Raw genomic sequence first — 72,089 nt, forward strand, 5'->3', positions numbered from 1 at the left:
CGAAACCACATAAAAGGTAGCTACGGTTTGTAAATTGCAAACTTGTAGCTATATATTGTTAGGAACTTATAAAAGACAGATGTTTATATAAGTTTCCCTATAATTATTAATTACTCGTTTAAGAAAGAAAATGATAACTTAGTCAAATATATACCCATAAAGATTAATGTATACTATCAAATGATTTTCTTAATCGGTGTGTCAAACTCTTAGGGGTCGTTTCGTGCATGGTATAGGCTGGGATATACCAGCACTAATTTTTTGTAGCGTGTTTGGTAGGAGGTATAAATTTATTCTGGGAATAAATTTATACCTCCAACTCCAACCAAACACTGTACAAAATGAAGCATAATCCCAAAAGAGGGATATCCCACCTTATCCCAAAAGGTGGGATAAATTAGTCCCGGGATTATAATCCCGGGATAATTTTGGCTACCTACCAAACGACCCCTTAGTGGTCGTTTGGTGCATGGCCAAATTATCCTGGGATTATAATCCCGGGACTAATTTATCCCATATCTTGGGACTATTTTATACCATCTCCTAGATGATATAAAATAGTCTCAGGATAAGTGGTATAAAAAGGTATATCCCAGCTTATACCCTGGGATGCATTTTATACTTTGTTTGGTACAAGGTATAAATTTATCCCAGGATAAATTTATACCTTCTACTAAACATGGTACAAAAAATTAGTGCTGGAATATCCCAGCTTATACCATGTGCCAAACGACCCCTTAAGAGTTTGCTTGGAAAGCCATCTTGTGATTGAGTACAATTACATAGTTTGACATGTTTGTCTAGTCAAGTAATTACTTATTGGTCAACATAAAATTAGGGGTAATTAAGGGGGAGCAATTATACTCTCCATTTCTCAAGAGGGCAAAGAATTAGTGGTAATCTTATTGATAACACGTTCATCTAAAATGAGTTTATTTAATTTGTTCTAATTAGATTTTATAAATATAATAAAATCAAACTATGTAAAGTAAAAGAAGATCAAAATGATGTTTTTGATAAAAGTTACGAACGTCGATTTGCAAAAACAATTAAGTACAACAAATTTAAATATCCTTTAAAAAAAAGTGATTACTTCCCTTCAACTTAATAAACTTAAAGTTGTAATGTTTGATAAATTTCTTTCATTTTCCACACTTCCCAATCCAAAGTCTAACTTACAAATAATCTCCAAAATCCTAAAAAAAAAAAAAAAAAAAAAAAAAAGGTGAAATGAGGACCATGGGCTAATTATCACGTTCTTTCTTGTCTCCAATTAATTTATTGAAATTTTACCTCAATGAAAATGACTTGGTGTAAGGAGTTCTAGAGTTTCCGAATATCTCTTGGATAATGTTTTATATTCCATGAACCACGACAAGAATAGATGTCATTTCAATTAAAAAAAAAACATCACACAATTTTAATAAAAAAAGAATGCTACTCCCTCTATTCATTTTTACTTGTCATGTATTAACTTGTCACGCCTATTAAAAAGTAAAAAAATAGAATGATAATTTTTCAATATCATCCTTTGAATATAATAAATTTAATGTTTTGAAAAATGTATTGATAAGTGATTATAGTAAATAATAAAGGTAAATTAAGAACTAAGTATTTAATTCTATCTTGATTTTCTAAACTAAACAAATAAAAATAGACATCTATTTTTAGTATAAAGGAAAAATAAAAATGAACAGAGCGCGTAACATTTATGTGAACAACCGTCCGTACGGTATATGGATCACCTCTACCGTCATTAATTATAGGTAATTATATACATTATTTAGTCTATTTTAATACTTCCTCCGTCTTATATTAGTTGGCTACATTACTAAAAATATTTATCTCAAAATACTTGTTCATTTACAAAACCAAGATACAATTAATTTTTTTTTCCTATTTTATCTTTAACATTAATTATGTTTCAAAGTAACCAATATTGATTAGAGTGTAATTTATTGAAGAGAGATAAAAGTAATATGGTAAAAATACACTTTCATTTATGATTTTTTAAAGGACGTGTAAAAGAGAAAGTGGCCAACTAATATGAATCGGAGGGCGTATGTACTTTTTATGTTATCATCCAAACCTTATAGGTTACGTTTAATGACATTTAGGCTAATGGAAGCTCTCGTGTTCGTCTATAAGTTACTCTATTTCATTTTATACCAAATTATGGTACTACATACTTTGTACAATTTGAAAGTCTGCATTAAATCTTAAACACTCTACCACACTATTCATTTACAGCAATAGCCTAATATAAGAGACATCCATAAGTACCATTTCTTGAAACAGAAAAGGGCCAAATATACCCCTCTACTATTGGAAAAGGGTCAAATATACCCTTCGTTATACTTTGGGTCTAAATATATCCCTGCCATTATACTATTGGCACAAATATACCCTTCATCCGTTAAAATTGTCCACCTTGGACATCTTATCCTACGTGGCAGTGACACTTGATGAGGTGGATGCCACGTGGCATTGCCACCTCATCACCCCTAACCCATTTTACTCCTCCCCTCTTCCACCACTAAAATTTCCACCCCTCCGCCACCATGGCCACCATATACTCCAGGCTCTATGGAATCATCCTGCTGGATTTTTTTTAAAATTTTTTTTTTATTAATTGTACACTTTGCTTAGATTTAGATCTACATTTTATACCTTTTGAAATACAAAATTATAATTGCAGCTTGAATTAAATAACAATACTTTTGGAAATCAAATATTTTTGTTAGGTGTGTGTCAATGGCGCCGGTCAAAAAAATATGAACTCAAGTCCATAGGGATTTTTTTTTTTTTGAGTCTGCATTCTAGTACAATAGTTTTACATTACAATTACCTTGAGGCCATTGTTGATTAAGGATTAATGCCGCTCAACTGATTTTCTATAGCTGTAAGCTTATGGTGGTTATGGTGGTGGAGGGAGTGGAAATTTTGGTGGTGGAAGAGGGGAGGAGTAAAATGGGTTAGGGGTGATGAGGTGGCAATGTCACGTGGCATCCACCTCATTAAGTGTCACCACCACATAAAATAAGATGTCCAACGTGGACAATTTTAACGGATGAAGGGTATATTTGAGCCAATGGTATAATGACCGGGGTATATTTGGACCCAAAATATAACAAAGGGTGTATTTGGCCCTTTTCCAATACTACAAGGGTATATTTGGCACTTTTCCGTTCTTGAAATGCATGAGCATAAATCATAATATTTGGATTGGTAGTTGTAGTTTATTACTGTCCAATAATTTAAAATACTTGTACTATCGTCTTGATGCACAGCAGCTACGAGATACTCGTAAACATTTGTATATGCTCAGTGGTGTAACTAATCCGAAAATTATACGCTGTACTAAATCAGTATTCCTTTAATTTTTTTCTCATTCAAGTTTATATTAAAGCAACTTTTGCAAGGAAAAGATCAGCTAGTTGTTACTAAGCCTGTTAAACCGTTCCGGTTCAACCGGTTAAACCGGTAACCGGACCCGGTATACCAGTTATGCGATTGCGACAACCGTGTTATACCGGGTTGGTTCGTTACGGTTTTAATTTTGGTGAACCGGTAGCGGGTTAACCGGAACCGGTAGGTTAACCCTTTTTAAAAAAAAAAAAAAAAACTTGGGCAAATGTGATCGTTATACGGCCCAACAGTCCAATTTTATTTCATTTTTTTGGGCGGATTGCCCTTCTTTTGGGGTGGTCTTTAAATTTTGCCCTCATATTTATGGTCTTTAAATTATGCCCCTCATATTTCTGGTCTTTAATTTTTGCTCTTCGCATTGCAACCTTAAGCGTTCACGTAGAAATCATGAGGTTCTGGGTTCGAACCCCACTCAAGCATAAATTAAAAAAAAATTGCAAGGCAAGGTTTGGATCGCGTGTATGCCGGACCCGGCATACACTTGTTAAGGAATTACCAAAGTTATGCCGGACCCGGCATACTCATGCCTTATGGGTAGACTTGGCATAAGTATGCCGGGTTCGGCATAACTTTGGTAATTCCTTAACAAGTTTATGCCGGTGGGGGCATACTTATGGGCAAACTTTTAGTTAAGCCTTAACTAAAAGTCTTTTCCTAGTTATGCCTTATGGGGCAGACTTTTAGTTAAGGCACAACTAAAAGTATGCCCCATAAGGCATAACTAAAAGTATGCTCCATAAGGCAGAACTTTTCCTTAAGGCATAACTAAAAAATTGTCTTATAAGACAAAGTCTATGTCTTAAGGAAAAGTTATGCCTTATGGGGCATACTTTTAGTTGTGCCTTAACTAAAAGTTTGCCCCATAAGGCATAACTAGGAAAAAACTTTTAGTTAAAAGCTTAACTAAAAGTTTGCCCATAAGTATGCCAGACCCGGCATAAACTTGTGAAGGAATTACCAAAGTTATGCCGGACCCGGCATACTTATGGCAAGTTTTCCCATAAGGCATAAGTATGCCGGGTCCGGCATAACTTTGATAATTCCTTCACAAGTGTATGACGGTGGAGACATAGCGAAATTTAAACTCTGCCTTGCGATTTTTTTTTTTAAAATTTTGACTGAGTGGGGGTTCGAACCTGGAACCCATGGGTTTTAGCCGAAGGGCAAAATTTAAAGATTTCAAATATTAGGGACAAAATTTAAAGACCACCGCAGAATTGCCCATTTTATTTTTGGCCGTTGGCAATGGCCTAAAACCTCAATTTTGGCCCCCCTACCCCACCTAACCCCCCCAAACTTTTATTTTTAATACTTTAACCCCTTTCCTACTCATATATAAATTCCTCTCCATTTTATTTTCATCCACAACAATTTTCTCTTCTCAGATCTCAAATTCTCTCAATTATTAGCTACTTAAAATTACAAGTTCTCTCAAATTCTCAATTATTAGCTATTTTATATTTTGCAACTATACAAAAACAAAGTGTTGGTGGAGTTGGTGGATTTGCAAGTCTAGCCGCCTTCAATTCAACATTGGTTTTGGCGGAATTTATTTCGGCAATTTTGTGCCTTCGTTCCAACTCTATTTTTAATTTTCGCAATTAAATTTTCGCAATTTATTTTCTTGCGATTTAATTATGTCTAAGAGAGTTAGAAGAGAGGGTGCTAGTCGGGCGATGGGGAGAATTATAGAGGAAACATTTGTGTCGGAAACGGAAGCGTATGTGATGGGTCAAGTTGACATTACTCAAAATAATCCAATTTTAGAACATGAACAATTAGAACACCGATTTGGCCCAACCTATAATGAAATTATTGATGATGACGATGACGAAACACAACCACCGGAAAATCTGATAGGAGATAGTGATACACAACAAGGACAACAACCACAACAATCACATACACAACAATAAGCGACAAAAATTCGTACGCCAGCCTCTAAAGTTTGAAATTTTATGACTAGACATAGGAAGAAAGAATTAGCCATATGTAATATATGTAAAAAAGCATTTCAATTCAAGTGTAAGAACAATAAGTCTGGGGGAACGGGAACATTAAGCACTCATTTAAGGAATACATTACTACTATTAAGAAGCACCGGTTGGCGCTCCTTTTTCGTCGTCCGTTGTGCCCCCCCCCCCCCCCAATAAAAAAAAATTGGGCCCCATATTAACCAGGCCCATAAAAAAAAATCGTAAAAAAAAAATTGTGGGCCCTATATATATATATTAAACAACAACTAATATTAAAAAAAATTATGGGACCCATATTAAACACCATCCAGTATTTAAAAAAAAAAAAAATGGAACCCACCACATCCAAACTCACGGGAAAAAAAAAGTGGACCCCATATTAACAAAATCAAGCAATATTGAAAAAAAAAAGTGAAACCCATATTTAAAAAACAAACAATGTTAAAAAAAATGTGGGCCCCATATTAAACACCATGCGTATTCGTAGCAAACAGTAATATAATAAAGTTTTAAATACGGAGCACAAACTACAATGTTATATTAATCGTGTTTTGAACATAGTATCACATATTGACAAAATGAAGCAATATATATAAAAAAAAAAAAATTGAATCCCATATTAAAAAAATAAACAATGTCAAAAAAAAAAAAGTGCAGACTTTTTATTCTTAGCAAACACTAATATAATAAAGTTTTAGATATGGAGCACAAATTACAATGTTATATCAATCGTGTTTTGAACATATTATATATAAAATAAAATAAAATTGGGCCCCATATTAAACAGGCCCATAAAAAAATTGTAAAAAAAAAATTGTGGGCCACATATATATTAAACAACAACTAATGTGGGCCCCATATTAAACACAATCCAGTATTAAAAAAAAAAGTAGGACCCACCACATCCAAACTCACGGGAAAAAAAAGTGAACCTCATATTAACAAAATCAAGCAATATTAAAAAAAAAAAAAGTAAACCCCATTTTAACAAAATCAAGCAATATTAAAAAAAAAGTGAATCCCATATTAAAAAAACAAACAATGTTAAAAAAAAAATTGTGGGCCCCATATTAAACACCATGCGTATTCATAGCAAACACTAATATAATAAAGTTTTAAATACGGAGCACAAACTACAATGTGTTATTAATCGTGTTTTGAACATAGTATCCCATATTGACAAAATCAAGCAATATATATATATATATATATATATATAAAAAAATGAATCCCATATTAAAAAAATAAACAATGTCAAAAAAAAAGTGCAGACTTTGTATTGTTAGCAAACACTAATATAATAAATTTTAGATACGGAGCACAAATTACAATGTTATATCAATCGTGTTTTGAACATAGTGTGTATATATGTATATTATATGCATAAAAATAGTGCAAACTAATAATGTTTAAAAGGGTGAGCCCCATACTAAACGACACCAAGCAATATAAAAAATAAAAAAAATAAAAAAGAAACTAGAGTTCATCGTCCGTTGTCCCTTAAAAAAAAGGGTGGGCCCCATACTAAATAACACCAAGCAATAAAAAAAAAAAAAAAAAGTGGAACTCGCCACATCCAAACTCACGGGAAAACAAAAGTGGACCACATATTAACAGAATCAAGCAATATTAAAAAAAAATGTGAATCCCATTTAATAAAACAAACAATGTTAAAAAACAAATTCTTAGAAAATTAAACAATTAAATCAATAATGATGGACTCATTGCCACATGCGTATCAACCCATTAGTGGGAGCAAATGAAATTATTGTACAACAACATACTTAAAATACTTATATATTAAAATAAGATAGAATTTAATTACTTTTTCATTTTTTCCTTACTCTAATAAATGTGAAAAGAGATTAATGTCATAAAAGAAAAAATAATATTAAATGGAGATCAAATAATTAATAAGCTAAATTAGTGAAATTATAATTCTAATTGACGTTTCCTTAAAAAACCGTGTAAAAAACAAGATGACAAGTAAAATGAGTTAAACAAAAAATATTTACTAAAAATTAAAAAATAGAAGTTCTTCATGGCCCCATATTAAACACCAACCAGTATTAAAAAAAAATAAAAAAAAATAAAACCCACCACATCCAAACTCACGGGAAAAAAAAAGCGGACCCCATATTAACAAAATCAAGAAATATTAAAAAAAATGAATCCCATATTAAAAAAACAAACAGTGTTAAAAAAAGTGCTTAGAAAATCAAACAATTAAATCAATAATGATGGATTCATTGCCACATGCGTATCAACCCATTAGTGGGAGCAAATGAAATTATTGTACACCAACATACTTAAAATACTTCTATATTAAAATAAGATAGAATCTAATTACTTTTTCATTTTTTCCTTACTCTAATAAATGTGAAAAGAGATTAATGTCATAAAAGAAAAAATAATATTAAATGGAGATCAAATAATTAATAAGCTAAATTAGTGAAATTATAATTCTAATTGACGTTTCCTTAAAAAACCATGTAAAAAACAACATGACAAGTAAAATGAGTTAAACAAAAAATATTTACTAAAAGTTAAAAAATAGAAGTTCTTCATTTAAATAGAAAATCAAATTTCTACTTCGTTTCATCTTAAACATGTAAAACTAATATAATAATTTGAATTAGAATTATCCATATCAAAATTTAATAAAAAAATTATATGTATTACTTTACTATTACTACTATATAGAAGAGCCGGTTTATAGAGGCAAGATCGTCGTCCGTATTCGGTCTTACTTTTTTATTTAAGAGTATAAAAATCCTTTGTGATCCCACCCATTTTTTTATTTAAGGGCAAAAAAATGTCGTTTTATACTTGATATTACCAACTCTTCTAAAAAGTAGATAGAAATACTTTATTATATTTCTATTTTTCTACTATATAGAAGCATCGGTTTACCCATGCTTCGTCGACAGTCACTCTTAAAAAAAAAAAAAAAAAAATTGGATCCCACCTTCCCCAAACTCATGAAAAAAAAAAGTGGACCCCACCCTCTCCAAACTCACGGAAAAAAAAGTGGACCCCATATTAACAAAATCAAGCAATATAAAAAGAAAAGTGAATTCCATATTAAAAAAACAAACAATGTCAAAAAAACAGTGCAGATTTTGTATTCATAGCGAACACTAATATAATAAAATTTTAAATATGGAGCACAAACTACAATGTTATATTAATCGTGTTTTGAACATAGTATCCCATATTGACAAAATCAAGCAATATAAACAAAAAAAGTGAATCTCATATTAAAAAAAAAACCAATGTAAAAAAAAAAGTACAGACTTTGTATTCGTAGCAAACACTAATATAATAAAGTTTTAGATACGGAGCACAAATTACAATGTTATATTAATCGTGTTTTGAACATAGTATGTATGTATGTGTGTGTATATATATATATTATATGCATAAAAATAGTGCAAACCCGTGCTTCTATATAGTACTAATATATGCATAAAAATAGTGCAAACTAATAATGTCAAAAAAAAAAGTGCACCTCATACTAAAAAACATCAAGCAATATTAAAATAAAAATAAAAATAAAAAGTGGAACCCACCATCTCCAAACTCACGGTAAAAAAAAGTGGACTCCATATTAACAAAATCAAGCAATATAAAAAATAAAGTGAACCCCATATTAAAAAAAATAATGTAAAAGTGCAGACTTTGTATTCGTAGTAAACACTAATATAATAAAGTTTTAGATACAGAGTACAAACTACAATGTTATATTAATCGTGTTTTAACATAGTATGTGTATATATATATATATATATATATATGCATAAAAATAGTGAAAATTAATAATGTCAAAAAAAAAGTGCACCCCATATTAATAAATCAAACAATATTCATGTAATTTCTAAAGTATCTCATTAAGTCAATAATGATGGATTCATTGTCGCGTGCGTATCAATCCATTAATGGGAGCAAATGAAATTACTTTTTTCTTCAAAAGGTTAAGTAGTTAAACCATACAATTTTATTTCCTTTTTTATATTAGTCTGAGATCTAATGTAGATATTAAACTGTTGTATTTGTTATTCCGCCATGTCATTTATTTGTTATGTTTACTAAAATAAATATACTTAAAATATTTATATTTTAAAATAAGATAGAATTTAATTACTTTTTTATTTTTATTCTTACTCTAATAAATGTGAAAAGAGATTAATGTCGTAAAAAAAAATATATCAAATGGAGATATACTTATAATATACATATATTTATAATACTCATAAGTTGTTATTTGTTAGTAAATATATAAACTTAAGTAATACATATAACTTAAACACACACACATATATATACACACACACAATAATACAAACATAACATAACAACGTAACATATATAAATATACAAACATAACTTAAGTAATACATACATAAGTTATAATATACAAACATAACTTAAGTAATACATACATAAGTTATAATATACAAACATAACATATATAAAAATAAGTTATATATATATATAATCATATACTTTATAATAACATAACATAACATAATTTATGTATAAAATACGTAATTGAGCAAAAAAATACGTTTAAGGGCTAACCAGTTTCCGATTTTTACCAAGCCTACCGGTTCTGGTCCAGTTAGAGCTTTTCTAACCGGCTAACCGGAAACCTGTAAACTATACTGGTTCGGAAATCGGTAACAGGTCGGTTAGCTAACCGGTTTTGGGTGAACCGGTTAATAGGCTTAGTTGTTACTATAATAACTAAATCTCTTTGTGGGGATCTTAATAACTCAGTTGATTGGCTAGCTGAACTTTTATCTTGTTGGTAAGGGTTCGATTCCCACCTTGTGATCCCATCGGATTTCCCCTTCCACTACCACTTATGTATAATATAAAAAAAAAAAAAAAAACATCTCATCAACATTTCTATTTCAATAATTAAGGTCAAGCTTTCACATTTAATGAGACAGTAGAACGACCCTTATCATCAAATACAGCTAATTGATCACTGATTGAAAATACTGTTAATTAATCATTAACATAAAATACTTTTTTTGCCCACTAACATAACATACTCTACAAGTTTGAATTTTTAACGTGTGTATATTCAATCAAGTAATCATACGGGTTGACTAGTGGCGAGAGGCGATCAGTCGGATTTAAAATTTAAACGTGATAGGTTCAACCTTCTAAGGTTCTTAGCATTAAATTCATAGTGATTTTAGAATTATCGGTTCAACCTTTGTTCTCTATGAACTCAATCAGTTTGCATACCTCTTCTTTAACATATTTTAGCCTTTGTTTCCTTCTATTTTTTGAGATATTGCAAGATCTCTTTTGCTGCAGAAAATTGAAGTTGATTTGGTTCTTTCATGAGCCAAAAGAACACTTAGAGAGTGAGAGATATCAAGCCTTGTATGTGTAACATAATGAACGAACCAATCATAGCTATGATCATTCTTCTTTACTCTGTCATTTGTTTTAACTTTTCAGCGTTGGTGGCGTCAGAATTTTTCATTTATGGGTTCTAAATCATAATTTTTTTGCTTATTGAGTTCTAAATAAATTATTTATATAAATTAGATGATTTTTTAATACAAATACAAGATTCGATCAAAAAATTATTGAGTTCTATCGAACAGTTAACTAATACAATAGCTCCCGCCCATATTTTTCAGTCCGTGTCATTAGAGTTGCAATAAATTTGAAAACATATCTTCAATATATAATCTTGCGAAAGAAAGATCTCGTTCCTATATTGATTGATTTGTTTTTATTTTAAAAATATACCGAGATCGGTCATGGCAATTTCTGCCATCATTTATTGTATTTCTTTACCATACTCAGGTTAATTAGTACCGCAGAAAATCAAACCATCAACGTGTAAATAAATGAAATATGTACATATGTCCATCAGTCCATAGGGCGACGGAACTGTTTGTAAATATCTATTGTTAAGGAAGCTTATTTATAAATATTACTTTTTTGAGTTATCTAATGCAGTATTAACATCTATTTACGATATATATTAACTTGAACTCATAAATATATTTTGTTTCCTGTTATGATATGCTTTACAGCTGCTCTACATATAAATTGCTCCTTCCAACTCACTGTTTATGAAGGCTGACGTTATATCAAGTTGATACACCTTTGCTTCTAACTGGTCTCCAATTGGAAGGACAATTTTGATCGTCTATTGGTATACAAAGTAATTAGGGAAATGAATTAATAATACTACTTAAGACTTTATATTACAAAATATAAAGATACTTTTTCTTATTTATAAAACATACCAATAAAATTACAAAGTATATCAAATAGAATGCCAAATTTATATTACAAAATAAATTTATATTACAAAATATAAAGATACTTTTTCTTATTTATAAAACATACCAATAAAATTACAAAGTATATCAAATAGAATACCAAATTTGGACTTAATGAGATACCCACGATTTTGAGCATTTTTTAAGGAAAAGAATCTGATTTTAAATGTGGAATTAATTATAGGATAGTTACCAATCAACTTCTTCTCCTTTTTTAAAAGATTCTTCTCTCTCTCTCTCTCTCTCTCTCTCTCTCTCTCTCTCTCTCTCTCTCTTTCTCCCCCTCTATGATAGACACCATTTCTAGACCTAAAATTCGTATTCTCTCATAATATAAATTTTCAAACTAATATTACAATTTTTTTTTATTACTGACTTGTGTATTAATTGTATATAAGAATTGATTTGTATCATTTTGAGATATGTGCGATCATTGTGTGTTTGAAATCTGTATAAATGTTGAAAACTAGTATATGTATGAAATGTGTATGGAATCTGCTATATACTATCATTTTTTAGATATGTGTGGCATAGTGTGTATGGAATGCAAATAAATTCGATATAAATTAATCTAAAAAATGTTGAAAATTATACGGGTATGGAATGTGGTTTGTATCAATAAAAAAACTTAATATACATATATACTTTCTCATAGTCTATACGTACTTTGATTAGATTTTATACAATTTATATGTACTTTATCATAATCAAAATATACATACAACTTTTATACGTATTTCATACATAAAAATTATAACGAATTTATACATTTATACATATTGCATACAAAAATTTACACAAATTTATTTCTGGTGTATGAACTTTGTATGGAATCTGGTTTGTATCAATTACAAATTTATTATACATATTTTCTCAAAATTTATACATACTTTGATTAAATTTTATACAATTTATATGCACTTTATCATAATCAAAATACACATAATTTTAATACATATTTCATATACAAAAATAATAACAAATTTATATAGTTATATATATTGCATATAAAAATTATACATATATGTTTTCTGATGTATATAAAAACTACCAATTAGTATTGACTTTTTGAATAAAAGTTGAAGAAAATTAGAGAACAAAATCTCTTAATTTTGAATGGGGAGATAAAAGTGGATGAAATAAGGGAGCATGGAGAAAATCAGGTAACAATATATTTTAATTTTGATTGGGGAGAGAAAATTGGATAAAATAATGAAAGCAATCTCCTTACCTTATTTAACGTGTTTTATTTAATTATTTTTAATTTACCTGATTTGTATAGATTTTGTAACAAATCGATTGATATATTTTGTAAACTGAAAAATATCGTTATATTCCGTAAATATAACCTCTTAGTATGTACATATATATTTTTTGCACTAAGTATAATTATTACAATCAAGCATTGGTGGTTAGTTAAACTTGGCCCAAAATTATATGACCCAATTTTGACCCTCCAATCCATGAAAGTCGCCCAGAATAGCCCATTTCGCCGCTCAAACCGGCCCGTGATTTTTGCCCAATAAGTTGGGAAGGATGACTAGATGAGGATGTAGACTCCTTTCTTTCATTCTGGAGGATAATTTGTGCTTGGATGTCCTTTGTCATTGGAACTTATGCCCTGTTTTGTGGTGGTCTTCATAACAAATAACTTTTCGTGGTACATAAATTTATATTTTTATATTATAATATTTCACAAGTTATTTGTCGCATGACTAAAGAACTAAGGGAAAAGGACACTGTGTGTCCACTCAGTCAAACTAATTCCACATTTAATCATTGTTTGGGCTTAATTCCACTAGGTGTCCGTTCGGCCCAAAATAATGCCAAAAAATGGCCGGTCGGCCCAAATTAATGCCAAAGTTGACCGGTCCAACAACCCAGGCGCTAAAAAAAAAAGACTTTTGTGACGACTAATTCGCCACAAAAAGTCGCCACTAAAGGGCTGGTACAGCATATATACATATGTTGGAATTATATATATACTTTATATACAAGAATTATACAGTTTATATACATATGCTGGAATTAATCATACATTTATTTTACATAAATTATACGTTAATTATACATTTATTATACACATATTATACAATAATGATATGATATATATTTTTTTACATATACAATAGTGATACATATTATATACCACAATGATACGGTTTCCATTATACATTTTTTATACGTATGGTACACTTTCTATACAAGACTGATACAGTTTATATACACCTGCTAGAATTATATATACACTTTATAAACAAAAAATAATACATATTATATACAAAAATGATACAATTTTCTATTCTATACAGGGCAGTTGCACTGTGTTGATACACATTATATACCCAAATGATACATATTATATACAAAAATGATACATAATTTAGTGATTCATATTTTATACTGTTTCTATACATTACGATAGGTACTGATACATATTTTATACACAAATGACACATATTATATATAAAAATCGCCTCAAACATTTTTGTGTTTGGCTTTTTATTTGAAAATTGTCTTATTTAAGTTTTGGCTAATGGATGAGATTAGTTTAGTGGGTATAATTTGGGTTTGGGTAAAATTAGGTTAGAGGGTGGGATTAGTTTCACCCCACCGGTCATTTGTGTCCTTTTCCCAAGAACTGATGCCCCACGCATAAGTTCTATTGCTAAAGAATAAAAGTTAAAGACCAGCCCATTTAAAGGACAATTCGTGTCAAGTCATTTGCACTATTGGCCTTATTTTAAGCTGGTCTTTAATTTTTGTCCCTCAAAGCAAACAATTTTTTCGCGGGGCATAAATTTATGTTTTCGCATCATAAGGTCCCACAAGTAATGTCCACGCCTTTAAAGAGATTATACCCTCCTAAGCATAAGTTTGATTTCTAAGGTAAAAATTAAAGACCAGCCCATTTGAAGGATAAACCGTGCGATTTCTTCGACCCTTGCAAATTTCCTGTTTACATCAATGAGTAATACTAGCCTTTAATTAGCATAGAAACATGAGAGAAATAAAATAAATTGTAAATCTATTTCTTTAACTTGTTTATCTACTTTTTAAAATATGATAAATCTATTGAAGTTTTGTAATCTTTTGCATTTTACACCTCCGCTAAATATTGACTACCTTAATAATCAAAGATAATGTGAAGATAATATAACTCCAACAACAACAACAACATACCCAGTGAAATCTCATAATGTGGGATCTGGGGAGGGTAAAGTCTATGCAAACCTTATCTCTATATCGGAAGATAGAGAGGCTGTTTCCGAAAGACCCTCGGCTCGAAGATAATAAAACTCCAACAGTAGAATAAAATTCATTATTATGGAATGTAAACCTAGTTCCTTCTTCTTTAAAAGAAATTCTATATTCCATTGGAGGAAGTGGAAGCAATGGCAGAGCTAAAGGGGAGAACGGGATTTATCCGAATTCCACCCCCCCTCACCATAATTACACATATAAGGTTAAAATATTTTGTTACGTATATATAATAGATGAACCGCTTAACAAAAATTCTATTTCCGTCACTGAGTGAAGGAGAGTCTAGAAGAACAATGAATATTGTGTCTCCAATTATTATGTAGAGAATTCTTATCGATATTATTAAATTCTAAGTTTTTATGGTGTAAACCTAACTCTTGTCACAAGTAATGTCCATTTTAGAAGCTGAAAAAAAATGATGCATGCATATAAGGGCAATGACAATAACAACAACAAACAACTCAATATAATTTTACAAGCGGAGTTTGGAGAAGATAGAGTGTATGTAGACCTGACTTTATGTTGCGAAGATAGAGAGACTGTTTCTAATAGACTCTTAGCTCAAAAAGTGATAAAAAGACACTAGCAACAAGCATAAACACATATAACAAGTAGTAAAAGCAAGATAATAAGATAAACGAGGCTAAAGAAATAACATATGATAATCATGCATGCATATAAGGCAAAAAGTATAAATGTTTTGAGAAAAGACATCATTTAACCCCTGAACTTGGCACGAAAACTCACTTTAGCAACAAAACTTAAGTTGTATTTATATACCCCCCTTAACAACTTTCATTTCAATTATTTTCCACCCTAAAAAAATAATACCACTCTCACAAGGTGAGGTGTATTACACTCGCGCCACGTCATTGCCACATTGTGCCACGTCGTTGCCACGTCATTGCCATGTCAAAAATTACCAACACTTCATTTTTTGTTTTTCTTTATTATTTTTTCTCTTTCTTCTTCTTTCTCCTCATCCTCACCCTACTTTAGCAACCACTATGCCGTTGTTGCCGTCACCGCAAAAAAAAAATTATTATTATTATCAGTCCAAATTGGACAAACTGCCCTTCAAAAAAAAAATCATCACCATCATCTTTAACCCACACCCACCACCACCACCATCATCTCCCCACCAAATTTCCTCCAATTCCTTCTCAAATTAGTCCCACTTATACTCAAATTCGTCCAAATTGATTGTTTTGGTTGCTATTGTTGGCCATTATTAGTTTGGATGAACTGCCCTTAAAAGAAAAAAAAATTACCAACATCATCTTTAACCCACACCCACAACCACCGCCATCATCTCCCCCAACAAATTTCATCCAACTCCTTCTCAAATTAGTCCTATTTACACTCTAATTCGTCCAAATTGGTTGTTTTAGTTGTTATTGTTAGTCATTATGATTATTATTAGCAAACTCATTTCTTCCATAACCATTATTCCATAACTTTATTTTTGAAAGAAAACAAAAATCAAAATCAAGAAACCAAAAAATGGTGAAAATGAAAAGAAAAGATTGATGAGAATATAAAGAGAAAGAGGGATTTGTGGGGTGGGGTTGTGGTGGGGGCAGGGCTGTGGGGTGAAAAAGAAGAAGAAAGTGGTGGGGGCGGGGCTTTGGGGTGAAGAAGAAGGTGGTGAGACGGGGCTGTGGGGTGAAGAAGAAGGTGGTGAGACGGGGCTGTGGGGCGTGGCAACGGGTGAGGGGGCGGCGGGACTGTGGGGCATGGCAACGGGGGGGGGGGGGGGCAGGGGTTATGAAGAATGGGGAAGAAGGAGAGGATGAAGAACGAGGTTGAAATTATGAGGCCCATCTTTTATTTTTTATTTTTTAATTGTATATTATTTTTATTTTATTTTTTAATTGTATATTATTTTTATTTTATTTTTTAATTGTATAATATATATATCAGCGGGTCCACTTTTTGTGTTGTTTACTCTCTTAATTTTTTTTTTTGCCACGTCAGCATTTGGGATGAAAAATAATTAAAATAAAAGTTGTTAACGGGGTATATAAATACAACTTAATTTTAATTGTTAAAGCGAATTTTCATGCCAAATTAAGGAGTTAAATGATATCTTTTTTCAAATATTTTCCGTGATAAAAATGTACTGTACTTAAAAGGAAAGGGCGTGGGGGGCGGGAAGAGAAAAGGTTATTCCTACCATAGTACTATATGATTTCTTTTAAATAGATGTTTGGCTTAAAGCACATAGCCCCTAAACTTGCCTCTTTTTTATTTTGACACATCAACTAAGTATTATTTCTATTAAACTCTTGAATTCGTTTTCAAGTGTGTTTATCAAACACAATTCAACTTACATAATATTTCATTTTTAATGTAGAAATATGTTAATATATATTTTAATATAATTGTGCCATCTTTTAGCTAAGATTAGCAGTAATTAATAGGAAAAAAAAAATAGCTCTTAATTAAGCTGATAATGAAAGAGCAAAAATTGACACATTCATGACCCAACCAGATGAAATTTCTAAGATATGAGTTTGTACGCTGTTTGTATAAAAAAAAATAGACAGAGATCAAATTTGATAAATTTTAAAATAGATAAGGGACTAAAATCGGTATGTATATAGTTAAGGGATCATTTTAGACCACTTAGCCTTTTCTCCAAATTTCTCATATCTTGCAATCATCCATTCGGATCAATCTTTAATTTGCAGACTAGGAAAGGCGATCTCAATCTCTGTTTTTCTTCAGGTATCTCTATCTCTCTCTTCCGATGATTATGCTTCCAAAATCATGTCTTTTTAAGAAATAGTTATGTTAGGTCTCACACTTTTTGTCTGGACTCATAAAAAGTAAAATAATTTTTCAGTTGAGCTCTAGGGTTTTCAATTTTGGGATCTTTTATTTTACAGCTCTGAATTTCTTTTTCTTTTTTCTTTTTCCATGTTGGAGATTTGTTCAACTTGTCATACTTGTTTGTGTTCCCAAATAAGCTTATTTGATGGCCAGTGGACATGGTTTCAGTGTTTGAACTTCTTTCTTAGAATGCTTTGGTGTAAGGAATTTTTCATGCTGTTTAGGGTCTAATGTACTTTTTTTTTCTTTTACTGGGATTCGAAAAACTGAAGCAAGTTTTTGCTTAAAATATGATTCTATATTTTGTGATCTTGCAAGTTGCATGTGGTCTTCTCCAGCTTTTAAGCTCATACCTAATGGATTATTGGAGGGGACATTTATTGCTTAGGATCCTTATACATGTTTGTTTCATTGCATCATCACTTGTCTTTAGTTAGATAACAAGTTTAAGGGAATGCAAGTACCGCCTTACCTTATTTTCCAACATGTGGACAGAAGGAAGAAGATTGTAAAGGTTGCACAAGTAATTCCCTGGAATAAGATAGAGATAGAGGGAAACTTCTTTTGGAACTGAACTATGTGCTTCTGTGTGCGTGTGCGCGCGCGTGTGTGTATGTGGGAGAGAGAGAGAGAGTGGGAGTGCGTATGGAGCGCGAATGTGTTTCTTAATTCTTCATTTCTTCTAGTTTGAAATGTCACTTTTCTTGCAAAACATTCAGTGCTATGTCAGATCAGCAAAGCCGTTGCTAACATCTTCTCTGTTGCTATCTTGGTGCAATGAACTTTTTTCTTGAAACTAAAATGAAAATACCGCAATGGTCCCGGCGGGCTCTAACCCGCGACCTTCGGTTCATAAGACCAACACTCTAACCAACTGAGCGACAGGACCTTGTTAACTTGGTGCGATGAACTAAAGCAGCTCAAATACTGATGGCCATCATTCACCTAAATGGAACCCCAATTAATATAGGATGCAGCGGAGTTATAAAAGTCACACATTTTAATAATTTGCTTTGTCTTGTTGTTGATTTGTGTTTCAAAATTTGTGTCTTACAGTTACTTGAGATATGGGGAAGAGGAAGTCGAAATCAAAGCCGCCTCCAAAGAAGAGGATGGACAAGCTTGACACTGTCTTCAGCTGTCCTTTCTGTAGTCATGGTACTAGTGTTGAATGTCGCATGTAAGTTAGTTATATTAGCGTTTCTATGTCCAAGTTATTTTTCTGCATATTCATGGACTAGATTGGGCCTTTCCCTTCTCACCTGTTCACCATTTTAGACATTAGTGGATAAATATAGAAGGATATTTAATTGTAATTCAATACCCATACGTGTTTACCTTTATATACTTTTAACTTTTCCTTGTGGGGTGGCGCTGATGAATTTGTGCACATCTAAATGACTCTTGGAAATAGCGCATTTGGTTTAGGTATACCTTTGTATGTGTATGATAACTCCTTAGGCCAACAAGGAGTGGCTATAGTCCCTTCAGAAGCTGCTTGATAATTTTAACTTTCCCGCTCCCCCTAAAAGACACACAAGAACCAAAAACATAAAACGTATCCTTACCCCAGCCAAAATAGCAGAGAAATAAGCTGTGTCTTCCTCTGTAGTTCGTATGAATAAGTTCTGTAACCCAACTAAATTGATATATGCGTTCCCCACTGGTCATGTGTTAAAAGATTTTACTCAGTGAACAAAAGATTCTACTACTTCTATTCCTTTTTTATTGGCCATTATTTAATCTGTCAATGCTCAAGTTTGCACTTTACTGGTTTCCAGTGATATGAAGAACTTGATTGGGGAGGCAAATTGCAGGATTTGTCAAGAGAGCTTCAGCACCACTGTTACAGGTATATCTAGATATGGTTTGTCATTTATGTGCTTATTGTTCACTGCATCACATTCATTGAGAAAGATGGTTTAATTGTCTTGACAATGTGAAATATGGACGACTAACTAAAAGAGGTGGAAAAAGAAACTAGAGATGTTTCCTTTTATGTTCTACGTCATCGTTCTTTATACATCGAAACAATTATTAAGTTCAACTATAGTTCTCTAGATTTTCTGCCTTCGGTAAGATAAAGAGTACAAGTTGTGCTCCAAGGGCTTGGTCTAGTTGTAAGAGCGCCAGCGGCGTACGCAGGATTTTTCATTAGGGATGTCACCATTAAAAGGAGTGAGCAAATGAATAAATCAATATAATGACATCATATTATAAAAAGACAACTCAAATCATATTAATAAAACCCTTATGATAATATCGTTCCATTGACTCGCAAGGGTGGCTCAGTTGGTTGAGCATAGGGCTTTCATAATGGAGGTCTCAGGTTTAAAACCCCCTGCCTACAACAGCAGGGGATTTGACTTCTGGGTCGAGCTCGTCGCACAGGGCTTGTCTAGTGCGGGTTATCTCTCCTGTGTGGTTTGCGAGCTATTGCACAGGAGCTGGGTTTACACTGTGCGCACCCGAACGGTAGCGGCTGCGGGTTCCCATGTCATAAAATATATATATATATATATATATCGCTCCATTGAAACTTAGGCTAAATTATAAATATAAATATCAACTTAAATGAACGCTAAATAATTTCACTGTAACAAAGAGTAGAATGAAATAAATTTATTGTGATGAACAAATAAAAATAAAACTTGAAGCACTTAATAAAATAATTATTGTAACGAAAGTTACTAACCTGACGGAAAAAATAAGGCTGTGCGAGTTCGAACGCACGACATCCAACACGAAAGGTGGAGCGCTCAACCACCAGGCTGGTGGGCAACTTTGTTTCTGAGGGGTGTCCCTTTATGTATATCTATGTTCTATTTTCCTTTTATTTACTTTTTATATATGTATATCTAGTAAAAAAATTGACGAAGGGGTGTCACGCGACACCCCTCAAGGCAAGGTGAATGAAGAGCGTAATGTGTGATGTGTGGGTTAGGCGTACATCACGGGTTCAAATCTTGCCACAGACAACATCCTAGTATTTTAGTGGAGAAAGGTAGTGACCCGACCCATTAACTTCCGAATTTCAAACCATGCGCTATAGACCGTATTTTTCGGTTATTAAAAAAAAAAAAAGTGCAATCTGCATTCAAATGTTTCAAGTTTGTTTTAGCACATTATTTTGTCCTTGGCCTGCATACCGATCAGATAGATCCGCGTTACAAATCTAAAGAAAATGATAAAAGTGTCTTCCCCTCTCTTACAACAAAAGCTTTTAGATGAGCGGTTACGTACTTCAATGGATAGCTTCTTAAGAATTGAACATTTGAACACTTATGGACCTCTCGAAATGGATTTATTGTTTGGCTAACAGTTCTTTTTTTATCCTGCAGCACTGACAGAGCCTATTGATATGTAAGTTCATCTAGCATTGCTATGTGCCTTTCTTTCCTCCACTTGTGCCTCTCTTATACCCTTTGTTGAACTCACAGATACAGTGAATGGATTGACGAGTGCGAACGAGTGAACACCCTCGAAGACGATGATGGTTCTTAGGTTCTAGTGAGAGTCTGCTTTCAGTTGTGTAGACAGTCGCCTGAGATGGTCTAAAGTTGATATCAGTTCTGGTGATACTTCTATGTTTCACAACTTCAGTTGTACCTAAACTTACCAAAGTCTCTTGGGTTCGATAAATAAACTCGATGTGACAGGCTTTCTATGTTCAAAGTGTTTGAAATAGATGTAGTTATTATCATGTATTATATTCGGAATGTGCTATTATAGGTCGTGTGGGATTGAAGTTGAATCCATATATGATCAAGTAGGTTTCAAACTTGGTAACTAATATCCAAAGTATACACATAATCTACAGCTTATTTTTATGCTATAAAATGACTATGTACTGCTTGCTTGGGCTATGTGCCATGACTGACAGGCATCCGAGAGTGTGGCCTAGCAGTTTCAATGAACGAACCATGGAAAAGTAGGGTTCAAATATTAGCAACTGAAGGTGATTTTTTTCATCTGTTTAAATCCTTGGTGCACTAAATTATTCAGCATGTGCGCTGGTGAAAGGTGGAGATATCTGGTGGATTTAAAGAGGTGTACGTGGTTGGTTCAGACATTGCTTTAGGAAAAAAAATGCCCCATGGCTTGTGTATTTATAAAAAAAAAAAAAAAAAAAAAAAAAGACAGGGTCCGAAGAAGGGCCGAATCACAAGCTCCGGCTTGTGTATTTATCAAGCCATGTAATTATTGAGTAGTAATTACACAATTTAATGATTATAATGACCTCTTTGTTTGTCATAATGTCATAGTCTAATCTCGTGTCATGTTGGTTGCGCAAGTATACTTATATAGTGTTATATTCTTCTTCAAAATAAAGGCTAAATGTAAAATCAAATAATATTCTTTTGAGATAAACAGGTAAATTAGTTTTAATGTGTGATAAATACTATAAAAACATATTAGAACAAAAAAAAAAAAATGGAATTTGAAGTCATTCGGTAATTATACCGTGTGTTCATTCTTTGCTCCCGTGAGAATTGAAGAGTAATTTTTTCTCCTTGAGTATACCAATTTTCCAAGTAATTATTTGGCTTGATAAACTAGCTCGAACTATGCAATTACACACAAATTCAATTCTCAATTATACTCAAATCGAACAATAAGGTGGCTTTCCAAGCACAGGCCTTGTAAAAATGTTAGCAGAACGTTGCAGTAGTATAGCAACGTAAAGCTCGAAAGTTTTGGGCGGAACGGAACAGCTTTTCATCTTGTGTTGTGACTGGCTTGAATCGACAGGTACTTGGTAATATATTGACAAACGAGGAGCTTGTAGCCTTGTACATATTATTTAGCAAGGCATTTCAAGCTACGTTGCTACTATCAATACAGCGCAAGATCCTTTATCACTTGGATTGGTTACTTTCTAATTGACGTAATGTTTTACAACGTTTTTCTTTTATAACAATGGTGTCCTACTATCCGGTCTAGTTTACAGACAACTCGACTATTCCACCGGATACCTACTACCTCCCACTAACAGTGACTACATTCAACATTTTATTTTATATTAAGTATACTTGAAATCAATAGCGTTAACCATTAGCGTTTCAGTAATGCACGTAATTGGTCTCACATAAATATATAAATCCCTCTCATTTGTTTCTAATAACGTTGACAGTTTTTGCTTTTAAACCGTTGACAAAAAAAAAACTCATCATTTTTCATGTTTAAAGCAGCAGTGCGGTATTTATTTGTTTACTTGTCACATCCATGGATGCTTAATACTAGTAAGCAGAATAAACCAACATATACAATCCATGAATTGTACTCAACTGTATAACTTGACCGTAAACCAAACGACCCCTTTCAAAAGGCATATATGCCTTTTCACTTTACTACTGCAAAGTTTCACGCCGAATAGAACTCCAAACCATACATATGAAACTGACATTCCTATGTAGGTCATAACTACAATGAAAGTCTCATGAAAACAGAGGCAGATCAGTATAACTTCATAATCATTCTCTTGTGGTCACCGAATCCAACACTACAACCACTAAATGTACTCACAGTCATAACTTGGCGCGTATGTAAAGTGAACCGAACAAGTAAACTGGGATTATCCACCTCATCTTCAAGCAGTTAAAAGTGCCCCGAGGTTAGATGACATTAACACTTAGATGACAATGATGTATTGACAAATATACCTACGGAAACAGGAGGGGGTTCCACTTGACTTCGCCTGACAAGGGGAAACAAGAACCTCCATTTAACTCCAGCCACCACCAGGCAGGAGGTTGAGTCAAGGATGAGAGACGTATAATACAGATAAAATGCCTCTTATTTTAAAAGCATCCAACTACTGATCCAGTCTACGTTATGTAGTAGCCACCTAAATTATCAACGGATAATCAGGAAAAGGTGCACCGGTCACATAATCAAACCCTTCAATAGCGGGAACAGTTTGATTCGGAGCAGCATGCATTTTAGCAGCAACATCCACCTTTGAGTTGGCCTTTGCTCTGCCTTTAACAGAGCGCTTGTTCTCCAAAGGAAATTCAGCAGCGAGTCTTCCCATTTGCTTTTGCAAATCAGCAACTGATTCATTCGTTACTTTCCCTTTTGGACTCTTCTTCCCATCAACAAGTTTGAGCTCCAATCTGTACAAGGCCCATGTATCATACTTGTTGATCTCATATTCGTACAGATGCCATTCCAGATTTTTCATCGGCTGTGGATCCATATAGTAGGATCTCTTCAGCCCTCCATAATCATCCATCACTTGCTTCCTAGACTCATGCCAACCCCGCCCGTTATAATCCGGCAGTGATCTCTGCTTTCTGTTTCCACTTTCAAATGCTCTTCGAGGCTTATCAAAGAAAAGCCATTCCCTCATTTTCTCACCTTCAACAACTTCAAGGTCAAAAAGCTCTGCAGAAGCACAAGCAAACGAATCGATATCAGATTTTACAAGTAAAATAAACTGATGTGGTATATGACATTCAGCAATCAGAAATAGAGAACTGTCTTAGCACACCAACCTGGTGCATTCCAAGGGGACTTTGCGGTGGCAGCACCCTGACATTCCGGAACACCGACATCTTTCCCCTGTGCTTTTGCACTTAGAGCTTGGAAAAGCAAATTATCCTTCAACCCAATACCCATTGGTCGGACAACTGGAGGTCTTCCAATAAAGCCTTCATTTGGCGCAAGAGAAGCATGGTAGTCACTGCAGTAGTCATGAGACTTCTGGCACCAATCTGACCCCATTGCAGGTCGAGGACAATCCCAAAGGGCACATTTAGGTCCCAGGAAAGCAGAGGGTGGAGGGCTAATATGAATAGCAGGCAAGTCATCCTCTAGACAAAGATTGAAAGCATCAAACCCAAACTGATCAAAGTCTTGCTGTGGATCAAAAGAATGGTAATCTAATTGTGTTGCAATGCCTAGGTTGTTAATCCCTGCATTGTTGTCCACTAAAGGCATACTTTTGCATTGATCAATCAACGGGTAACCTTGCTCCTGCAGCACCGGAGTTACATTGCAACCCTGCAGAAAACACATCGCTTAACTAGTGAGGATTCATTAATAAAATTAATGTGTGAAACCAAAAAAAAAAAAAGACTTCAAGAAAAGCTATCTGAAAAAGGACAGTCAAGAAGTCTCTAAAATGAGTGACATTCATTAGAGAATGAGGCTAGAAAAGAAAATACTGGCAAATGGATGATCAAACTGAAGCAAGAAGTAAAACTTCAACAAGATGGTCAGCCATGACACTGACATTGCGAGGAGAAAATTTGGAGGGAAGCATTTTCAAGTCCAAGATACCAAGTTAGCTATATCACAAAGAAGATTAAAGTGGTCATATTGACTATCTTGAGTCTTTTAAGCAAAAGGAATAAGAAACAACCAGCAAATGGGAATAGATTTATTTAACATATGTAACAGAGAAAGAACTCAGCCGATGTGAACTTTGCAGAGCACAACTTGTCCCAGCCGGGATAAAGGAAAATTATCTTGATAAGTTAAAGACCAACATAAAAATAGTCTAGCTATGGATCACTGACTCCACAATAGAGCAGAATGGATTCAAAGGATTCATAAATCTGGCCCTAACTAATTTGGTGTGACAGTTGATTGTGACCGGAAAAACAAATCATAATCCAGAACCTACAAGTTAGCAGGGAGAAGTAGATCAAAGAAACTAATAAAGGGAATAGTTGAGAAAATTTTATACAGGAGATATCCAACAGAAGATTCAATTTACAAAAAGAAGACGTGACCAGTGATAATTGAAGCTTTAAGAACTAATTTCAGGAGTAATCTACGTAAATAAGGTATTTTTTTATAACAAAAAAAAGAATATATTGTACTCTTACGGTCTTACTGATCAAGAAAATATGTTATACTCGTTATTTATTTCACCTGCTTGCCACTTAGGTGAGCCAAAGAAACTCCTCTTTGACCATTATGTTTTCAATTGGTCATTTATTTATTAAATTCTTGCATTTCGTGGTTAAGACCTGTGTTGCTCGGACTCTCCAAAAATGTAGCCGCACCCATGTCGGATCCTTCAAAAATGCACTACTTTTGGAGGATCCGACACGCACCCGTGTCCATTTTTGAAGAGTCCGAGTAACATAGGTTAAGACATATTCTCGTATAATTTTTTCATATATTCATTTCATTTTAAAAATCATGCATTCATCAATGTGAGAAACTCCACTATGTGGGACTTCACTGGGTATGTTGTTGTATCAATGTGTGAAACTAGACAAAGTGTAGACATGGTATGCTTGGTCATTTGATTGAGCTGCTTGCGACTTTGATGTCAAAATAAACTCCTTTGGACAATTATATTTTAATTTGTTCATTTATTATTTTGGCTCTTAAATTTCGGTGTTAAGACACATTTTTGTGTTATTTCTTAGACTATATATTTCATTGAAAAAATATTCATCAATGTGTCAAACTAGACAAAGAATAGATCACAAGCAGACCAAATCGGGTCATCCCTTGTGGTCTCTTATGGAGAGACGGAGCATACTGTAGTCACTAGAAGAATAGCTTAAAACAATAGTTGGTGAGTAGTCACTCTTTGGCTTCTTTCTGTCTTTGACTCGGAAATGAACCCGATGTTCATGTCTGACAAAGTTGCCCAGTTTGTATCTGTGACCATCAACAATCAATGATTTCAGTTCAGAATTTTTGAAGTTATTCCATTTGCAAAAAAGGTTCAACTATCAAGTAAACTGGGACGATAAAAAATGGTGACTGGATCAAATAAAACAAAGACGAGAACCTAGCAATTCACAAACTACAATGAAACCAAATCTCCTAAGATAAATAACCAACCAACTGCATTCTAAGGGGATCGGTGAGAGGGTTCATTCTGTTAGAAACGATACCAGTCAAGAGTCCATCACATGCACAAGATAATTTCAAGGAAAATGATTACCTCCTGAAAACCAGCAACATCATGTTTTTGAGCATCAGGATCAGGCTTAGGTGCAGCTAATGCGCTGGTAGCATCATCTTCCTCCTCACCAAGTAGCAGCTTATAGAGGTCTGTTGATATATGGCTTCCTCCCTGCACACCATGCATTAAGAACACTCACGACCAATATCTTCATGTGCGTTATAAAATAAAATACTATAGTATCCACGATTGCACACAATTACACCACAACGGACACAACTACACTTGACGTGATTCAAGTTTGCACTTGTAATAGATCCAACACTTTTGTAAGCATACACAAACACATAGATAAACACACACACAGAGGTCGACATGCATATGTCAAAATTTGATCACATTAATTTAGAGGTAAGGTCTGCGTACACTCCACCCTCCTCAGACCCCACTTGTGGGATTACACCGAGTATGCTGCTGTCGTTGTTGTTGTGAACCGGACAAAATCATAACATGCACATTGTGGACAGTAAAGGAAACTAAAACGTAAAACCAGTTGGCTAAAGGTTGGTTTTCTTGCCTGCAAAGAAGAGGCAGGGGAAGGCTCATTGAGCTCAGCCTTCCATTCACGAAGCATCTGGTGAACCTGCTCTTCAAGCACCCCAACATCATAAGTTCTACTTTCTTTCCTCGCAGATTGCAGGTTAGCAAACACATCCTGCAGATCATCCACGCGATTCTTCGCCTTGTCCTTGAAGAGCGCACCGCTCTTCGAACCCTTCCCCATTCTAATCAATTCTTCACCTGCAAAAAAAAAAAAAAAAAAACCCAAAACATTCTTAGCTTTAAAGTTACCATCATTATAGGTTCCATAAACCAAACACAACCAATAAGATCACATTCGAGATTTCATGTTAGAAAAAGCAATAAAACCCCCACAAAAAATCCAACCTTTTTGCATAGAAAATCAAGAACTAAGACCATAATCAAAATTCCCAAATAATATCAAATTTAAATAACAAGCACCAAAAGTAGCCCAATTTGCATCATACCCAAATCAAAAAAGGCACAAATTTGCTCGTTTCAACAAAAAACCCATGAAGTAAAGCGATCTTAAAGGTGGAGAAACCATTAACCTAACCCTAATTATAAGAATCAAAATCAACTAAAAATTATAAAGCAAGGTTTTTTTTTAAAAAAAAGAAGAAGAATAAAACATGGCAAAAAAGTAAGCAACTACTCACAAATAAGTCAATGGAAAATAAGAAAGAACAGAGAATAGGGTTGATACCACTTATCGGTAAAAGAGAGATTGCGGCCGATAAACAGTGAAGAGAAAGAGAGAGTATACGTAAGAGCTATACCTTATTGGGTTTTGATGTTGTTGTGTATGTGATTTTCTTTTCTCTATAATATATATATATATATTCTTGGAAATTCGATTCTGATTTGTGTAAATTGTGTTTGTGCAGAATTATAAGACGGGTTTATATATATATATATATATTCTATACCCAAACCCCTTGAGAAAAGAATAATTAAAAAATACAGCAATATACGCGGCAGTTGTGTTAATTTTGGTTTTCTTGAGTCAAACCTTAGGGGTGCTTAAGATAAAGTAAATAACTAAGAGCCTGTTTAGATAAGCTAAGCTAAACGGGCTCAAATATTTTTTTGGTCTTATTTAAGCACAAAATGACTTTAAGCTGGCCAGTCAAACACTCAAAAAAGCTAAAAACAGCTTATAAGTTGTTTCCAGCAACTTATAAGCCAATCAAAACGGGCTCTAAATCCAACTAAAAATTGACTTATATTGAAATATATTGGTGTGTGGTATAAAGTCTGGAGTTAAGTATTTTAAATAGACGTTGTATTCTGAACTAACTATAAATTGGTGTATATTCTTTCCGTCCCATAATAAGTATCACCTTAACTAAAAACACGCATATTAAGAAATCAATAATACAATGTGAAGTTTATCAAATTACCCCTATATAATAAAATAAATTACGTTTACCTTTTTATTAAAGCATGCACAAGAAGTAAACATTTTGACATTGGAAATCCAAAAATACCAAGTTACTATGTGGCTTTTCCAATCATCAATCAGATGTTACTTTATTGTCTAACGGTAAAATTAGAAAAAATTAGTCAATTTATGTCTTGGTTTCCTAAGGTGACACTTATTATGGGATAATTTTTTTAGCTAAAGTGACACTTATTATGGGACGACTCGATTAGTATTGAATGCAAAAAGGCTTGAAAAATTCGAAGCAAACATTCAATATACATTCTCTCTCTCCCTTTTTTTTTTTTCTTTAATGCAATGGATTTATCAATTTCTAATTTTTGTATAGAAGAAAGTTATAGAAAATTTGTAACTATTTTTATATATGTTTAAATATCTATTATATATGGACATAGGGTCTTTGCAATAAGTTACGACTTTTTGTACGGGTTTTAGAGGTATTCATGATGTTTACTCTAGTTTTCTGTATTATAGTTACATTTAATATATAGATTATGAGTTGAAAATTGTAATATTTAGTGGTATCGTGGTATTAACTATCAAATATTTTATCTTAAATGTAATATGTTAATTCATCTTGTAAATGTTTGTTATTTCGTCATAATTCTTTCATTTCATTTTTTTCTTGGCGTGTTCATTTTTTTTTCTCTCTCCTCATTCATTTTTCGCTTGGCGGGAGAGAGAGAACAATTGCAATTTGGTGTGACTTTGATGTATTTGAAGGATCACTTTCTTCTATAACAAAACGAATTTAAGGTGTGTATTATGAAATTAGTTAAGAGGATTAAAAAATAACATATCCGTGTTTAATTTAGTTATAATTTGGATCATCTAATAAAAAAATTAGTGTGTTAATATTGTCTTAGAAGAGTGATTAACCATTTTCATTCATAACCTAACTTGAAACTGTAATTACAGATTAACTTGACGCTGCAGTAGTTATCGGATCGGATCTGATTAGGCTATATAGGTAATTGATGCTTTTCTTGTATAAAACTATTTAGCCTGTGTATCAAGAGTTATCCAATGTTCCATATCAATTTTTATTTGGTTATTTTTTTATGTATTCCTTTTGTTTATAATTAGAAAGAACGTGGTAGGTGATAATTATTGGTGTATTTTATCAAGGATAGAGTTGGGGACTAAAATAAAAGAGTTCGTAGGGATGTTTTTTATCCATGCAAGAAAATAAGTATTGTTAAAAATCGTCCCTTTTACTTATACTCACCTACATCTTGACATGCTTCAGAATAACATATAGATTTTGTAGAGAGATCACATCTTTATTTAATAGAATTGCCGTATAACCTGCCAAAGCCATAACTTGCTTGGGATTGGATGTTGGAATTGAGGCGTGCTAATTGTTGGTTAGAAAATTAGTTCATGCAGAATGACAGAAAGAATTGAGTGCAAGAGATGATACAAGTGAATGCATTCACTTCATCTGATTTTATTTTATTTTTCTGAAAAAACATTCACTTCATCTGATTTCGATCTTAGTCCTTTTCTTGTTTCCTTTGAAATGCTATTAATATGTAGTATTTCTTATGGATAAAGAAGTTAACGAAAAGAAAAGGAATAGAAAAATTACAAGAATTGGAAAAAAGAATGAATGAAGAACTGACAAATTAATAAAACAATCAGCTGAGGGAACAGATCTTAGCCAATATTGTAACTTAACAGAGCTGCAACCTCGCCAAATAAATGCTAGAAATTATTCTCAAGACCACCTCATGGTACGACCGCCAAAGTGTATACTAGAACTCTATTTTCAATGTTGATGTGGCATAGTGAGATTGGTCCTTTTTACCCCACATTGAGAAAGATGATAGAAGCCTTTGTGGGCAGAATCCAGATCAATCAGCAAAAAGGTCCCTTTTGTGGGTGAGTAGAAAGAAAGGAAGAGCAAGGCATAAAGGACACACCCCACTATCCACCTTCAAGATTCCCTGTTAATTCATGATGCCACCCATTATATAGGATGTGATTGAACTGTAATAAAGGATAAATATTGGTGCTTTATATGTAATATGTATTACATAACTTTTGCAGATAAGGAGCATCTGGTCATAATGTCACCATATTGAACATTAGAACATGGCTGAACAGAAATCTCCAAATCCAACATTTCACAATTTTGCACCCTATGATGCTAAGTATACAAGTCTCTTAAGCATGTGCTGTTAGGCATATGTAAAATGAGTAGTATAGTGCCACAATTAGGAGGAGGACGTAGCAAAACCTCAGACTATGAAACTCTTGCTTCATAACCTCACAATATTGATCACATCAATGGAAATTTTCAAGATTCAACGTCATTTTCAGTAAGGAGCCTAGGCTTCTGGTTTACAGAAGGCATACGATTCTTGGCTCCAAAGAATGAGAAAAACAACTGATCATTTCGCTGTCAAAACTTCAGACAATAGATCATGCTGGTGTCGGGGACTTGGCTCCTTCAACGTGAGGAGGTCTGAAATTGAACACTCCAGCAAGTCCTCGTCCCTTCGCCAACTGTTCAAGCTCTTGAATTTTGCTTTTCATGCTCTCCATCTCTCTTGACAATGCTTCATCTCGTTCCCTCATTTGCTGAGAAAACACACAAGGACCTCAAATATAAACTCAAATAAGTTTCAAGAAGGATGAATTTCAGTTTATTATAAGATCTAATAGAGGTTTTGAACTCAGAGTCGTGATGTAATAGAACAGAAAAGGATTACTTCAGACAGAATTAATAAAAACTCAAAGTAGCAAATTACAACAGTTCCTTTGCTGCCGTAGAGCCAAAATGATCCAGGTTTATTAGGGTGCCTTATACAGGTTTAGAAATAGAAATAATAATAATAATAATAGTAGCATGTAATTAGAGGGATATTTGGCATATCCACCTTCCGCTCTAAGAGTTATATGCAACAGTATTGATGGATGTGGTGCAAACTTGGTCCGTTATTTGGCAATCACAGGGAGTAGATCAGCAACCGGTTAACTAAGAAGTGTTTGCTTTAGTGGACCATTCCATCAAATTATATTGACAGAAATAAGTAATCATAACCTAATTTATAATAATGATAAAAGGATGATGATGATGATGATTGTTAAGAAATGTACTTTGGCCTAACTCAACCTCCAAAGTTAGCTCTTAAACAATGAAGTATAACAAGTAACCATAAATTTGAAAAAGAGATGCTAAAATAGATGTTACCAAGATAACATCAAAGGAACAGCACATATACTTTGGTGTTTAGTGTTTTTGGTTTTTGGTCATTGATAAAGCAATGGAAGAGTTTGTCAAGACCAAACAAGTAACCAAGGAATTTAAGAGACTACCTCCAACTCTTGCTTGCGAAGTTCCTCCTTTTTAGCTTCTGATCGAGAACTTCTTTGGTATTCAAAGAAAAGTGCAGCAACTGCAACCTGTTTCAGCAATATAAACAAGTAGCCAAAGCACAAATTAGAGAACATAAAGGTGCTACATGCAAGATAGCAAAGTCAAGTGCCATTACATCACTCCAAACTGACCACCAATATCAACACATTCAACCAAATATAATGACGCCCACCGTGCTGCATTATTCATAATTCGTTACTGTGTCACTCACGAGAAATGGGCAAAAAAATGGAACAGATTATTGTTGCGCTGAAATTGGATATCTGAGGAAGAAAGAGAGGTTTTTCTTTTCAGATTTATCTTGCAGAAGCTATAAATATCCTCTTTCATTGAAATATTTCATCATTGACCACCTTTTCAGCACTTAAGTCACATCCACACCCCTCCCTTCTGTTCTTTTCCAGATTCCTTTTGCTCCAGCTCTCCGATAACAAGACCAAAAAGAAGGAAATTGCAGCAAGACAGGGTTTAAATGGACTTCCCAAATCTCTAATATAAGGGATTCTGAGAAGGGCCTGGGCTTCCCATTTTCATAGAGGACACTATACCCCAAAAGCTTTTTAATTAGTTATCTTGGTTTGTTTGGGTCAAGACCTGCCAAAGACTCAGAAAGTTGCTTTTGGGAACACAAAACCTAAAGGCCATTTACTGAGCAGCTTCTCAAAAAAATAGCTGGAGTTCTAGGATAAAAGCCATTGGGTTAATGAACACATAACCATGCGGCAAATCATGTTAATGGCTTTGAGACATGTCAAGACTGAGACAGTAAGGAATTTAAGAACCTCAACTCAAATAAATTAGCTGATAGAATTGCAACTACCCGATCCTTCCCTAGCATAAGATGCAGTCTAGGGCGACCAAGTTATAGGATACAAGTGCTTGAGGAAAAATATTACAACAAAAAACAATTGAATTGTTACATGCATAAGCTGTAGATCTAATTCTAAAATCACTTCTTCTAAACAAAAAATTGATTGGATAAAGCAACAGGCAGCCACTCATTCCAATTCCTATCGTGTAACATTATGAAATGTTAGACTAATGCTTATGAATTTGGCAAGATTAATAGACTTCCAGTGATCAAAATCAAATGTCACTTGTATGAAGGGGAATCTTTTTAACTAGGCAGGGATAGAAGATTAGAGTGGTTCCTGTAAGCCTGAGACACAAAATCATAGACATAATAAGAAAAGATGGGAGTAAGAAAAGAGTATGATTCCATGTGGTAGCTGGGGACCTTTAGTGGTCCAAAGACTTGCAGAGTCGATAGAGGTGGATGATGAATGCAGAAGAAGTGTATAAAGCATATGTACACTTAACAGAAGTATACTTACCGTAGCTATTGACAGATGGCACCATTAAAAATATTTCTCCAATAAATAGTGAAAATTGTAGGCTTCCTACTAAAGACATCCTAGCTTATAAGTTGCAAGTCACAATGATGTTTTAGGTTAATTTATCTGAAAGGAAGACATTAGGGATGTCTTCAGCATAACACATAGTGTTCAGTATGATCTAGTTTCGGCATTGATCGCTCAAAAATAAATATCAGAATTGTTAGGACCAGAGGTTAGGCCTTCTAATTTTAAGTCAATGTAATGGGCTCTAAAAGATACTATATGGACAAGCTGCCAAAAGAACAATAGTTTTGTAACATGACAGTACTCTATCAACAGCCCAAGCAAACTGATTAGAGACCCTGAACTTTGAACTTTTCGCTTATCCTCCATCCCAGCCATCATTCCACCAAAACGTATTCAATCAGCAAATACCAACATTGATGTAGTATTTAAAGTGGGTATTCAACATGGGATCTTTAAATTGGAGGAGTTTTCAGACAAAAGGACTTTCTCTTCCTTCTTCTACAAGTAAACAATTCACGACTATAATTACTCCAAAAATAATCAATAAGCTGACACAAGTAAGGTTAGTCATAAGAAAATCGTAACTCAATTCTGTGTTGTTCAATGGCACTAATTATAAGAACTACTAAGCTTCACACAGATCATCCAAAGCAGTATGCTTTGATATTTTGAAGATCATGCAAAAATTGTCATGAACAATTCTCAACTCGAATATATGTTGTGTAATAGCACTTAGATTAGGGGCTACTTCCTTTTTGAATTAAAAGCTTAGGAGCTACTTGCTTCATGCATGATCGGTCAGAGTAATACTCTTTGATCTTTTGAACATAGTAAGTCGAAATTTCAAATTTCAAACAAATTTTTAAAGCTAGCCGTGTATCTCGAGATAGTAGATATGAGACTTTCATGCATACAAGTTCCAGAGCTCTAAGTTTTGTGTTCCAAACTCTTCTTGGGAAAATAAATCACAAGGCAGTTGCACAGAGAAGAATTCAGTCGATACTTAAATATTGAAGCAAAGCAACTTCATTGCCCAAGATTTCAAGGGCTATGTGGATCATTAGGAGTTGCCACTGCTAGTCTGGGTAACAAAGTTAGCACGACTACTTCCATACTACAGTCAGAGTGCTTATCATGTTTTAAATGCACAAGATCTCAAACCTTGATTAGTTAGAAAATGGTATGTTCTTATCTAAACAATAATGATATGTAACAGTTAATGAACCGAGGAATCTTAGATAAATATCTAGACATGTCATCACAGAGTCAAGGGGGAAATAAGCAATACCGAGAAGACAAAAGCCTCTCCCAGAAGGTCAACAGCAGCTTGAACAGCTTTCTCCTCATCCAAAGGCCGTATTTCTACATTGGTTGCATGACCATATAACTTTCTTTGCATTGTTGTTGTCACCCGATGGTTTGCCTGCTTCCAGCAATGAATGTGTTCAAAAAGATGAAATTGAAATGCTAACTGAATTCTTAACATATAGTGAAGGAAAAAGTTTCTGAAAGATCGGTATTTGCATCTACAAACAAGACTTAAATAGCTGAAATAATGTACTGAAACTTAATAAAGAGAAATGCACAGTGGAATGCTTGCATTATTAGGCATGCAGAAAATTCTTTCCCAACAGCACTTACTGATCTATAGTATAATTTTTTTCTATAAACATGGTGTCTAGGCCAACTTAGCTTGCACACACCTCGATAATTCCACGGGTACCTGCTACCACCTACCAGCACAGGTACTAAAGTCTGTCCACCAAGTACTGATCTATACTACAATTATTGCCCTACAGGTTCAAATAGCCCCAATTAGATTCTCGTAACGTGATAAATCAGCAACAAGAACAACCCTTATGCTGAAAAAGACTAAGAGCTCTTACTAGGAAATGAATATATGCCCTATGTGGACACCAATTCTACACAAAATATCAAGTCCTCATACACATAAAGATTATAACTTTTGCTACTCCTATTCATTCTTTTCAGGATGAAGGGAGCAAAAGAAATGCACAATTTGTGACCTCTTCATTCTAATTAGCTATACCAAAAAGGAGATTAAGACCTCAAATTTATGCCCTATATAGTCCCCAGTTTAACCAAAGTAACAAAAACGACAAAGAAAAAGGAAGAAGTGGTGTGAATCGATTCTACATTGAAGAAAGAATGGAATATTCATCGATCAAATCATTCAACTCCATATTCCTTGTTTGATCAATAAAGAGGATAAATAACTAAACATCATTTTCCAAGATAATTGGGGATTACCTGGGCAATGCTGACAATGAAATTACGGAACTTGGGATGCAACCCAGCTTGTTGCTTAAGCCTACTGGCAATGGGTTTGCTCAATGTTTTCAATGCAAGTGTCCCAAGCTTAAATATTGGCAGTGCCATTATATTACTGTATCAACAATTTCTTGATCTGGGTACTCTAAAAGAAACCAATCAATGTTATAGAGGATTGTATATGCAAAGACGATCCATGTGTGTGTTTCTACAAGTACTTGTATATCTAAGCATTCATGAAATTTATTTCCTGAAAACTTGACCAGTTCAGAAAGGGCTGATTTCTTGAGGTATAAGCTAAATTGCGTGTGGGGTTAAGGGGCGAGTTCTTTTGATGGAAGTTGGAATGGATGCGTGATTGCAATGTGATGAAAACAAATGCCTATAAAATACTAGTAAAGATGTTTGAATATTCCTTCTACAGTGTGTAATTCGTTGACTTGTCTTGATTGGTGGATGGCTGAAAAGTCGAAATCAGACATCTTGGGGGTGTTTGGAAAAGGATTTTTTTTTTATTTCTCACCCGGTGTCCAGTATCTACATTCAACAAGTATTTTTTCATACCCAGAGTTTGAACCCGAGACCTCATATTAAGGGAGGAGCAACCTCCTCCGCTGCACCCAGGAGCGGATTTAAGTGGAGATAAGGGTGTTACCCGAACACTCTCAGCAAAAAATTACAATGTATATATAGGATAGATTTTCTATGTTTATGTACATCTATAACCTTTTGAACATCATGAGCATATGCAAAAAGTCAGTTCAAGTGGTCCAGGGTGTTCAAAATTGTCTCTAGCAATTTAGGTTCTATTCCTATCAACAACATTAATTTTTATATTTAGCTTTTGTTATTTTTTTCAAACCTCCTGAGTGAAAATCCTTAATCCTTTTGATGGTATGTCAACTAATACAGACTTAACTGGAGGTGCGTGCTCAATTGGGGAGCAGGGCAAATTGGATAACTTAACTTTCCATTAAAAGTTAGAATTGTAGAAAAGATAAATTGTGGGGGAAATGGGTTAAAAATGATATTCCCTTCGTCCATTTTTCTTGTCGTATATTTTTGCTTATCTAATTTGGAAAACTAAAATATAATTTACCATTGTATACCTATTTTACCTTTGTTATTAATTATTAGGCTGGAAACTTCAACAAATTGTTAGTGGCTGCATAATTTTTCAATCAGTAGATGACTTAGTAATAATTAGAGGCGATATAGTAAAATTGTCGTTCTATTTATGGCCCATTAAAGGATGTGTCAAGTCAATACAGCTAAAATGGACCGAAGGAATAGTATATTTACCTTTGCTCATGATTTAATTTTACCACTGTAGTATGTGCATGATCCAATTTCACCTCAGTACTACGTGAAGAGTTTAGAAGGATCGTAAAAGAACTACTCTAGCAATAAGTAGAAGTATAATTCCATAATATAATTCCATAACTTTGCAATTTGTTGCAATTTAAAAGAGGGTAGTAAATACTCTCATTAGATTTTTTTCATCACCACCCATAAATAATTGTGGTGCATTTAAGTTGTACGTATGCTCAAGTGAAAAATGAGAGCAACTGAGGTGCTCAGAGAAGAACGCAAGCAAAAAGCGAGTCATCAAGAAGTGTGAGAGCAAATCAAATACTATAAGAGAGAGTGACGAAGAGAGTTGCTGGAGCGTGAGTAAAAGATTAAGTGTAAAGAAGTGTAAGACTGAAACTCATTTTTAATCCGCAATAATAAAATTTGAATTGTGAGCGACCGACTATGTTATACAATATTCAATATTAGGATTTCATTATGTAATCCTCTAAAATAGTTTATCAGAAAATACTTGACATATTTTTCTTCAACAATTAGATTGTGGAAACTAGCACTATATACGAAGTATTGAAAAATCATAAACATGAAAGATGCGTTTATTCCAAGCTAGTGATTCATTCAAGATAGAATATGCTGGCAAACGGGTGGAGAGATGGTGGAGATAAAATTGAGTATAGGGGCAAAATTGAATCATGCGTATAGTATTAGGGTGAATTTGATCCACTTTAATTTAATTATGACAAGTGGAATAAAAATTATTAATTAAAAATAAAAATACATAGAAAATAAGGTTTGTTAGACTAAAAGGGCAATTTTGAGCCACTTTGATTAAGGTGGGGTAGATTCGAGACCATCTTTAAAGGACGATTAAGTTGTCTAATTTCACATAGTCCAGAGGCTCTTTTTATCTTTTTTTGGTAAATTGTACTACTACTACTACTATGTCAAATCATTTCTTTATTGAGAGAATAATACTTTTGGTCCCTCAAATTAATAGATTCTGAATTTGATCCTTATGATATTGTAGACATTAAAATTTTGTGGAACTTTACAAGTTAAGCCCAATATGTGTTAGGGTTTCTTGGAGACTACTCTACCCTAAACTCTAAATCGTGTCTATAAAAGGGGGCACATATTCCCTTGAAAAGACATATCAGATATCTCATAAACTCATGGGTATTCAAGAAGAGGTCAATATGTGGCCGGATATTTCTTGACAACCAAATACTTCAAGAAGATCCACAATATCCTTTCATGGAGATCAAATACATCCCAAGAAAGTCCACATATCCAAATCCAAATCATCCTACGTTCTAGAAATAAGCTAGTACGACCCTCGAATTACGGAGAAACATTAGGAGAGAAGAATCAAGAGAGTAAACAGATCTTGTACCCGCAATATTCATCAATAAAATCTATGTTTCAACATGTTTTGTTTGTGGTTGTGATTTATTTCCGCATATTAGAATGTGTTGCAAACAAATTGGCACGCCCAGTAGGACCAAATCTGCCCTTCATATATGCCAAATCTGGAGCCACAAAACTGCAAACATGGAAGCTCCATTTTTATGGGTACTTCAAGTCTCGTCTTAGAGTTTCAACAAGTCTACACTCTAAAAAACCTTGAAGTAGGAGGCATTTGTAGACAGTGAAATTTCATCGAATTTGAAATAGGACTTTACAAGATGAGTTCAATCCATCTTCAAACTCTAAGGTAGGCTAGGGTTTCTTGGAGGCTACTTTACCCAAAACCTTAGCTCACGCCTATAAAGGGACACATATTCCCTAAGAAAAGCATCTCGAATATCCCACAAACTCTGGGATATTCATAAAGAGATCAAGGCATCAAATATCTGCCTTTCTCAAAGCTTGCCCGATGTTCTTGGAGATAAAGTCTTCGTATGTTCGAGAAATACGCTACTAATGGCCCTCGAATCACGGAGAAAATTAGGAGAGAAGAATCAAGGGAATAAATAAAATTGTACTCGCATTCTTTATCATTAAATGGGTATCACTCTTTTTTTTTTTTTTGTCGTTGCAGTTTATTTTTCATATTTGAAAATTTGTTGCAAACAAATTGACACGCCCAGTGGGGCCATTATGCCCTTCATCTCTTCCCTCACAAATAAAAAACAAAATCGAATCACCGAGTGATTCCTCACCGAAGTTGCAAAATCGCAAAGATGAACACACGTGATCGTTGGCTACTCTGAAACGTGACTAGTGAAATCAAGAGGCCAGACTTATGGTGCAAATTGATTTCTCTGGGAATTGAGTTTGAATTAAGCTTGTGTGCAAATTAAAGTCTGTTCAAACTTGTCCTGCGTGGATTTGATACTACTCTTTAAGAAAAGGGATGGATTTCAGTCCATGTCCAAAGTGGGTACAGTTAGTTTTACCAAGGCCAAAAGACACTGTAAAATAATAATAATCCAAGGGTATCTCTTAAACCCTTGAGACGATTGTCATCTTTCATTATTACTTCAAGTCTCGTCTTTGAGATTCGCCAAGTCTATACTCCGACAAGTCTTGAAGTAGGGGGCATTTGTAGACATCGAAATTTTGTGGGACTCTACAAGTTGAGTCCAATATCTGTTAGGGTTTCTTGGAGACTATTCTACCCTAAACCCTAGATCGTGTCTATAAAAGTGGGCGCATATTCCCTTGAAAGGACATCTCAGATATCCCATAAACTCATGGGTATTCAAGAAGAGGTCAATATGTGGCCGGATATTTCTTGACAACCAAATACTTTAAGATGATCCACAATATCCTTTCATGGAGATCAAATACATCTCAAGAAAGTCCACATATCCAAATCCAAATCATCCTACGTTCTAGAAATAAGCTAGTAACGGCCCTCGAATTACGGAGAAACATTAGGAGAGAAGAATCAAGGGAGTAAATATATCTTGTACCTGCAATATTCATCAATAAAATCTATGTTTCAACATATTTTGTTTGTGGTTATGATTTATTTCCGCATATTATAATGTGTTGCAAACAGATATATCAACATATTTAACCTTCATTTAATTAAAATAATTAGAAGCAATCAAAACTTCTGTTTATCTAAAAAACAATTAGAAGCAAGACAAGTATGTGTATTGGCAAGAACACTGTGGGCAACTAGAAGCAAGACAAGTAGCATCTGATTGACATTTGGGTTTTAATTTATTAGTGGGTCGATCGGGCCGATTAAAAAGAGTTTAAATGAGTTAGTAGATTTAATTGGAAAAAAGTGCCACGTAATCACTACGCACGAAAATTAAGGTGAGACATGAGAATTTAACGCAGTAGCAGCCCAGGGTGTTCACCCGAACACCCTCGGCGAAAAATTTCACTGTAGATATAAGGTAAATTTTCTGAATTTATGTAGATATATATATTTTGAACACCCTCACAGCAAGGAAAAGGATAGCTCAGTGGTTTCAGGGTGTTCAAAATAAACCTATGAGTCCCGGGTTCAAACCTGAGGGACAGCATATTTTTTAAAGTTTAGGCTCTTATTAGTTTTTCCATTTAACTTCTGAAAAAGAAACGACACCGTTTTGGTGCTTCTTATTTTTTTTTCTTTTTCTTAAACGTGGTGGAATAGGGATTTTTAATCCCAAAAATCCAAAAGTCAAAATCAGTTCCCAAAATAAAACCTTGTTTCCACGGTTCCACCAACACTTGGGAATAACAATTCACAATTTACAAAGCACCGCCTCAGCCACCGGATCACCGCCGGCCGGCCGGAATTTCTTTCCAACTACAGTAGCTTTCTTTGGTGACTGGACAACTGGCAAGCAACTTAGCAACATATTCTTGCAAGATTTTAAATCATTGTGAATACTGATAACTGAATCATGTTAATATTATATTGATTTTGCGTATTGGTGTCCTTTTTCTAATATGGACTATGGTGCTCTAAAGTTTTCTCATTTTTGGAGAATAGCTCCGTTTATGTTCTTATCTTTATGTCATTATGTGATCTTCATTTTTTCTCCTTCTCTCTGTATTATTGAAGAAACCATATTTTCCTTCTTTTTTCTATGAGCACCAAAAGATAGAACACCCCCATTTTTCCATCATTCCATCCAAGTGATTATAAACTATTTCTTCTCCTTATATATACATACACAGTTCACAGACTCACAGTTGTTAAATGTTAAGTGTCTAATGTTGGATTTGCATTAAGATATTTATGTGATGAATCAACTATCTTATACAGATTCAAGAGTCAATGAAGAAGTATTTCACCAAGGTATCAAATTCAAGTTCAGGCTATCATAGTCAACCAAATCGGGAAGAAAACGTGAATCATTTAGTAGCACCATTGCAATTTTCTCAGGAGTTCGATTTAAGTTCTTTAGAGGCTGATCCAGGTGAAAGAACTCAGATCTTGGACTTTCATCAAAATCATCGTGATGCTATTAGAAGAGATTATCTTCAAAAACGTCCTTGTCAACCTCAATTGAAAGTTTTTCCTCAAACGTTGATTTCTGGAGATATGCGTCGTTTCAATCGTGATTGGTATGTTGAATTTCCTGATTGGTTAGAATATAGTCTAAGTAAAGATGCGACCTATTGTTTGTATTGTTATTTATTTAAGGCCAATAGCAATCGTCAAGGTGGAGGTAATGTATGGTCTGGTTTGGGGTTTAGGAATTGGAACAAAAAGGATAGTTTGGCAAAACATATTGGTGGGACGAATAACATCCATAGTCAATCAAAAAGAAAATGTGAAGATCTAATGCGGCAACAACAATCTATTCATGCTGCATTTGATAAGCAACTTAATCAAGATAAGCATGGATATGAGATTCGCTTAGCAGCTTCAATTCGTGTAGTGAGACTTCTTGTGAAACAAGGATTGACATTTCGAGGTCATGATGAATCTAAAGCATCGCTTAACAGAGGTAATTTTCTTGAAATTCTTTCATTTTATGCTCAAGAGTGTGATAAAATTTGTAGCTTTGTATTGGAAAAGGCTCCTCAAAATGATCAAATGACTTGTCCAATGATTCAAAAAGAAATTGTGCTTGCTTGCAAGATTGAAACAATAAGGGTATCATAAAGGAATTAAATGGTGACTATTTTTCCTTATTGGTTGATGAATCTTTTGATGTATCACGCAAGGAGAAAATGGCGGTTGTTTTACGATATGTTGATAGAAGGGGATTTGTGATGGAGCGACTTCTTGACATTGTTCATGTTAAAAATACTAGTGCTTTAGCTTTAAAAGGTGCAATTGTCAATTTACTTTCTCAACATTCCTTGAGTCTATCTTGTGTGCGTGGACAATGCTATGATGGAGCAAGTAATATGCAAGGTGATATCAATGGCCTTAAAATGTTGATTAAGAAAGAAAGTAGATCGGCTCATTCCATTCATTGTTTTGCTCATCAACTTCAATTAACTCTTGTTGGTGTTTCAAAAAAATGTCTTCAAGTGGGAGAACTAGTACATTCGGTTTCGGATATTTTGAATGTGTTGGCGACTTCTTATAAACGTATGGATGAATATCGAGAATCTCAAAGGAAAAGAATTCAAGAGGCTTTAGAAAAGGGCGAGCTTAAAACTGGTAGGGGCTTGCATAAAGAACTTGGTATTTCTAGAGCTTGTGATACTCGTTAGGGATCTCACTTTAAATCTTTTAATTGTTTTATTCTTCAATTTGGTACAACAATGGATGTACTTGATACTATTGTTGAAACTGCACATAGTTTGGATGAAAGTGCCACGGCGACGGGATATATCAGAGTTGCTCAAACGTACGAGGTTGCATTCATGTTACATTTGATGAAAGAAATTTTAGGAATTACAAATGACCTTAGTACATGCTTACAAAAAAAGGAGCAAGATATTGCGAATGCCATGCGACTTGTTAATGTGGCAAGGATAAGGTTGCAAGAGCTAAGGGAAGATAAAAGATGGGATTTGTTTGTTGCTGAGGTATCTACGTTTTGTGTCAAGTATAATATTGTGGTACCTAATTTTGATGAGTCGTATGTTAACTCGGGGAGATTTCGGCGTAAACCTGCTGATTATACTTTCTTGCATCATTATCATGTTGATGTATTTTGTAAAATAATTGATTGGCAACTGCAAGAACTTAATGATCGTTTTGATGAGGAGACAACTGAGTTGCTTTATGGAGTTGCTTGTTTGAATCCGATAGACTCATTTTCAAGTTTTGACATCCAGAAAATAATGTGAATGACTAAATTATATCTTGATGACTTTGATGAATTTAGTATGTGTTCTCTTGAGAATCAACTTGCGAATTACATTATTGATGTTCGTGATATTGATAAAAGGTTCTCTGATTTAAATGGGCTTTGTGATCTTTCAAAAAGACTGGTTCAGACAAAAAAGCATTCATGTTATCCTCTTGTATTTCGTTTAGTGAAATTTGCTTTGCTTCTTCCAGTTGCCACTGCATCCGTTGAAAGAGCTTTTTCGGCAATGAAGTTTATTAAGAATGAGTTGCAGAGTCGAATGAATGATGAATTCTTGAGCGGTTGCATGGTTCCTTTTGTGGAAAAAGATATGTTTAATGATGTTTCTAACTGATGATATTATTTTGACTTTTCAAGCAATGAAACCTCGTCGAGTAGTGCTATAAATGTACTCAAGAAGTATTAGTAGAGATCCTTTTTTGTATTTTGTACTTAGCACCCTTATTCTAGATTGATACATTGTAAAGGGCTAACTTTTTGTGCTATTGTAGTCACTACATTTCTATTCCTGTTACTTTGAGATCCTTTGTAATGGAACTAACTCTTTGTACCTATGTATTATTACATTCTCTGGAATTGTGTCTTTTTGGGCTTGTTCGCACGTTTACATTTTATTTTCCGAACCCCCTGGACGAAAATCCTGGATCCGCTAGTAGGGGTAAACATGACCTTTTTTTATAGTACAAGGACAAATAAGGACAAATATGGTCCTAAAGTGAACGAAAAAGGCAAATATGTTGAAAAAGTATAACAAATAGCAAATATAGCTTATTTGTGAGAGTACAAGGACAAATATGACCCTTTTCCGGAGTTACAATATATAGATTGTTTATGCAGTAGTAAATAATAATGTCAAAATCGCTATGGTGAAAAATAATAATTCGTGAATTGTTAAAGGATGAACAATAATACGGTTCTTTATAGATTACCTATTTTAACAGTTATTTTTTTTTTTGCATTTTGATACGTTTCTTCGCGTATTATTAGTACATATTCTTAATCTGCATTTTAACCCGTGTAAAATAATACTATCACTTAAATTCTACTATAAGTTATGTTAACATTAGAAATACATTATTTTTGCTGATGATATCAAACACCACAATAGACTCTTATGGTTTGGCCCTTCCCCGAATTCCGCGCATAGCGATAACTCAATGCACTTGGCTGCCCTTTTGATATCAAACGCCGCATAAATGTAGTTTAATATATTGTTGTATTAGTTATACGTGTATAATATCAATAATGTAAAATGTTATATCGAAAATATATTCACTAAAAAGTAGGCCTTTAGCTAAAGAAACCAAATATTTTTCACTTTATTTGTAATTTTTGAAGTTAAAGTTGTGTTTGGATATAATTTTTGTAAAAAAATTTTGGTTGTTTGTATATACAGAAAGTGGAAAAAAGACGAAGTAAAAACAGTACTTTAAGTGTTTTCCAAAATCCAAATACAACTTCAAATAAAGTGAAAAAACTTTCGGAAAAAAAGTGAATAATTCTCGTAAGTACTAAATTTCATACAAGGATTAAACATTCTTATTCCTCAAACCAAACAATCCCATAAGTGGTCGTTTGGTTGCTAGTCAAAATAGTCCCGGGATTACAATCCCGGGACTAATTTATCCCATCAGTTGGTATTATTTTATACCATCTGAAAGATGGTATAAAATAATCCCAGTATAAGTGGGTTAAGAAGGTATAAGTTGAGTTATTCCAGCACTAATTTTTATACCACGTTTGGTGCAAGGTATAAAATAATCTCGGGATAAATCTATACCTTATACCAAACGTGGTATAAAAATTAGTACTGGCATAACCCATTTTATACCTCAAACCAAACGACCACTAATTGTTTATAGTGTTTATTACTGGAATCACAAAACTGAATTAGTCTAAGGCCCCGTTTGGATATGGTTTGAAATTATGTTTGGACATGCAATTTGGATATTTTAAGGAGTATTTTCACTTATAGAAATAAAAACCCCACAAGTTGTGAAAACTATCAAAACATTCTCAATTCTTATACAATCTTACCAAATGAGCAAGTCATAATTCATAACAAAATTAATACGCTAATTCATAACAACCGACTAAAATTAATTCTAAAAGACATTTCTAAAAATACAACATCAATTGATCAAATTTTAGTTCAATAAATAAAATTGGTAGACATATATAAATTAAAAGGTTGGTAGACATAAATAAAATTTGGTGAAAGTTAATGAGATTAATAAATGATTGATGGGGGTAATTGTTAAAAATATCTACCAACATATGGGTCTTTTTTTTTTTTATAAAATATAAACTTATGGATTAAATTTTATATTTAAAAAAATTGAAACCATGACTGAAAACGCATGTCCAAACGCTGGTTTGAAACCATGGTTTGAAAATTGATGGCCAAACGCCTACTGCCATGGTTTGAAACCCCAAATCATCCAAAAAGACATGATTTGGGATTTGAAACCATGGTTTCAACTTTTTAAATATAAGATTTAACTCATAAGTTTATATTTTGTAAAAAAAGACCCATAAGTTGGTAGATATTTTTAACAATTATCCGCATCAATCATTTACCAATCTCATTAACTTCCACCAGTTTTATTTATGTCTACCAACCTTTTAATTTTGTAAAAAAAGACCCATAGTTTAATTTTATTTATTGAACTAAAATTTGATCAATTGATGTTGTATTTTTAGAAAGGTCTTCTAGTTTTAATTTTGAGCCGGTTGTTATGAATTAACATATTAATTTTGTTATGAACTATGACTTGCTAATTTGGTAAGATTGTATAAGAATTAAGAATATTTTGATAGTTTTCACAACTTGTGAGGTTTTTATGTCTATAAGAGAAAATACTCTTGTTTTGATAGTTTTCACAACTTGTGGAGTTTTTATGTCTATAAAAAAAAATACTCCTTAAAATATTCAAATCACATGTTCAAACCTGATTTCAAACCATATCTAAACTAAGCCTAAGCTATAAAAGATTTGATAAGCTATATACTCAGGCTGAAACGGAATAAATGCATATTTCAATGTTTACCACCGATGCCTAAAACCCCTCGGAAAATGTAACCCGTAGATAAATACAGAATCGACGTACCTGATTATCCCACCTATTCCCAAAACTCAAAACAATCCACGTCATCGATCCGCAACTTAAAGCACAGTATAAACCAATCACAACCATATATTCACACACCCATGCAATTCTTAACCAACGCCTGCGATCACCTTTCATCTCCACGTCATCAATCCACAACACCAAAAAAACAACACCCAAATCCAAATCTCCTCCATCCATTCAATCAACGGCCAAGATCACTCCTCCTCCCCCCTCCCAAATCTCTTTAAATTCTTCCCTCCTCTCATCCTTCACCATCACATACATTCAAAAAAACTCAAAATCCTTCAATAAACCCTAATTCTCAAAATGGCTCGTACAAAGCAAACAGCCCGTAAATCCACCGGAGGAAAAGCACCACGTAAGCAATTAGCCACAAAAGCAGCTAGAAAGTCAGCTCCGGCTACTGGAGGAGTGAAGAAGCCTCATAGATTCAGGCCAGGGACAGTGGCGCTTCGAGAGATCCGTAAATACCAAAAATCAACTGAGCTTTTAATACGTAAACTCCCGTTCCAGCGTTTGGTTCGGGAGATTGCTCAGGATTTCAAGACTGATTTACGTTTCCAGAGTTCAGCTGTGGCTGCGTTACAAGAAGCTGCTGAAGCGTATCTTGTTGGGCTGTTTGAGGATACTAATTTGTGCGCGATTCATGCTAAGAGAGTTACTATTATGCCTAAGGATATTCAACTTGCTAGGAGAATTAGGGGTGAGAGGGCATGAATGTAAATCTATTAATGGTGACCATTTGTAGTTGGCTGTATGGTAGATGCTTTTTAAGAGTTTTCATTCAGAATTTTCTCGATTCTGGATATCTATGTTGAATTCCAAGTATTCTAATGAATTATCAGCATTTTGCTAAATTGACGTCTCTTATTTTATTTTATATATAATATATGTCTATTAACATGTATGTTTAATATGTGAGCATGTATGTAAAACATTACTCTTCTTGGTCCAAAATAAGTGTCCAATTTGATTTTAGCATATCCTTTGAGAAAGTAATACTCCCTCCGTTTCAAATTATGTAAACCTATTTATTTTCTGTTTAAAAAGGTTTAGTGAACAATTATTATGAATTGGAGGGTGTAACTTTTAAGTTGTGTTGTAAATTCAAATTAGCTGTCGTTGGTTTTGACTTTTGCTCGTGTGCGAGTAATTATGAACTAGTAAAAAGAGTTCAGATAATTCTTCAGTTGAGGTTTATTTTACTGGTGCTGCAGTACTGCTATATATGATATTCATTTTATTGTAGCTGTTGATTTATAGTTCCTTTTTATAGTTTTTTTCCCCACTATTCTCATATTTCTTGGAAAAATCCATGCCCAATTTTGGTTTATTTTAAAGGAATTGAAGAACATGATTGATAATTATGATAATTGTAGAAATTATCGTGAAGATTTATTCTGACGATGATGTCCATAGAGCAGAGGTGGATTTAGGATTTAAACTCTATGGGTTCAATCATTTGATTCTTAGCATTAAACTCATTATATTTTTAAAGTTATGAGTTCATATCTACTATTTATAACAATTTTACTAATTTTTTGCACATAAATTTATGCTCCGTATCGGAAGTTAGGGGTTCAATCATCTAACATGCTAGATATGCCTCTGCCATAGAGCATAGTAGTTTTGTGGGATTAGTATGTGATATTATCAAATGTTAACCTATAACTTTGACTATAAAAATCCATCTTGAAAACAGTCTTTTTGTAGGGAAGCAACGATATAGTTGGATTAGTTACAGCTTTACAGGTAGCATGGGTGTATAGCGACTACTATCAAAACCATTGATTCGTTATTTACCATATGGATTAGTCACTCTATTTATGTCCCTATGCTTTTAATTCTGAAAAGTGTCTCGTTACAATGTATGGATTAAAATGTAGAAAATATAAATGATAGCAAACCTGCATTTTCAATTCATGTGAATCACTAATCAGTCTCCTTAAAGTCACGACTGGTATTCTCCTAACTGATAATATCTCAAATTTCAACGACTGTTGATCTATATCTGCCTTGGTGAAGTCTAGGATTTTCTGGAGGTAAAGTATCCATAACTGACAGACACAAGGCTTGCCCTACAAGTGTCATAAATATTTGCAGAACCATCCAATTTTAATGATAATCCACTAGTCCTCCCTTCTTTTTATCCCTTTTATTCTCTTGCAGTTTTGAATACCACTTTAATGACATTTTCATGTACCTCTTGCCAGTCTTTGGTCTTGGCTGCCCTGCAACATTGGGTCAAATCTCACTTTCTTTGGAGAGTTGTTCCTTTATCAAGCATCTCTTATGGAACACTCATCCTTTTGCTAATCTTTTCTCCATCTGTTCATGCCAAACCAACAACATTAGGATCATCTCATTTATCAAACCAACCAATTATGGCTGGTACTGTATATTTGAGAACTAATAGATTTGAGGTTAAACTAGAAGGCATTACCTTTAAGGCCAAAGAGTTTGAATCTTTATGCACAATTGATTTTCTTTTCCCAGAAGGTAAGATTTGGGTTCGTCCACCCATTGTTGGCCTAGACGTTATGCGCCACCCTCGTGATCCCTCCATAATCTTGGTTCTCTTGTGTTTTGGAGTAGGTTGTCTGATCCTTAGGTTTCTTTCTGGGGAACAACTACCTGATCCTGTGCTAAAATTCCTTACGGATGAGAGGATCCGTTTTGTTGGTTTTGGAATCCCCGAAAAGAAAGATTTGTTCCCATTTGAGGAATTAGGCTTGACTAAAGATAAAGTAGACATTGGCTATATGGCCACAAAGTATTTCAACAATCCCAAGTATAAGAGGTGCGAACTAGGCGAGTTGGCACGCAAAGTTCTTGGGATCAAGAGAATGATAGGTCTTACGGAGGCTTCATCCTTTGCGAGACATGAGCAAATCAAATGCGCTATCTGTCAACTTTTCATATCCAGTGTGATTGCCATGTCATTATTGACTACAAATGATAAGAAAAAACTGGCAGATGCTCCAAAGAAGACCTCATTTTTAAAGAATTTATCTTCTCTGCCTTTGTTGAGTGAAGGATGGTTCAAATTGCCTAAAGGGAGAAAGGCAGGAGACAAGAACCTTTCGTTGAAAAGACGTACAGATGTTCTTGTTCGGACATCATCAGAGGAAGAAGAATATTCTGTTGACAAAACTGTAAACAAACATAAAGAAGGTACAAACTGTAATGATTTACTACAAGCCAAAATTGCAGAGTTTACCTTCTGTGATGATTCTGCTGACTTTTGGGGTGATGATAAAGAAGACGCCATGGTTGATGACCGTGTCCAAGGCAAAAGTACTGAGTGTAACTTAGATGATGGTGTCTCTCTTCGTATAAGTGGTGGTGAATTCGGTTCTGGTGAGGATCTTGTCCTAGTCAAAGTTAGTGAGGATAAATCAGGTGATGGTTCTGCTTATGCCAATGCTAAAGACATTAGTGCAAATGATGATGATTACAAAGAGGAAGCATTAGTCTTTTTGGAAAAAAATAATCCCAAGAAGGAGGCAGCCTATTTGTCAAAAAGGCCTCTAAAAGGGATATTGAAATGTCCATCTGCAGGTCAGGAAGCTTGGAATTCACTTTGTCCTAACCCTGATTCCCCTCTATCAGTGGACAATGCTAAAATCACATTGAGAAGAGCCAATTCCAAGGGGTGTAATGTTAGCTTTCAAGAACAGTGGCTGTGTAACTGATGGTATACATTCCACGCCCGCTATGTCTTCATATTGTTTTCGTGTGTGTTTGGAACCTCTAGTGCCATCGCTTTGTACATTTTCTGTTGAGTTTTTGGTTAAATATAATTATTATTTTAAGTTTAAAAGTTAAATGAAAGGATGTGTCTTTTAGTAAAAGGGTGTGTTGGTTATTAAATAATTTATCAAACGATACTTTGCAGACAACTTTTCTTTCTCTACGAAGTAACTTTCTCTTCTTCTAAAACCTTGCAAACACACTTTCTTCTCCTATTACAAAAACTTAAGTTCAAGTTCAAGTTTTTGCTTTCCTATAGAATTTCTTCACTAGTTGCTTAGTGCAGAAAATTCATAGGCTTGTTATATCCAATAAAACTATTTGCGTAAATCCCATAGCAATCTTGCAGAGGAGAGAGAGTAAATATAGTTTTTAGGAAAACGTTTCGTACGTGTTTCAATTCTTCAATCCAATGTCTTTGTTCATATTTTCCAACAATCTAAAAATGATATTTTAAAATTTGGTTTGGGGGCATCCGGCGGTTCTGTTGCGCTGAAGTTTGACGATGTTCTTTACAATCTGAAGTAGAAGAATTGTTTTGTTTTGGTTGGGTATATAATACGGAGTAATAATCTTTGGTGGTATTTGTCTGTCCCCTAGAAAACCAATTCGTTGTCTTGGTTTCTCCTTTTAGATTCACTGGGTATACTTTTTCCCATCCATTTTTGTGTTCTTGAAAGATTGTTCATTAATACGGGGCTGGTAACTATGTTACTGATTTGTTTCCGGAAAATATTGATCTCAATGTTTATGAGGATATCCTGAATATGGAAGATGAGTTTGAGGAATTTCTCCAATCATCTAAAAGTGGACATCAAGGAATTAAGTTATCTCTCTATGTCTATGGTGTCAATGGGATGTCATGATATTGTTTACCCACTGTTGCACTGTTTTGGATTGGCTTGCCAAATTATGGGAAATTGAAAAGGATGAATATTGGGTTTTGTTACACTTGGTGGCACAAAAGGTAATCTCCCTAGTATTCTGGTCGGTGGTCCACGTTCGCAGGCAGAATTAAAAAATTGTGGAGAGCAGTACTTAAACCTTCTGCAGGCTGCCTTATTCTACTGGATTGCTAAAATTGAAAAGAGACTATCACGAACAAATTGAAATTAGAGGCCAAAGCAACTACTTCAAAGTGGAGATAGAAGAAAGTAATAATTGAGTTTTACTTTCTTAAATTCACTTATTATTTATTTATAAATTTTTGCTCATTGTGATTTTGTGAAATTTGTTTTCATAAATATTAGGGTAGATAACTCATTTTGTGATGATCTTGATATGCATGATAATTATGAAAAACAATATCTCATGGTGATTTGTTATTCTTGCATAAAGATCATGTAAAGTTTACTTTCAAGTTGTACAATGATATGAGATATTACATTGTTTACAAGTGTGTGTCTATACTTGAAAGTTGTTACAAGAATATGAGATTTAGAGAACATGAGTCAATGAAGAGTTTTCTCTAAATGTGATATGAAAAGACACTTGATATATTCAAAATGTGGGGCTATTTGACTTATGTTTAGGAGTCAATATTGGACTTATTTTTATGCCTTCAAAAGCGAAAAGTTGTGTTCTTTCATGAACGGGGTGTCAATTTTTTTTTAAAAAAATGTTGTCATTTCATGAATACTTGAAAAGTTGTATGTACAACTACTTGTGCTAGTTATTTGTTCATATGTTGTGACAAGCAATGATATGAATAACATAAATTATAAATTAAATACGAAAAAATGGAAACGATGAGGTTTTCTTTCTTCCACATTCAAAATAAGGGATCTTGGACAAATTAATACTATATTGTGTATCAAGAATAAACGAAATAGTGGGGGTTATGCATTGAGTTAATCTCATTACATTGAGAAAGTGCTAAATAAATTTAGTCACTTCAACATAAAAGAGGTCAATACCCTATTTGATCCTAGATCGAGTTAACTAATAATGATGGAAGAATTATAGCTTAACTTGTATAAGCAAGTGAATTATAGCTTAATTTGTGTAAGCAAGCGCTATTGGAATGGTCAGTAGTCGAGTTCTTTGTTTTCTTTAGAAAACTAAAGATTTGATAAACTCTAAGTTTCACATACTATTTTATAAGGATATACCGTGCAAGTTGATATCGAGTATGTGAGAAAATAAATTTATCACATGATGAGCGTTTATCTTGGGAGGAGGTGAAATTTATTGAAATCAAGAATATACTTGCATAAGTAGAGCAAAGAGAGGAGTTGAGTGGTTGAGGAATTTCTTTTTAAATCCATTGATTTTGCAAAGTGTGAGCTCAACTTTGTGATAGTCAAGCCACTTTAATTCGAGCATATAAATAAACTATGTGAAATCAATCACATAAATCTTCGACATAATTATGTGAGCAAGTTAATTCAACAAGGAATTATTTCTCTCATATTTATGGAGTGAAAAAAAAAAGAAAGTAATTTCGGTAATACAATTACTAAAACACTTATAAGGAAGTTGGTAAAAACTAACCTCGAGTTGATTAAATTAGAACTCCTTAATTAGATCCACCAATAATGGCAACCCTACCCAGCACTATGAAATCAATAGTTATGGGTTCAAAGGGTAACAACAGGTTATTAAATACATGGATGTTTCAGTACTAAATTAAGAGATATACTAGTACTAGTAGTCACAGATTAGCATGTTGAGTTATAATCTTAATGAGGTTCAGTTCAAGGAACAAGTGTCTCAAATGTGACAAAGACACTGAAAGAACTTCACCAATATGAATATAGAAGTGGTGCCGCTTCCATTTGTGAAATCATAAAGTAGATTTTTGGAACTACAAAAAATCCTTGATATTTAGTAATTATTCTAGAATAGCCTAGTATAGTATCTTGGATAAATATCTTGAAGAGATTTCTAGATAGTCTAGAGTATTGCAAGAAGATAAGGTTTGCTAGATTTTTCTTATAGATGTATCTAGAAGAATGTCTAGAACCATCCTTAGACAAGTATAAATAGGAGTGGACTTAATCATTTGTAACCAAGTAATTCAAGAAAGCCTTTCTTCCATAACCAAGTTCTCCTATCTAAAATTTTCTTTCTCCTTTCCAAAGCTTCATCTTCTTTAGTTGAATCTTCCAATCTTAGTAACGATTTTGGGTTGGCAGAAGGTTTCTCCGATTTACTTTTCTTCTGTTATATTTCTTTACATGGTATCAGAGCCATAGCCATATACGTTGGCTTCTGGATATATTTTCAAGATCGGGTTAGTGGTCGATTCAATTGTTTTTTTCTAAATGGATGTGTGTGGTCGTGCTAATGGACTGGGGATGGAATTATTGAACCAGTCCAACTACAAGGTATGGAAGACCTGTTTGGAGTCCTACCTTGTAGGCGAGGATATGTGGGAAGTTGTCAATGGGAGTAACACAAATCCTCCTGCCGATGCATAGGAAAATAATGACGCACGTAAGAAGTGGAAGCAGATTAATGCCAAGGCGGAGTTCATCCTGAAGAGGTCCATCTCTCCCAGTTTAGTTGATCATATTATAAGGTGTAAATCAGCTCATGAAATATGGAGGACCCTTGATCGTTTGTTCAACAAGAAGTATGAAGCTCGGTTACAGATTTTGGAGAACGAATTGGCCAACACTATTCAAGGTAATCTTTCTATTGCTGAGTACTTCTTGAAGATTAAAAACTTATGTTCTGAAATATCTCTATTAAATCCGGACGAGGCTATTTCTAAAGCACGAATGAGAAGAATTATCATTCGTGGTTTGAAGTCAGAATATATTCCTTTTGTTACATCAATTCAAGGATGGACTCAACAACCATCCTTGGAGGAATTTGAGAATTTGTTATCGTCACAGGAGTTATTAGCCAAACAGTTGGCTGGTGTATCTGTCAAAGAAGGTGAAGGAAATGCTCTTGTAGCCGATAAGAGGAACTTTAAAGGAAAAGCAAGAGATAGGCTACACTCTCTCTCCTCAGGTGGTTCAAGCTCGCCAGGAAAGAAGGAAGAGTCTTCTAACAATCACGGTAAGAAGCCTCCCAAATGCTATCGGTGTGGCAAAATAGGACACATAAAAAGATATTTCCAAGTCAAAGAGAGTAATATGGCTCAAACTGAGAAAGCTGCTGAAGAAGAAGAAGATTGGGGAAAGTGCTTTGTAGCTGAGACTCGAGCAGTAGATGCCATGGCTTCCATAAATTTTGAAAAAGACTGGATTGTGGATTCAGGATGTGGGCACCATCTCACCGGGGATGAATCTAAATTTTCCAACTTCCGAAAATACAATGGTCGTGATGTCATTGTAACAGCAGATAACTCAGTTAATCATGTGGAGAAGGAAGGCTCTGTTGTCATCAACGAGAAGCAGGAGGACTCTATCACTCTCAACAGTGTCTTTCATGTTCCAGGTATGAGGAAAAATCTACTTTCAGTTGCAAATGCCGTAGATGCTGGAAGTTATCTATTATTTGGCCCACATGACGTGAAGTTCCTTCAAAATATCAAAGAACTCAAGGCAGATATCATTCATACCGGTAAGAGAGTTAATGATTTATATGTCTTATCTGCCTCTAATTCATATATTGAGAAGATGAGTAGCAATGATAATACATATCTGTGGCATGCTAGACTTGGGCATCTTAGCATGGATAAATTAAAAGCTATGGTGAAATTCAATCTAGTAAAAGGATTACCAAACTTAAGCAACTTTGGTGGAGGAGAGATTTGTGAAGGATGTCAATACGGAAAGGCACATCGTCTTCCGTTTGATAGATCCTTGTCAAGATGCAGTGCTCCTCTAGAACTAATTCATAGTGATTTGATAGGGCCAACAAGAACTCCTTCATTCTCCGGCTATTCTTATATGTTAATTCTCATTGATGATTTTACTAGATTCACTTGGGTTTACTTTGTGAGGCATAAGTCAGAAGTTTTCAGCAAGTTTATGGAGTTCAAAGAAACGGTTGAAGGCGAGCTCGGTTCCAAAATAAGGAGGTTGCGGACTGATAATGGTGGTGAGTTCACTTCTGAAGAATTTCTCTCTTTTTGTCGTCAGCATGGTATTAAAAGAGAACTCACCTGTGCTGATACACCACAACAAAATGGAGTGGCAGAGAGAAAGATTCGACACTTAACCGAGATATGTAAAAGTTGGCTTTATGCCAAAAATTTACCTAGAGCTTTATGGGCTGAAGGTATGAAATGTGCAACATATGTGATCAACATGATGCCGCTTTCTTCAAACAACATGAAGTCACCCTATGAATTAATGTTTGGAGAAAAGCCTAGCATCAAACACATAAGAGTTTTTGGCTCTATCTGTTATGTTCATATCCCAGATTCTCAACGAAGCAAGTTGGATGCCAAGGCAAGGAAATGCATCTTTGTTGGATATGACGAAAGGAAAAAGGGTTGGAAGTGCATGGACCTGAAAACTCATCGCTTCATTGTTTCTCGTGATGTCGTATTTGATGAAGTCTCTTCGTATTATGGAGCAGCTTCAGAAGGAGAGGGTTTTAAAATCTTGAATCCTGGAGTTCCAAGCTTACCCATCACAGGTGTTTCCTCGGATAGTACAACTGCAGATGAGCTAGAAGAAAGGGGGAGTCCGGGAACTCAACAATATGAAGCTCAACAAGAAGATAATTCACGTGATTCACAAAGACCAAGAAGAACTATTGTTAAGCCAGCCCGCTTCAGAGATGAAAATTTTGTTAGTATATATTCTTGCTTCTTTACAGGACCAATTGACGATGAAGAACCTTCCTCGTTTGAAGAAGCTAAAGGAGTCAAAGAGTGGGAGCTTGCTATGAATGATGAAATGGAGGCTTTAATGAAAAATCAAACTTGGAGCCTTGTACCAAAGCCCAAAGACGTACAACCTATATCTTGCAAATGGGTTTACAAAATTAAAAGAAGAGCAGATGGCAGCATAAACAGATATAAAGCAAGGCTGGTTGCTCGAGGATTTTCTCAAAAGTATGGTGAAGACTATGAAGAAACCTTCAGTCCGGTGGCTAAGATGATCTCAGTTCGAGTTGTATTAGCCATGGTAGCATCGTACGGTTGGAAATTATGGCAACTTGACGTGAAGAATGCCTTCTTGTACGGGAAACTTGACAAAGATATCTAAATGGATCAACCACCCGGGTATGTCTCTAACTTATATCCTGATTATGTCTGCAAGCTTAAGAAATCACTTTATGGACTCAAGCAAGCTCCACGAGCATGGTATGGAAGAATTTCATAATATCTACATTTTTGTGGATATGCTGCATCACATTCAGATCCTAGCTTGTTTGTTAAGAAACATGGAGACTTGCACGTTGTTGTTCTGTTATATGTGGATGACATGATAATAACAGGAAACAATGATGATGAAGTTGCGAGACTTCAAGAGGAGCTTGCCATAAGATTTGATATCAAGAAGCTGGGAGAGCTACATCATTTTCTTGGCTTAGAGGTGACAAACACGAGTAAAGAGATCTTTGTTACCCAAGAAGGGTATGCCAAGAAGCTTGTTGACAGGTTTGGGATAAAACAAAGCAAAAAGTGCTCTACTCCTCTTGAGACTAGCACGAGGTTAAGGCGTGAAAAAGGCTCACTTCTTGCGGATCCCAAGCCTTTTCGAGCTCTTGTTGGAAGTCTTTTGTATTTGACTATTACAAGGCCAGATATTGCTTTTTCTGTTGGATATGTTAGCAGATTTATGCAATCACCAAGAAAACCTCATTTGGAAGCTGCAAAGAGGATTCTGAAATACATCAACTCAACATCAAATATGGGCCTACTCTTCCAAAAGAAGAATGATTTGGTATTAATTGGATATACTGACGCCGATTTTGGTGGTGATCTGGATGATCGAAAATCTACGTCAGGCTATATTTTTCTTTGTGGTGGAACAAGTGTTTCTTGGTGCAGCAAGAAGCAAGACTCAGTTTCTTTATCAAATACGGAGGCGGAATATAAAGCAGCAGCTCTTACTGCTCAAGAATGTGTATGGCTCCAAAGACTTGCTGAAGATTTGCATCTGTCTATATCAAAGCCAACTGCTATTTTCGAAGACAATCAAAGTGCCATCAAGCTTGCAAGCAATCTGGTATTCCATGCTAGAATTAAGCACATTGAGGTGGAACATAATTTCATCAGAGAAAAAGTTCTTGATGGAACTATAAATACTTTGGAAGTGCGAAGTCAGGAGAATATTGCTGATATCTTCACCAAGTCACTTCCTAAAGCTTCATTCGAGTTCTTTCGCGACAAGCTTGGTCTAGTTCCAAAAATTCACTTTAAGGGGGAGTGTGAAATCATAAAGTAGATTTTTGGAACTACAAAAAATCCTAGATATTTAGTAATTATTCTAGAATAGCCTAGTATAGTATCTTGGATAAATATCTTGAAGAGATTTCTAGATAGTCTAGAGTATTGCAAGAAGATAAGGTTTGCTAGATTTTTCTTATAGATGTATCTAGAAGAATGTCTAGAACCATCCTTAGACAAGTATAAATAGGAGTGGACTTGATCATTTGTAACCAAGTAATTCAAGAAAGCCTTTCTTCCATAACCAAGTTCTCCTATCTAAAATTTTCTTTCTCCTTTCCAAAGCTTCCTCTTCTATAGTTGAATCTTCCAATCTTAGTAACGATCTTGGGCTAGCAGAAGGTTTCTCCGATTTACTTTTCTTTTGCTATATTTCTTTACACCATTGAGAGGTGGAGTTACTCTTATAAATGTTCATGAATTTTGGATAGCACATGGCCATAAAAGTGCTAAGTATGTTTGAATGGAAAATAAGAATGAAATGTTTATGTGTATAATGTCACCGATGTTATCACAAGGAATAACATGTTCAAAGCTATATGCTACATGTGATTTCGATTTCGTCTTGTGACATTGTGCTAAGGGAATATTCAAATCAAAAGATACATTACTCTATGCGTGAACATAACCTGATCTTTAAGTCCTAATTTATATTTAAACAAGTGGGGGATTGTTGAGTTTTTGTTTAAATATAATTATTATTTTAAATTTAAAAGTTAAATGAAAGGATGTGTTGGTTATTAAATAATTTATCAAACGATTTTGCAGACAACTTTTCTTTCTCTGCAAAGTAACTTTTTCTTCTTCTAAAACCTTGCAAGCACACTTTCTTTCTCCTATTCCAAAAGATCAAGTTTTTGCTTTCCTATAGCTTTCTTCACTATTTGTTTAGTGCAAAAAATTCATAGACTTGTCATATCCGCTAAAACTATTTGCGTAAATCCCATAACAATCTCGCAGAGGAGAGGGAGCAAATATCGTTTTTAGAAAAGTGTTTCGTATGTGTTTCAAGCCTCCAATCCAGTGTCTTTGTTCATATTTTCCGACATTTTCATTAGACTGGCTGTTGTAATGTTGGTTCATTATCAGACTTTTGTGTGTGTTCCACCTTTATCAACCTCCCCGTGCTTCCACCTAACCTCCCCTTGTTTCCCTTCTCCGATTGTATCTGTGGCTGTGTGAGTGGAAGCACTGACCGAGGTTGGAATTCATAACATTGTTTCTGTTGAATTTATGTGAAAGCTTAACCTGTTAGGATACTTTTATCTTTTTGTTTACTATCTGTTTAACTTGTTCCTTCATGTGTGAGATCACATTTTTTTTCCTGCAAAGCTAGTGAGAATTCTTTGGTGATGGTGGCGGCGAGACTTGAATTTAGAACCACAACTAGTACATTCGAAAACTTGGAGTTAGCGCAGTTGAATAAGTTTCAGGAAAGCTAATTTTGCTGTACATTTATAGCAACTGATCAAAATTTGAAAGGTTATTTTAAAGCTGCATAAATGTGTTAATAGATGGAGTAATAACAAAGCTACCTGGTAAAGCTTTCAAATGAATTACTTTCTTTGTTGATCAGTCACTTTTTTCCTCAGCCAAAGAAGAATAAATGCAAAGACACAATCAAGTTTTTCAAAATCAAATTTGGCTGTAAAACATAATTTAATTTGTTCTCATGCATTCTTCTTCTTCTTCTTCTTCTTCTTCTTCTTCTTCTTCTTCTTCTTCTTCTTCTTCTTCTTCTTCTTCTTCTTCTTCTTCTTCTTCTTCTTCTTCTCTACTTTGCTTTTGTTTCCTCTCATAAGATAAATTGCACTAGCACTTATATTAGCTAAATGCCTTTAATTAGGGGTGTTCCATTTCGTACTTTTTCTACAAAGTGAAAGTGAATCTTCTTTCTTTCTGATTGTTTCTTTCAACCTCTGAACAAATGGAGAATCTAGAACTGAATCATGTGACGCATATATGGAAGCCATGTACTGTACAATGAAATGTCAAGTATTTAATGAAGAAATAATCTTGTCTTCCTTTATTTAGTAGGAGACAAAGGTCGAGCAAGGAAAATAAAGCTTCAACATGATTTATTTAACGTTTATCTCTAGCTTTTCTAGTGCTTTCCTGGTAATCACAGAAGAAAATATATTTGAGTGGCTAAGTAATGATTTTATCAATTCTTAGTTTGTTGGGAACTGCATTAACGAAAACATTTTTCTGGTGATTTAAGTTGCCGACTTTTGTTGAAGAGTTCTTTTCTTTATTAATCTTCTATTTGCTCCTTTGGAGACAATTATTCAATGCTGCATTTGTTCTTCAAAATTTTCCTCAGTTACCATTTCTTGGAAGACGTGCATTGTGAATAAAAATGTCATTATAGCCATACTCTTTAGTGACCATATTACAGAAAAAAAAATAAAATCACAAAGGAGTTGAGGGAAACGATTTAGAGGGGATTTTTTTAGTTTTCGCTTGTACAATCCATCAAAGAAATATGCATCTAATGGTCTTCTAGTGGCCTATCAAGTGGAATGAAAATTATGGGAGACAAGGGTTCAAATTTCTACCAGAATATTTAAGGAGACAAAATCTATTAGGTGATTTCTTCTCATGTGCTAAGCATTAACAACGGAGTTATCCAATTACTTTTGCTGACAGGACGTAATTGGTACATCCCTAGAAGTAGGAGTGGGGGGTGTGAATAGGTCAGTTTTTTCATTGCCTAGTTGGTTTTGTAAATCTATAAACCGTATCAAATCGACAAGAGTGGGTGGGTTATTGCTTGTAGGAATGACATAATACTGATTCATATTACACACGGCATAGAATCCGTTTTTATTCTCAAATTCTCATTTTAATTTGGTTGTTCGAGAACCCCTATGCAACTTCTTGGACGTTCATACTTTGTTCTCCAGTCTTTCAACTACCATATAGTTTCTATAACAAAGGCTATAGCTAATTGATTATGAAATTTACGAAGGGTCTGTTCAATTCAGTTACTCTTTTATTTTTCTTTGCAAACAAGAAGGGGAAAAATAGGCAATTCAAATCTCTATTCTTCTGTTATCACGTCAGTTTTCTTGCTTATGCCAATGCCTTAATAAAAGAGTTAGGAAATTTGGTCCTCTGCTTGAGAATATAGTAATTCATTGCAGCATGTTATGCATAATTGGAGTGACAAGGATTGTGTGAAGATGCTAAAAAGAAGCAGAGAAGCTATCATGGATAAAGATGATGGAAGAAAAGGGAAGGTCCTTATCATTGACATAGTATTGAACAGAAATGAAGAAGAAGCAGACATAGCAGACGTGAAGCTCATTTTTGATGTAATGATGATGGTGCTTCTCACTCGAAGGGAGAGAAGTAATAAAGAATGGGAAAAGTTATTCCTTGAGGCTGGCTTCATGAGCTACAAGATTGCACCGGAGAAAAGTTATTCCTTGAGGCTGGCTTCATGAGCTACAAGATTGCACCGGAGAAAAGTTATTCCTTGAGGCTGGCTTTATGAGCTACAAGATTACACCGGTCTTTGGCATAAGGTACCTCATTGAAGTTTTCCCCTAAAATAATCCACTTTATGTTCCTTAGTTTATAATTTTTCTTCATTGAATTTAAGTTCTGAGTACTGAATGTGTGAACATATTATTATATCAAGTTATAATAAGACAATTACATGCAAGTTTTTATAATTAAAGATGTATTACAGGTTGTTCTTCTGCATAAAGAAGTCCACGGACTATTAGAATTGTGGATTTTTTTTTTCACTTAATGTATTAACTACTTCTAGTTGTATGTGTTTTGTGATTTCTTATATGCTATCCCATACTTCTTTCACCTTCTTTTTGTTCAACATTTCTAACTTACAGTGACATGGATCAATTGTAAACTTTTGGTCCCCTGATGAAGGAAGGATAAAATGTTTGTCTTATGGATAGAACTAACAAGTTTTTACAGATAAAATTAATATGCCATTGATATTATGGGGACATGGTGAAAATGTACTTATTTAATGTCACTAGTAGCATACTGAAAAATCACAAGAGAAATTCATAAGAGAAGAGGGACTGAGCAGAAAATCAGTATATTGAAAACAAAGATGGAGTAGAAAATAAAATAGAGAGAACAAAAAAAGAAGAAGCCATGTATAGAAAATATTTTTCTTCTATTTGCTTCTTTAAAGACAATAATTCAATGCTGCATTTGTTCAATTGTTCTTCAAAAACAATTATTCTATTTCTCTAGCTCTTTATAGGCCTACTAAAAGGACGATTCCTTATAACTGAAAAAGAGAGCTCTTCCTAATTAATGAAGTCACACTTCCTTTTGAGATACACTTTATTTTCTAACAATTATCAGACATAGGGTATGGTAAAAAATAACACCATGATTGTGGTGTAAACAATCCTCAGATTGATAATTTCAAAATAAAAAATTGTACTAAACATGGTATAATAGGATCTCACACTTGCTAATCCCTATTCCACCAACTAAACGACCCTGCTTGGAGGACTTGTTAGCTTTCTGGATGTATATCTCATCAAAGAAACATACACCTAAGGATATCCTAGTGGCCAATGAAGACGGATGAAAATCCTGGGAGACGAGGGTCAAATATTTACCAGGGTCCAAATCTCAGTAGAGACGAAATATACTAGGTGATTTCTTTTCATCTCCTAAAGCATTGTCGGTAAGTTATCTAATACCTGTGCTGGTGAGAGGTTATTGGTACCAGAAGAGGATCCGGGATTTCGAGAAGATGTGTGCATTATTACAAAGAGGTGGATCCAGGATAAAATTTGACTAGTTTAACAAGATATACATAAGATTTGAACTCCTTAAACCCACATAGAGAGGTGCACCCAATCATCATCGCATCATATGATACGTTGAGCTTGGGTGCACACATCTATATTTAAGTATTTAAAAAAAACATTATTATACATGATTTAGGGGGGGAGCCTGGGTTCCCGTGAACCCAGAACAACCCCCTCCCCCCTAGATACTCTCCTGATTGGTACTTGATGGAATAGACAGAAGTGTTCCGAGCTCAAGCTTATATCTACAAGCATGCCTTCAATTTTGCAAATTTCATGGTTCTTGTTGTGCAATTCAATTAGGCATACCAGATATAATTCATAAACCATAAGCAGCCCATGACTCTGTCTCGGTTAGTTTCAGAGCTGAAACTTCCTCCTGCAAAATCAAATGGAATTCATCGATTGATGCGCCTATTGGTATACTCTGGCTTCTTTGCTACTACTAAAATGCTTGATGAAAATGAAGAAGGGTATGTTCTTACAGCTTCTTCTAAGCTGCTTTTGAAGAGTGAAATCCCAAATTTGTCACCTTTTGTTAGATTAATGGTTGATCCTGTTTTTGTGAATCCATGTCAATCTTTGGGGGATTGGTTTCTAGGGAATGAAACCAACCCATTTGAATCAGTACATGGTGCATCCCTGTATGAATTCTGTGACCAAAATCCAGGATTCAACAAAGTTTTCAATGAAGGAAAGGCTAGTGATTCCCAAATGATGTGTTTGGTTGTAAAGGACTGCAAACAAGTTTTTGAAGAGCTAGATTCCTTGGTCGATGTTGGAGGCGGCACTGGTGTTATTGCTAAGACTATTTTGGCTGCATTCCCTCATTTAAAATGCACCGTGTTAGACCTCCCTCATGTTGTTGCTAACATGCCAGAGACAGAAAATTTAAGATGTGTCGGAGATGACATGTTTCAGTCAATTCCCTCTGCTGATGGCATTTTCTTAAAGGTAACGAGATGCTAACTTTTGTTTCTTTTCAATTTGACATATTTTGTATTTGATATCTAAGTCTGTAAATAGAAATCTTGGGTGGGTTATCGCTTGTAAGAATTACATAATGCTAATCCATATTTAAAGGCAAAGGAAGAATCCATTTTAATCTCATTATAACTTAGTTGTTCGAGAATTCCTATGCAACTTTCTGGACGTTCGTACTTTGTTCTGCAGTCTTTCAATTACCATATAGTTTCTATAGAAAAAGCTATAGGCTTAAGTCATCCACAACCACCTAAACTTGTCCACATATTCCATTTAGACACCTCAACTTAGACCTGTACCAATTAAACACCTATTCCATTCAAAATATGTTCTTAATGGACACTTTTTGCTGATTTGACATAATGTGTGTGAGACACTCCAAGTCAGCGCGTGGGAGGTGCTTGGAAGGCATTAAATTAAATTTCTTTTTCTTTAAAAAATATATCTTCTTCTTTTTCATCTCTCTTTGCCACCATCCGCTACCAACCCCGCTGCTGCTACTATCCACTGTCATCAGACTTGATCAGCACAACAATTCAAAGGTGTTTTCATTAAGAAAAAGCTGTAAAGAATTATCTAATTTATAATAGAAAAGGAGATTCTTCAAAAAAAAAAAAAATCTAGTCACCCCAGATTTTGCATTCTGATTTCATGTTTTACTTACTCCATATTCTTTACAACCTCCGGTTAAAAAAAATTAAAAATGAAATGAACCAAAAAAAAAAAAAAAAAAAGGAGGAGAAGACACCCATATGCAATTCTTGACATACTGAGCTTCTCAATAATAAAAAGTAGATAATTTTAGCAAGAACTTTAAAGCAAGAGATTGCAGACGATGACCACCACCTCTACCATTATTGTCGCCGCCGCCTCGTTGTTCTTTTTTTCTTCAGATTTGAAAACGCTACCACCATTACAATTTCCTCTTTTTCAAATATGAGTTGGCCATTCTTGTTATATTATGAATTTTCTTTTAGAAGAGAACATTTTGGTATGATAGATGAAAACGAAGAAATGGGAGTGGCGGTGGACGGCGGGTACTGTTGCATAGCGGGTGTTTGGTGGGTGGGGTGGGTAGGCTTTAGAGAATTTTTGTTTTTTTCTTTTAAAATAGTTTTTCTTTTTCTTTAACTCATAAAATATTTTTTTTAATCATTATTTAGGACCGACATGCCATGTGTTCACAGTTAATTCGTCACCTTGCCTTGTCATTGGCGAGTGCATTACACACGCTTTATATTTATAGTTGATTGTCAAACAAGTATCTAAGTGGTTCAAATTCAGAGTGGTATAGGTGTTCAATCGGTACAGGTCTAGGTTGAGGTATCTAAGTGGAATCTGTGGACAAATTTAAGTGGTTGTGAATGGCTTAAGCCAAAGCCTATACGTCATTGATTATGATATTAATCTTTTTACAGCATATTATGCATAATTGGAGTGATTAGGATTGTGTGAAGATTCTAAAGAGAAGCAGAGCAACTATCAGGGATAAAGATGATGGAAGAAAAGGGAAGGTTCTTATCATTGACACAATATTGAATAGAAATGAACGAAGTGAAGCTCATTTATGATGTACTGATGAGGGTGCTTCTCGGTGGGTGGGAGAGAATTGAGAAAGAATGGGAAAAGCTATTCCTTAAGGTGGGGTTCATGATCTACAAGATTACAACTGTCTTTGGCCTAAAATCCCTCATTGAAGTTTTCCCTTAAAATAATCGACTTAATATTCCTTAGTTTTTTTCTTTTTTCATTGAGTTTTCTATTTATTTTATGTGCAAACCTAAAGTTGGCACAATCTTTCACTTAAACACCTCATCTTAAGAGTGTTTCTATTGAGCACCTAGACTACCCGACATGGCAAGGTGTGTGAGATTCACCTAAAAGAGGCGCGTGAATGGTATAAATTTTGCAATTTTCATTTTTTTTTATCTTTTCTTTTTCCTTCTCTCTCCTTCCAACATTCCTCCACCATCCACCAACACTCTGCCACCGCAAAGCCACCACGATCGAACCTTCTGTGCTCCTTATCATTGTGGATTAATTGCAGCTGGATTTACCAAATTTTCGGGGAAAAAATTGCAGTCGGGAAGGCTGCGTTTTACAAGAAAACAAGTGACCTCCATGAAGGAGCTTAGAAGCTCAGAAAGAGAAAAAAAAATCAATTGGGTGTGCAAAAAATTTGTTGTTAAGAGCATTAAGGAGTTTGGTTGAGAATCAAAGTTGTTTGAATGATTTTTGGAGCTGGGTTTGATGAGGAACATGTTGCACAGTGAAAAAATAATCTGCAACCAGTTTTTGCATTTTCTTTGAGCAGATTTGCTTCCTTTTCTGATTTTTCCTGTTCCAATTAGTTTCTTTTGATTGTCTTAACTAGTTTAATATTGGTAATTAGTCCTGCTTTGTCAATCTACTTATTTGAAGTGTGGGTGGTAGGGGGTGAAGGTCGGCGGCAGGGGCAGAGCTACCCTTGCCCGAGGGGTGTCAAGCGACAACCTTTAGCCGAAAAATTACATTGTATAGATTGGTCAAATTTTGGTCTTATAGGTATGTATACTAGTGTTGACAACCCTTGTCACAAGCTGATGGTTTAGCGCAATGGTTAAGGGGTTGCAAAACTTCCCTAAGATTGTGTTCGAACCTGGGTAGTAACATATTTATAGTTTTTGACACCCCTTAATATATATCCTCGCTCCGCCACTGGTCGGCGGTAGTGGAAGGGCACATCGCTGGTGGTTGGCGGGAAGATGCAATTCCTTATTCTTTTCTTTTTCGTTGAAAAGGTCCAATTTTAGTAATTAACTAAATAGTTTTAAAAGTAGGGGTTTTATTCACAAAAAATACATTCTTTAATAGTTATTTTGGGTATATATGCCACATGTCTTCATTTGATTTGTCATTTTGACACGTCATCGGCGAGTGTGTTACACACACTTTACATATTTGGCTGATTCAGCAAAAAGTGTGTAATTGGAACAAAATTCGCGTAGTCCAAGTGCTCAATAGGAACACCCTTAAGTTTAGGTGTCTAAGTGAAAAATCGTGTCAACTTTAGGTGTCTCCCGATGGGTTCAGCCTTTTATAATAAAAAATGTATTACAGGTTGTTCTTCTGCATAAAGAAGTCGACGGACTATTAGAATTGTGGATTCTTTTTTTTTCTTACTCTGTTAATTTATTAAGGGAAAATGTGCGAATATATCCTCAACTTTGTGATTTTGAGTAGATATACTCCTCGTTAAAAAAGTGGTGCATATATACCCCTGCTGTTACACAAATAGTGTAAATATACCTTTTTTGCTAACAAATTTTTTCTAAAAAAAAACTAGTTAGCTCGTTTTACAATTAAAAAAAATACCACGTGCCTTTAAAAAAATAAGTTCACCTATTTTTTTAGTAGACTTACTTTCTTAACGTCACCTATTCAATGCTGCATTTGTTCAATTGTTCTTCAAAAGATAATTATTTTCTTTCTCTAGCTTTTTACAAGCCTACTAAAAGAACGATTCCTTATAACGGAAAAAGAGAGCTCTTTCGAATTAATGAAGTCACACTTTCTTTTGGGATACACTTTATTTTTCTAACAATTATCAGACATACGGTATGGTGAAAAATAACACCACAATTGTGGTATAAACAATCCTGAGATTGCTAATCACATACAAAAATTGTACCAAACATGGTATAATACTTTCTTACACTTGCTAATCCCTATCCACCAACTAAATGACCCATGCGAAGAGAACTTGTTAGCTTTTGTTGGTAATTTTAAGAACACAAGGATATGAGAAAGCAAAGATATAGAGCAGTAGAACTAAATTTTATTGACTGCTGCAGGTTACATATATAAAACCTAGAAAAACAAAAGCAGTAAAAAAGGAGACACGATCCTAGCAGATTCACAGAATCCTGATTTTCGAACTAACTCCTAAATAATAGGAAAATATAGCTAACAACTATTTGACTAAGTCTTATTCAACACTAAAGCAGTAAAAATAGATTTACTGCAGTTCTAAAGCAAATTCCTAACCCTCTTCCTTGCTTTGGAAACTGCAAACTCCAATTTTTGTCTGAGAAGCTCGAATTTGCTGACTGGTAAAGTCTTAGTGAATATATCTTCCGTCTTGAAGTAGAAAAGAGTTATATCTCCATCTTTTTGCACTTCCCTCAAGAAGAAAAATTTGATATTGAAGTGCTTAGTTTTCCCATGAAACACAGGATTGTGAGAAATAGCTATTGTTGTTTGGTTGTCCACGAACACTTCAATGCTTCATGTTGGTTCCATATGCAGATCAACCAAAATTTTCTGCAGCCACAATGCTTGATTTACTGCTGATGTAGCTGTCATAAACTCAGCTTCGGGAGTAGATTGAGCCACAATATCCTGTTTCTTACAACTGCACGAGAAAATTCTTGAATTTAGACTGAAATAATATCCTGAAGTACTCTTCAAATCATCCATGGAACCGCCCCAATCACTGTCAGAATACCCAAAAAGCTTCACAGGTTGACTCTTTTGAAACGTGACTCCATAAGTTATGGTTCCTTTGATATATCGCACAATTCTTTTGGCTGCCGTCAAATGTACTTCACTCAGACAATGCATGAACCTTGATAGAACACTTACATCATACAATATATTGGATCTTGTTGCTGTGAGATACATCAAACACCCAATGAGACTTATGAAGTATATTTCTATTGAGAGAAAATAATTGTTTATTTATGGTACAATTGTAATTATGGTAATATAGGAATTATAGTTCTATTAGAATAGGGTTACCTTATTAGACTAGGAGAAGGAAAACTTTACTTCTATATAAAGAGGTCATTATGATGAATACAAAGCAGAAAGAATTATCCCATTATTCTTGTCTCTCTAAATTCTCGTCCCTGTCTCAACTTTAACATGGTATCAGTGCCACATTGAAAAGAACACAAAAACCCTTAAACCATGACAGGTGATGATAAAGAAACCGACAATACCAGCAAAAGAATCGCAGTGAAGAAAATAAAACCCAAAGAAAAACAATCTCTCCCTACGACATTATGTCGAATAATAACCCTGGAATTGTGGTTACACAAGTCCAATTAAAGGGTGAAAGGTTTATGGATTCGCAGCACCTTAGAACCGACGCTTCGCTCAACGATTACACATAAAGAGGAAGTGGAAGAATTATGGAAAAGCATACGAGAGCGGTTCGCCATTATTAACGGCCCTCGGATGCAACAAACAAAGGCGGAACTAGCGGAGTGCAAGAAAAAGGGAAGGACCATAGTAGATTACTACGGAAAACTCACTAAGCTATGGAAGGAATTGGCAAATTACGAACAAATCTCAACTTGCATGTGTGGAAAGTGCTCTTGCAATCCAGGAACGGTCCTAGAAGCCAAAAGAAAAGAAGAAAAAGTGGATCTTTCCCTTATGGGATTGGATGAGGGAACGTATGGAATGGTGAGGTCAAACATACTGGCCTAGGAACTGTTTCCATCATTAAACAAGGTCTATTCGAAGGTGGTGCAAGAAGAGCGTGTGAGAGGAATCACATGAAAAACAGAGGACCGAAGTGAAACTATGGCTTTTGCCGTGCAAGGAAAAAACCCTTACCGTGACCGAAGGTAAAGGAAAAAATGATGGTGCATTCTGCACACATTGCAAGAGATCCGGACACGTTGTGGACAGATGTTTTCAACTCGTTAGCTATCCGAATTGGTGGCTAGGAAATAAAAAAGGAGATGAGAAAACTAGAGGAAGAAGATGAGGACAGCTATAACATCATAATAGTAGACCGGGATCAGGTCATGGAAGAGACAATTATCGGGATAACACTGTGGTTTTCATAGAAGAAACTCAAGAGAAGACATGAACGGTGAACACAGGTGGCACATGACTTTACAATTTGAGCGATGAGATCTGGAAGACTGTGATTCACATATTGAATTCCCAGAGAAAAAACCCGAATCGAAAGATAGATAGTAAGACCAAAAATTCATCCTGATCATAGACTCTGGAGCTACCAACCATGTGACAGGTAATTTGGAGGAACTGAGTAATAAGAGAGACATTCCTAAGTGTCGGGTTGGTTTTCCGGACGGACTAGCTCGGTGGCTACAAAAGAAGGAACAACGAGGCTGAATGATAGGATATGGTTGAAGAATGCCCTTTATGTTCCGGATTTGACATGCAATTTTATTTCTATATCACAACTAGTTGATTATTTAGATTGTGATGTGACATTTAATAGAATTATGTGCTCTATACTGGACTCCACCACGAGAAAGCTGATTGGAAAGGGTGAGCGTCGAGGTAGACTTTACTATTTTCGAAATATGCTGCTGATACGGGCTATGAAGGCAGAGGCAGTTGATTGGTTCGATCTTTGGCACAAATGGTTGGTTCATCCTTCAGCACAAGTAATGAATTCTATTACGGCATTAGGCTTAAATGAGAGCGATGATAGATTGGATAGAGAATGTGATGTATGCCAACGGGCAAAGCAAACGAGAAATGTTTTTCCTTTAAGTGATAATATTGCTTCGAATACTTTCAAGATGATTCATTGAAATTTAAGGGGACCATATAGAATCCCTTCATCTTGTAGTGCTTCATATTTTTTGATTATTGTGGATGGTCGTTCACGAGCCGTGTGGATCTTTCTCTTAGTTGATAAGAAAGAAGTGCCTAAAACCTTAAAGAATTTCTTCGCTTTTGTGGAGAGGCAGTTCGAAAAAAAGGTGAAGATAGTTAGAAGTGATAATGGAACTGAGTTCACATGTATGAAGACTTGCTTCTTCGAACATGGAATTCTGTTTCAAACATCTTGCACAGGGACACCTCAGCAGAATGGAAGAGTCGAAAGAAAACACCAATACATTCTTAATGTGGCTCGAGCATTGAGATTTCAGGGTCATCTTCCGATCAAGTTCTGGGGATAATGTGTTTTGACTGTGGGTATTTGATCAATAGAACGCCGTCTTCGGTTTTGAATGGAAAAACCCCCTATAAAATCTTGTAAGGGAATGCTCCCCAGTATGATCACTTAAATGTGATAGGCTCACTCTGCTATGCATACACAAAGGGAAGAATGAGGGACATGTTTGAGAGTCGAAGTCGTAGGTGTATCTTCTTTAGTCTCAAGAGATGTGGACTTCTACGAGACTAAGTTCCCTTTTGCCGAAGGATCAGGTAACTAGTCGACAACATAGAAGTGATCTCGGATGAAACTGAGGATCAAAGAAACCAACACAATTTCGAAGAAGGCCAGACTGATAATGTAGGTAAGAATGAAGCTCGAATGGAGGAAATACGAACACCAGATACCGAACCTACGAATCAGCCAGAATTAGAACAGACAGATGTCGGTCCAAATAGTGAAAGCGTGGATGAAGTACAGATGGAAGGTATTCGGGCCAGCAAAATGCCACCGGAGGAATAGTTGGGTCGAGGTAAACGTCAGAAGCATGATTCGATTCGGTTGCGGGACTACGTCACTGAAACATTCTGGAAAGAAAGTTCATCAACGCGTTCACCTGATCCTCAGCAACCCTCAGGTGCACCGTATCCTTTAGCTAACTATATATCCCGTGATAATTTTTCCTCACAGCACCAAAGTTTCCTTGCAGCAATTACCATAGGAACCGAACCAAAACCTTTTCGGAGGCAATGAAAAAGGAACATTGGAAAATAGCTATGCAGCAAGAGATCCAAGTGTTGGAGGATAATGGAACATGGACACGAAACTTTGATATCGGATAAGAAAGCACTCGGATATAGATAGGTGTACCAAATCAAGTACAACTCTGACGGCACAATCGAGTGATATAAATCTCGTTTGTTCATCTTCGAAAATAATAGAAGGAATGAATTGACTACAACGAAACTTTTTCTCCTATTGCTAAGGTAGTAACCGTTCGGACCTTCCTGGCAGTCACGGCTGCGCGAAATTGGGAGTTGCATAAGATGGATCTGCATAATGCCTTCTTGCATGGTGACCTTACGGATGAGGTTTATATGAAATTGCCACCGGGATTCCGCGTTCCTAATCCGGGGCAAGTATGTTGACTCCAGAAATCTTTGTATGGTTTGAAGCAAGCTCCAAAGTGTTGGTTTGCGAAATTGTCAAGTGCTTCGAAGAAATATAGGTTTAAGCAATCGTACTCTGATTATTTTCTATTCACTATGACCTGGGGAGGTATGCAGCTTAACGTCTCAGTCTATGTGGATGACTTGATTATCTCCGGAAACGACTATAGTGCCATTGAACGATTCAAAGACTATCTTTGCACATGTTTTTACATGAAGGATTTGGGCCCTCTAAAGTATTTTCTAGGAGTTGAAGTTGCACGCGGACAAACTGAGTTATTTCTCTGTCAACAAAAATATGCCTTGGATATAATCTCTAAGTCTGATTTACCGGGAGCTAAACCAATCAATACTCCTATGGAACCAAATCACGCTTTGGTGTTGGACAAAAGAGCCCCTTTGGGAGATCCGGAACCATGCTGATGTCTGGTCAGTAGACTCACATACCTCAATTTTACGAGACCTGAGTTGTCATATTGCGTGCTTGTTTTGTCCCAATTCATGCGGCAACCGAAGGAAGCACACTGAAACGCGTCTCTCTGTATGGTGTGCTACTTGAAGAAGAACCTAGGGCAAGGTATTGTGATGAGAAAAGATTGTGATCTCCAGTTGTACGGATGGTGTGATTCGGACTGGGCAGATGTCCGTTGACTCAAAAATCACTTATCAGGTGGTTTATCTCCCTCAAGAATTCACTCATATCATGGAAAACCCAGAAGCAACACAT

At 34.7% G+C, this 72,089-nt stretch overlaps 6 protein-coding genes, 1 non-coding gene and 1 pseudogene across 7 annotated transcripts; 4 read left to right on the forward strand and 4 right to left on the reverse strand.

Moving 5' to 3' along the window:
• The first annotated feature begins 17,557 nt into the window (after window positions 1–17,557).
• Window positions 17,558–21,614, forward strand: LOC132622795 (transcription elongation factor 1 homolog). The gene is made up of 5 exons (XM_060337469.1): window positions 17,558–17,716; window positions 18,878–19,001; window positions 19,603–19,673; window positions 21,163–21,184; window positions 21,262–21,614. Exons 2-5 carry the CDS (start codon window positions 18,889–18,891, stop codon window positions 21,323–21,325), a joined length of 270 nt encoding a protein of 89 aa, XP_060193452.1. The 5' UTR covers window positions 17,558–17,716; window positions 18,878–18,888; the 3' UTR covers window positions 21,326–21,614.
• TRNAI-UAU (transfer RNA isoleucine (anticodon UAU)) lies at window positions 18,638–18,710 on the reverse strand. Its single transcript has one exon. It is a non-coding gene; the product is annotated as a tRNA-Ile (tRNA).
• A 1,583-nt stretch (window positions 21,615–23,197) lies between the features above and the next one.
• On the reverse strand, window positions 23,198–28,121 carry LOC132621396 (transcription factor VOZ1-like; annotated as a pseudogene).
• A 2,601-nt stretch (window positions 28,122–30,722) lies between these two features.
• On the reverse strand, window positions 30,723–36,176 carry LOC132623447 (uncharacterized). The gene is made up of 4 exons (XM_060338202.1): window positions 35,743–36,176; window positions 34,760–34,894; window positions 32,047–32,133; window positions 30,723–31,308 (listed from the first exon to the last, which is right to left on the reverse strand). The coding sequence occupies exons 1-4, from the start codon at window positions 35,869–35,871 to the stop codon at window positions 31,150–31,152; spliced, it is 510 nt and encodes a 169-aa protein (XP_060194185.1). The 5' UTR covers window positions 35,872–36,176; the 3' UTR covers window positions 30,723–31,149.
• Window positions 36,177–41,305: 5,129 nt separating this feature from the next.
• On the forward strand, window positions 41,306–42,139 carry LOC132624550 (uncharacterized). The gene has a single exon (XM_060339314.1). It carries the CDS (start codon window positions 41,306–41,308, stop codon window positions 42,137–42,139), a length of 834 nt encoding a protein of 277 aa, XP_060195297.1.
• Window positions 42,140–42,750: 611 nt separating this feature from the next.
• On the forward strand, window positions 42,751–43,281 carry LOC132624551 (uncharacterized). Its single transcript, XM_060339315.1, has one exon. The coding sequence runs from the start codon at window positions 42,751–42,753 to the stop codon at window positions 43,279–43,281; it is 531 nt and encodes a 176-aa protein (XP_060195298.1).
• Window positions 43,282–46,676: 3,395 nt separating this feature from the next.
• Window positions 46,677–47,295, forward strand: LOC132623356 (histone H3.2). Its single transcript, XM_060338101.1, has one exon. The coding sequence runs from the start codon at window positions 46,745–46,747 to the stop codon at window positions 47,153–47,155; it is 411 nt and encodes a 136-aa protein (XP_060194084.1). The 5' UTR covers window positions 46,677–46,744; the 3' UTR covers window positions 47,156–47,295.
• Window positions 47,296–67,549: 20,254 nt separating this feature from the next.
• Window positions 67,550–68,487, reverse strand: LOC132624552 (secreted RxLR effector protein 161-like). Its single transcript, XM_060339316.1, has 2 exons — window positions 68,472–68,487; window positions 67,550–67,932 (listed from the first exon to the last, which is right to left on the reverse strand). Exons 1-2 carry the CDS (start codon window positions 68,485–68,487, stop codon window positions 67,550–67,552), a joined length of 399 nt encoding a protein of 132 aa, XP_060195299.1.
• Between the last annotated feature and the right edge of the window lie 3,602 nt (window positions 68,488–72,089).

This window comes from Lycium barbarum, chromosome 12 (assembly GCF_019175385.1).
Source record: "Lycium barbarum isolate Lr01 chromosome 12, ASM1917538v2, whole genome shotgun sequence".
NCBI classification, from domain to species: domain Eukaryota; kingdom Viridiplantae; phylum Streptophyta; class Magnoliopsida; order Solanales; family Solanaceae; genus Lycium; species Lycium barbarum.

Bases quoted from the DNA above. Each gene is read 5' to 3' on its own strand.
- LOC132622795 (XM_060337469.1), top strand. From the start codon at position 18,889: ATGGGGAAGAGGAAGTCGAAATCAAAGCCGCCTCCAAAGAAGAGGATG. The intron at 19,674-21,162 runs GTATATCTAGAT...TTTATCCTGCAG, and splicing joins CTTCAGCACCACTGTTACAG to CACTGACAGAGCCTATTGAT. The intron at 21,185-21,261 runs GTAAGTTCATCT...TTGAACTCACAG, and splicing joins CTGACAGAGCCTATTGATAT to ATACAGTGAATGGATTGACG.
- LOC132624550 (XM_060339314.1), top strand. From the start codon at position 41,306: ATGAAGAAGTATTTCACCAAGGTATCAAATTCAAGTTCAGGCTATCAT.
- LOC132624551 (XM_060339315.1), top strand. From the start codon at position 42,751: ATGGATGTACTTGATACTATTGTTGAAACTGCACATAGTTTGGATGAA.
- LOC132623356 (XM_060338101.1), top strand. From the start codon at position 46,745: ATGGCTCGTACAAAGCAAACAGCCCGTAAATCCACCGGAGGAAAAGCA.
- LOC132623447 (XM_060338202.1), bottom strand. From the start codon at position 35,871: ATGGCACTGCCAATATTTAAGCTTGGGACACTTGCATTGAAAACATTG. The intron at 32,134-34,759 runs GTATTGCTTATT...TTGCTGAAACAG, and splicing joins GAGAGGCTTTTGTCTTCTCG to GTTGCAGTTGCTGCACTTTT. The intron at 31,309-32,046 runs GTAGTCTCTTAA...GTGTTTTCTCAG, and splicing joins TTCGCAAGCAAGAGTTGGAG to CAAATGAGGGAACGAGATGA.